General features: G+C 36.4%; 4 protein-coding genes across 8 annotated transcripts; 3 read left to right on the forward strand and 1 right to left on the reverse strand.

Annotated features, from left to right (window-relative positions):
* Positions 1–1,133: 1,133 nt before the first annotated feature.
* On the reverse strand, positions 1,134–4,739 carry LOC109004170 (protein SCARECROW-like). The gene is made up of 2 exons (XM_018982634.2): positions 2,242–4,739; positions 1,134–2,060 (listed from the first exon to the last, which is right to left on the reverse strand). Exons 1-2 carry the CDS (start codon positions 4,221–4,223, stop codon positions 1,610–1,612), a joined length of 2,433 nt encoding a protein of 810 aa, XP_018838179.2. The 5' UTR covers positions 4,224–4,739; the 3' UTR covers positions 1,134–1,609.
* Positions 4,740–14,089: 9,350 nt separating this feature from the next.
* On the forward strand, positions 14,090–23,154 carry LOC108982626 (serine/threonine-protein kinase 38-like). Of its 2 annotated transcripts, none has more exons than XM_035695327.1 (14): positions 14,090–14,206; positions 14,626–14,987; positions 17,081–17,255; positions 17,986–18,069; positions 18,155–18,396; positions 18,530–18,749; positions 19,184–19,263; positions 19,556–19,640; positions 20,349–20,480; positions 20,569–20,682; positions 20,777–20,824; positions 21,784–21,868; positions 22,397–22,453; positions 22,598–23,154. In XM_035695327.1, the coding sequence occupies exons 2-14, from the start codon at positions 14,764–14,766 to the stop codon at positions 22,729–22,731; spliced, it is 1,680 nt and encodes a 559-aa protein (XP_035551220.1). In that variant the 5' UTR covers positions 14,090–14,206; positions 14,626–14,763; the 3' UTR covers positions 22,732–23,154. The 2 variants fall into 2 exon arrangements, with proteins under 2 accessions (XP_035551220.1, XP_035551221.1); XM_035695328.1 differs by lacking the exon at positions 14,090–14,206 and adding an exon at positions 14,257–14,367.
* A 5,783-nt stretch (positions 23,155–28,937) lies between these two features.
* Positions 28,938–47,613, forward strand: LOC108983032 (casein kinase 1-like protein 6). Of its 2 annotated transcripts, XM_035694838.1 has the most exons (15): positions 28,938–28,967; positions 29,635–29,806; positions 29,900–29,940; positions 35,395–35,464; positions 35,712–35,860; positions 35,940–36,035; positions 43,684–43,754; positions 44,303–44,364; positions 44,479–44,542; positions 44,647–44,731; positions 45,306–45,432; positions 45,590–45,663; positions 45,743–45,806; positions 46,406–46,536; positions 47,125–47,613. In XM_035694838.1, the coding sequence occupies exons 2-15, from the start codon at positions 29,731–29,733 to the stop codon at positions 47,383–47,385; spliced, it is 1,371 nt and encodes a 456-aa protein (XP_035550731.1). In that variant the 5' UTR covers positions 28,938–28,967; positions 29,635–29,730; the 3' UTR covers positions 47,386–47,613. The 2 variants fall into 2 exon arrangements, with proteins under 2 accessions (XP_035550731.1, XP_035550730.1); XM_035694837.1 differs by lacking the exon at positions 28,938–28,967 and having other exon boundaries at positions 28,999–29,806.
* A 1,047-nt stretch (positions 47,614–48,660) lies between these two features.
* Positions 48,661–71,057, forward strand: LOC109010719 (serine/threonine protein phosphatase 2A regulatory subunit B''alpha-like). 3 transcript variants are annotated; one of them, XR_004802540.1, is made up of 14 exons: positions 48,661–49,485; positions 51,258–51,500; positions 51,659–51,764; positions 51,854–51,953; positions 60,102–60,207; positions 60,360–60,450; positions 66,651–66,792; positions 67,204–67,351; positions 67,484–67,593; positions 68,408–68,564; positions 68,656–68,781; positions 68,894–69,044; positions 70,201–70,477; positions 70,580–71,057. XR_004802540.1 is itself a non-coding variant. In XM_035694596.1 (13 exons), exons 1-12 carry the CDS (start codon positions 49,333–49,335, stop codon positions 69,032–69,034), a joined length of 1,623 nt encoding a protein of 540 aa, XP_035550489.1. In that variant the 5' UTR covers positions 48,661–49,332; the 3' UTR covers positions 69,035–69,044; positions 70,201–71,057. The 3 variants fall into 3 exon arrangements, 1 of the variants encoding a protein (XP_035550489.1); XR_004802541.1 differs by having other exon boundaries at positions 70,627–71,057; XM_035694596.1 differs by having other exon boundaries at positions 70,201–71,057.
* The last annotated feature ends 396 nt before the right edge of the window (positions 71,058–71,453 follow it).

The following is a 71,453-nucleotide window of genomic DNA, read 5'->3' on the forward strand; positions in this document are numbered from 1 at the left end:
ACTGGGGTTAAAGATTTCCGGATTGGATGTACTGCCAGTCTGCCAATGCTAGACTTCGAAATGAGCAGTGAGCATGCCAATGGTGGTGGCCTTACAGCTCTCATAATTTATGAATACCCAAGCCAGTATCTGAATTTAGCGATGCTAACACTGCGACAAATTCATTCTTCCAGATAGAAGTTGGAAAATTGAGATCATTAACCACGGAATTTATTTCCTGTCTCTGTTTCATTTTGTGCTGCTGAAAGAAACTTGCTTTCTTTTAGTGAAAGATTTGACTGTGATGGGGACATGTATATCTTTAGGTGGAAAAGTGCCCAAATTGTGATTTGTTGGATATCAATAGCACCTGCTATCTTCTTTGCACTCAGCTTTGCTGCACCGTGGCCGCATACATTGATGTGACCTTGAACTCCACCGCTCTTGGGTTTGTTGCAACTCTTGGCCCTTCTCCTTGCAGGATTGTCCATTCCCTCCCTCTTTCAAGTTTGCGCTCAAACACTGCAAGAGTGCGCCGTCGACTAATGCGTATTTGAAACTTGGTGGGATATGCAGTGTTTGTACCACTGACTCATGCATGGCGGAACAAGATCTCCTAATTTCTGGAAAAAAAAATAATTATAACTAGCTCTAAGTCATCATTTGTGTTTGGTCCATACTTTAGTAATATGGTCTGATTGAGATCTCCTCGAAATGAATGGTCAAATTTGGAGAGACAACGTGCGGGGTCTGGTGCTCCCAATCTTCACGACGACATTAGATTTTACACAACTTGATCGATACTTGGTGAAATTGTGACACTATAACTAGCTCTAAGCCATTGGCATTTGATCAGTAGTACTTGAGTAATACTCTCGTATCCAAGTACCATATCTCCGGCAATATCATCACCCACGATGAAATTATCTTTGATTTGATTAACAAAACCGTCTGACTTTCTTGGTCGGGACAACAATGGTGAGTTTGGTTGAGCTCTTAATGCTTCAGTTGAAATTTTAGACTAATATCTTCATGTCAAATTAAGGTTGTGGTGTACAAGAAATTATGAGTTGAAAAGCAGCAATTCCTATGGTAATTTTAAGATTTAAGGCTCAGTACAAAGACCACAACTGCAAGCACAACCTATAAAAAGGTTTGGGAGATAAATCGAAAGTAGCCCTTCCATTGCTTTTTTATTTCAGTCACATTCTGATGGTATATTTCTCCAACCCTTCAACACAACACTTCCGACTTGAACTATACCCTAAAAAGTTGTCCATTACATGCTGCTGGACTTGTGTCTCCATCAACGGTACCCTTTTGTCAAAAAAAAAAAAAAAAAAGAAGAGCAAATTACAAATATCCCAAAACCATCACCAAATTGGGAGCCCCAAATTGACAAAATCGCATTCTCATTTATCTTCAGATGACTTAATGGCGGTGTGCTTGTGTGAGGTAATTACCATGGACAGATAGAGCAGTAGTCCTGTAGTGAGATGAATTGATTTGAGCCCTTATAATTGACTTGAAAGGGGCAACAATTTTAGGGGCATAATTATTTATGATTGAGGGAACTTAGACATGAGCTAACTGCATGGATCTTCTTCTTGGAAGGAACAAATAGTGGAAATCAAAAATCAGTAGCAGCAAGGAAATTTGGTCTCCAGGCGGAAGCAGTGAGCAAGGAAAGGTCTTTCCAGCCAAGCTTGAGCGTGCCATTGTCCTCCACCAATGTATAACCTTCAGAAGGAAACATGGCCAGCAGCAAGGTGGCCTGAGTGGCGGCATTCCCAGACAAAGAGAGGCCCTTGAACCCACACTGCTGGAGCTTTTCCCTCCAGCTGTGGAACTTCACCTCTCCGCTTCTCGACGGCCCCCCGACCGCCAGCACGTTCCGAATCTCCCTGGATAGCAGCTGCTGCTCTACCACATGCCTCTCCTCGCTCTCCTCCCCGTAGCTACTTGCCCCTAACGAGTCGAAAAGCGCCGAGTAGTAGTGTATTGCCTCCACAAACCTTCCCAAGAACGAGCCTGCATGGCTCAGGTCTTGTTCTACCACTGTCACCACTTTTGGTGCCAACCTGATCAGCCAACAACGTTAATTACCCTTGGGTATATGCAATATTCAAACAAAATTCTCTTTGACATAAATGGAAAGAAGAGGGAAATACATGACAACAAGAACTACAAATAGCGATGTCGATTAATATAGTACTCTAATGTAAATGGGAATCGTGAGTCAGGTAATTATATGTGTGATACCTCTGCAAAAGCCACAACGTATTGGTGTCTGAACCAGTGACATCATAAAGGGAATGTTGCAACCAGTGGACGGCGAGTGCCTCCCTCTTGCTGACATTCAGCCTCTCCGGATCTATGTTCCCGACCTTTTCCGCCAGAGGAACGAACTCAAATGGAAGTCCCAATTTGTCTGCGAAATCTGACAAGCGCTTGCCGGTAGCCTCGAGAGCATCCATGGAGGTGCCAAGGCCGGTGAGGCGCACATAAGGAGGTCCTCCAGGTCTAGAAGCAAGGATGTGAAAGAGGCCAGGCCACTGGAGCCCTTGCATGATGTCCAAATCTATAATGTGAACCCTCTCTTCCCTTTCAAATGCTTCTTGTATAGCTTGATTGGCCGTGAAATGGGAGAACTTCACCAGGGGGCTGATGCCGTTGAACACCTGGAAGGCCGAAGCCATCTTTTGGCTGTAGCTCTGGCTATGGGGTAGCGCCGCATATATTCCAAGGCACGAGCTCACCAGTCTTGCGGACATTGCCTCTGAGAAGTATGCTGCTACCCGTTGAGCAGCCGTGCCAAAGGGCGTCGACAATTCGGAAATCTCCAGCAGCGTCATGTTCGCTTCCTCGAAATTATCTGCCGATACAGCTTCGGCGCATTGCAGGAGCAAGGTCAGAAGGTGTAAGCCCTCTTCGTCTCTCTTTTGCTGACGCATCTCTTCTTTCTTCTCCCTCGAAAGGATTGCGACGCCATTACTAACACTTGTAGTGTTAGTAGCTGTCGGCGTTGTTTGCGTTTCAGTCTCCGCGGATGAAGAATTTTCCTGTTCTTGTTGTCCCTGCTTCTGCACTTGATTCAACGAAAGACGTGATGAAGCGCATGGCTGTTGCTGCTGCTGTTGACGGTGACGATTGTCGACGGCAGGGTCAGGGGAAGCGCTAGGCAGCGGTGCAATTCCCTGGTGCAAGTACAATTGATTTATGTGCTTGGGAGAAGAAAAATTACCAGAATCTAACAGATTGAACTTAATCCTCTCTGAAGATCCTTGCACCAGGCCTTGCTGCTGCTGCTGAACCGCCGCACTTCTTCCCTCCCGGTAGATTGGCGAAGGGTCGGTTGGCGTCAGGGAGAGGAGCTTGTACTCAAGGAGGGCGGCAAGGTTGGGGTTACAAGGGTAGATGATCTCCCTCACGTTCTGGATGAGTTGTGGAATTGAAACGTTGTTGGAGCTATGGATTAGATCTTTTATGACGCCGTCGATCCACGCTTTGGCGGAGCTGTCTTCCATCGAAGGAGTGACAGCAACGGCACCACTCCGGTTAGGAACGCTTCTGCTGATATTGCTGTTACTATTATTATTATTGTTTTGATAGCTCTCGGAAGGAAACGAGGGTAGGCCCGAGAACCCACAAACAGCAGGATCCTGGCTCAGGCTCTGATAATGCTGATGCTGCAGCGAGAGCGTCTCGTCGCCATGATCATGACTTAAGCTCGCAGGTGTAACACAAGATAGAAACCCACAAGAGCCCCCGCCTGAAATCGAAGTGGTCAAATTCGTGGAAGAATCTAGCAAAGTGGAGTGGTACTTGGTCTGTTTTGGATTTGGTTTGAGGAAAGTATCTCCCGAAGCAATACAATTGTTGCTAGCTGCCAATGCTGGAAAAGAGCCACCACCCATGGAAGACACAGCGGTAGTACTTGTGGCATTAATACTTGAACAGGATAACCTCGTATAATCATTCTTGCAGGTGGCTGTGGCGAAGGCGGCCTGAACCTCCATCTCCATCTCGGAGGCCATCCTCTTTCTCAGTATCTTTCCGTTGGGCTGGCGATGCGAAAGACCACGATTGATCTGAGGCAGGTCCTCGCAGGTGCCGGGGTCTTCATTAATGGTGTTGGAGGCACTGGTCAAGGGTATTCTACCTTTGAAGATATTACTACGATCTCTATTTTCGTCGCTGCTACTGCCATTGACACCAACATCAAGCAAAGTACAACCAGCCATGGAGACAAATCGCGGAAGGATGGAGGAGACAAATCGCGGAAGGCACTGGTGTTTTCTCGCCGAGAGAGAGAGAGAGACTTGATTTTTATGTTGTAAGTTTGTAACAATGAGACGAAGGGGGCATTTCACATTGAGTTGCCTGAGATGAGAAGAGCATCCCCATGCAGATATCTATGCAAGGATATAGGGACAGCCGCTAGCTCTGGGATTCCTCTCTCTTTCTCTCTCTCTCTCAACTTTCAACCTAGCACGAGCTTCCATGTTCTTTCAATCTTTTTTATTTTCTTGCACTTTTCCATTAATGATAATATAAGTACGCTGAAGCCTTCTTGCTGTTGGATGCGTCTGTTTTCTCATAACCGAGGAAGAAAAAAAGGTATTGGGGGTGGGTGGGGAAGCAAGCCTGGTGTCGCCGAAGCCTTGCTTTTGGATGCTTCTGTGTTTTTCATAATCGACAAGAAAAAGGTAATGTGCATGTGGGGAATCGAGCCTTGAGTTTGGACTTTGTTTGTCTGAAGTTTTGGACTTTGAGCAGGGGCACTCCTTTTGCTAAGATATTGCCATATACAAGCTACAAAGATCGGATGGACTGAAAGTGGCAGCAAACAGCAAAAATAAATATCGATTGGCTCAAAAACAGCACAGTTACGAGGGAAAAGTGGGTAGAAATTTGTGGATGTCCAGAAAAAATATATATATCTATTAAATACTGTGCAGAAGTTTTGGCTTCGTAGAAAAGCTGGAAGTCTTTTCGTTCTCTCAGGATCTATGTTTCTGCAACTTCAAACAAATAAATTCCTCTCCCTCTCTCTCTCTTCTTTTCACTTTTACAGATTAATTCATACCATTTTTTTGCAATTTGAAAAGAAATAAAAATACTATCCCAGCAATGAAAAATTATTCTGTCATTATTCATCACTTAATTTCTTGTATTTTATAAAAAATATTCTTATATTCTATAAAAAATACTTTCACATTTTATAAAAAATTTAAAAGTATAAAATATAAAAAAAATAGTGACTAATATATAATAAATCCCAATAATAATATAACATAAATACTAGTAATAGCTTAATTTTTTACCAAGTGATGCTATTTTGTCGCTCATAATAACCCGTTTTATCTTACCACTAGACCAAAGTCACGTTATTATTTTTTTCGATTTATTTATTTATTTTTTAAAAATATTTTTAAAAAATATATTAATATATTAATAATCATTTTCAGTAAAAAAAAGAAATTAAAAAAATTAAAATATATAAAATGTACAGATAAATCATAAGAGCATTAGTATTGGTTTTATCAAAAGCCTAACTAAATGTAAAATTTGATGAATTTCATCAAAATAGGGCTGCATTGGATTAGTCAAATAGATAAATATGAAATTTTGAGATACAGTAAATCTATAGGTTTTTTTAAATTTGAAGGTCTACTATTCATTCATCAAATATATTTTTTATTCACTTTTAATCTCTAAATGTCTTTTTTATTCACGTTTAATCTCCAACCGTGTTGTAATAATAATGTAAGAATCAAAAATTAAATTATTAATCAATATATGATTAGTGTAATTGTAAAATATGAAAAAAAATAAAAATATTTTTATTAAAAAAATAATATTATATTATTATTTTGATAAATTCAATGATTAATTCAATGTGAACTTAAGTTAGGAAAGTTTTGAATTTATAAAAATTATATATTTTTCATCAAAATTTAAAAATAATTTTAGTGAAGCCAATGTAAATGATCAAGCAAGTTGAATAGGTGGTAACTGGCAATTTTTTTTTTCACCTACTGTGTCTTTTTGTATTATATTTAGCTTAAAAACTTGTCAGAAATTCTGATCCGCTGCCAAAGACTGGCAGAGGTTTGGGTACGTTGCAACACGTGAGAGAGAGACTCATCAAGTGCTCCTCCCAAGATACGTCCGACCGATGAACACGGGAAGATCTCATCGACCATACAAGTCCCTTTCAGTTTTCTGCTTTCTGATTGATTATTTTCACCTTTTCTCTCCATTTTTTCACACGCTCGATCGGGAAAAAGGGTGGGGAGATCTGCACGGGCTATACACGTTTCAGCTAGTTCCCCCTTTCATGTCCCCTTCTCACTCACTGCTTCATGATGACGAGCTCATCTCTTTTTCTGGGTGAAAACCTGCAAATCCCCCCTCCACTTTCATGCCCAGGCCATGCCTTCTTTGTTTCTTTTTCCTCTTTTTTCCCAATTTAAACGAAGACGAAAAGGAAAGAACAATAAAGTTTTGCAGTTCTTTTCAGTAGTACAGATAAAATAACAGTTGTTGGGAGGTTTTTACTGGTAATAGCTAGCTATAGTGGTGAATTAGATACTGTCACAGTCATACTGCAATATACATACAAAGTTCCAGACTACAAAATTGGATGGACAGAGGAAACGATAAAGAAAGAAACAAAGATCACAGTTTACGAGGAAAGGAAAGAGAGTGGTACGTTTGCTATTAAATTTATTTTAATTTATCATTATAATTCTTTTTAATTTTAATATAAAATATAATAAATCATTCAAATTTTTTAAATCATAAAATAATAATAATATCAAAAAATAATATTTTATTATCTCAACTCAATTCAATTTAATATTTAAACACAACTAAAATTTTTGTCAATAAGAGAAAATTATAAAAAGATTAATATTATATATAATTGTAGAATTGATAAATATAATGTAATCGTTTTGATAAAAAATAAAATTTATTATTAAAATATTAATTTTTTTCATGCAAATTTTATTTTTATTAATTTTTTTTTAAATAATTATACTATATTTATATACTCGTAACCGTAATTATCATTTTTTTTAATAAATAAATAAAAGATACACATGATGGATACGTGGAGAGGTTTTTGGCGTGTAGAAAGTTGGATTCGTCCTTTCAGTATCTTTGTTTCCTGATCAATCCCTAGCTAGCTAGCTCCCTCCATTTTCTCTAAAGTCACAAGTCTGTCAGCGCGCACATAAATTATGATAAAAGGAAAAGAAAAGAGAATATTCATGCAGAAGCGATCCTTTGTATTTTTGATAGGAAAAAGACGGAAGATGTCGTACCAAAAGCTCGAGCTTGTATGCAATAAAACAACTGTATCGGTACAAAGGAGTGGTTTTGGTGCACACACATATATATATATATATGCCTAGCTAGCTTTGAACAATATATATACATGATGTTCATCTTTACGTGTAAAATCATGTTTCCATCAGTGCATGCCTGCATGTCTTTTTGACTCAGATATTCATCAATAACTAAATGTGTATATATATATATATATATATAGATAGTTCTTGCCTTAGTCTCGATCGAAATGTACGTGATTGTTGTTTAGCTCTTGATATTGAATCTCTTAGTCGATCATGTGCTATTCTCAAGTGACAGCCTCGCTCTCGAGATGAACATGACTCTCTCTTTTATATATATATTATATATATAGAGAGAGAGTAATGTTAAAAAGAAGTCATTATAGTAGTGTACATTTTACACTCACTGCGTGGCTGCTTCTAGTTGATTGTTCCCAACACTCACTTAGAGAGATATGTGGTCTAGATGATGCTACATCATTTGTGCAAAATGAATACTCTCAATAATGACTTATATATATATTTATTCATATATATGTATATATATATATAGCATGCAGCTTTTGCTTTTATGGAGATGCATGGCACGAAGACTTGGGCTAAGGTGAGTACATTCATGATCATGATGGTTTAAAAATCTATCTGTGCTAAATTGTAATTCCGGGAGGTGGAGATCATTGATTCTGAACTTAATTATAATCAACTGGCGGAAGGAGACAGGATACATACAGGCCAGCCTCCCACAGTTATGCAATACATGATCACATACCGATCGAGAAGTTAATCAATTAGCAACGGATCATGTATTTGTCAAACAAGGAGCAAATTACAAATAATAGGCCAGGTTCCACGAGAGTACTCTATATATTTGGCATAACTGGAAGTGATGCAACTATATATTAAGAGAGTTTGTATAAAAGTAATTAAATTCACAAAATAATATGATTTTATATGCAGATATGTTAAATCTATTTTATAATAAAAATTTAATATACCACCTTAATTAATTACGTCAATTTATAAGTTTACTTTCGTAGAAATTTTTGTGACTAAAGCGTTTCACTAACTAAAATTTCTCAAAGAAGTGAGATAATTTTAAATGTATAGATAAAGTTTGGCTTCCATATTTACATTTTAAATAATTATTTTTTTTTTATTATAAATGTGTTGGATTGTAATCTGGTCAGCACGTTAGGTTTTTCTTTACTCTGGTTTATGATCTCACTACAAGAGAAATGACTGTGGTTTGCTGAAAGCGAAATTGCCACAAATTGCCTATATTTTTTATAATAATAAATGTTAATTAAATATATCAAAATTCAAAATCAGTTAATTAAATTTTATAGATAAAATCATAGTTAAGATGTCATAGAAATGACCTATTTTATTATTAAAAACTGCATATGATTGATTCAAATTAAAAAGTTTCTCCGTTTAACTTTACATGGATTGCGATTATCTCTATACTATATATATATATATATATATATATATATATATATATATATATATCTCTATATATATAAGGAGCTTACTAAACGAAATTTTCTTGTTTTAACAGAAATTTCTTGTTTTAACGGAATATGCTGGTTTTCATTAACTTTCTATCCGTTTGTAATAATTACAGAACACATAGATACAATTGTATTTTCATTTACATTCTATTTATGGCTACTTTTATGATTTCTGTTGGTTTCTATTCCACTATTAATATCTTTAAATATGCTAATAAAACAGATTTATTATAATAATAATCATGGATTCAATTTCCAATTTGAAAATACGTTATAATAGAAAAACAGATTTATTTAGATTTATCTTTTCGTATTCATTATAATAAGAAATTATTATAATAATTTATAAATAGCCTATCTTTCAATAGCTTTTAAGATATATATTAGTAATAAAATAATAAGATATATATACTTTATTTTTATTTTAATAAAATATATTAATGCTTTAAACTGCCCATACGTGCCTCAGGCACGTAACATCTTACTAGTATATATATATATATATATATATATATATATATATATATGACTTAGATTTTAAGCTGAGAGGGATGTACCGTGAGACATTTCTCTTAATATTACTTAAAAAACCTATTTAGATGATAATAAATGTTATAAGCACTCGTGGTATTTTTCTTCATCTACATTTAGGCTTAAAATTAGAACAAAATTTTCAAAATATTTTAGTCCATAAGTACTTAACTTATCTAATAAAATAAAATTGAGTAATTAACTATTAATATTATAAACTTATAATTAATTCAATAAATTTGTTTAATTTAAAAATAATATACTAATCAAATAAATCATAAATAGGTTGAAAGTTTTTCAATGTAAAAAACAAACTATTTACAAATAAAAAAATATTTTATTGATAAATTAGTAAAATTTAAACAAACAAAATTTTGAATATTCAATACATAACTTAGGGTGAGTTTGGATGTTGAAGTGAATTAAGTTGAGTTAAGTTGAGATGATAAAATATTATTAGAATATTATTTTTTAATATTATTATTATTTTAAAATTTAAAAAAATTAAATTATTTATTATATTTTGTATTAAGATTTGAAAAAATTGTAATAATGAATTGAGATGAATTGAGAGTAATTTATGTTCCAAACGCACCCTTACTCGAATTGATTATAGCCGTAACCTAGGTAACCCAAAAGTCAAAAATAAATAAATAAATAAAATCAGTAGTACGGTTCTGGTTGCCACCTCCCAATTATCAGAATATATTTCTGTAGAATCCCAATATAATAAAATTAAAACATATTTGATTGATTGATTTGACAAAAAAAATCCATTTTCCATCCGATTGGTTGGACGTTCTGTTTTTATTTATGCGTATGCTTCCAATCATTTTATATGCAATTATCACAGCCATATTAATTATTTCTGCATTATAGTATCCATTAATTATATATAGGTAATTCGTTCTCTTTGTTTGTCCTTATTTTTGTATAAGAGTTTTGCTATATATGGTTATTTTTGTATATTTTTTATATATTTTATTGATGTAATTTGTTAAAATAATTATTTTATATTAAAAAAATTTGAGACAATTAATCATAATAATAGAATGTATAAAAAATACGTAAAAATAACTTGTTATAGATCAGATCAGATCATAACAATAAAAATAAAAATAAAAATAGAAAAATAATATTGCTTCAAGTGGAAAGAAAGGCTCTCCTCCCTTTTGGTTGAAGACTCGAAGGTTGAAGTTTGTGTTTTTATTTGTATGCTTAATAGTGGACTCGGTAAAGTTAAATTTTAGTTAAAGAATAGTTAAAGTGTAAATTAAAGTGTAACAATGGACTCAACAAATGAACAGTAATTTTAACTTCAGAGTATATCTCTAGTCAAATTTGTTAAGCCAAATGGGCTGACCAAATATTATTTTTAGACTAAAATATTATATTGTCGTTGCTTGCTTCTCCACCAGGCCACCATGATGACTTTTTGAATATGAACTTTCAAGAAAATTTCTCTCTATATACATACATATTAAAATCTTAACTACGATTTCTAATTTTGTAACACTTGCTAGCTCAACAAATACAATAAAATATATGTCAGAGGCAAAATTTATATTAATTTTCTAAGTAACAAAAATTTATAAGTAAAATAAATAAAAAATATCCACTATAATTAAAATAACAAATTTACAAGAATAAGTTAAAATATAAATAAACAGTTCAAAATCAATATTTGAATAAAATAGTAAAATATTTGTTGAGCCTGTTTTTTGATGTTGTTGAAAAGTGACTAACTAAATTTGTAAAAATAAATTTCTTAGTCAAATTTTAGCCAAAGTTTGTTAATTAAGCCCACTACTAGTACTCTACTAAAACATCAAAATATACTCTTCCTTCTCATTTTTGGATCGTAAGCCTATTATGCCTGCATCATATTTATTGTTTATTGTTGAGTGAAAATAAAAGAAAATAGGATAATACTCCACATTAAAGTATAATTATTATTTTTTAGTTCGAAAACCCATCAATAGGAAATTTTATTTGCATACTGCCAAGTCCGAGTGACTAAGCAAGCCTGCATAAGTTCATAAAATTAGAAATTATATATTTTTTTTTTAATTTTCAATTAATTGATATTATGTATTTCAAGTACTTCTTATTCAAGTGATTGACATAAAAAATCCACTTAGACTATGTCACATAAATTATTGTGAATCAGGACGACAAATTCAAAATGAAGAGTAGTATTAGTTTTAAAAAATAAAGACATAGTGATATATTTGATATGCAAAATATTCTTTCATAATTAATCTTTTATTCTAAGTGAGTCTATGCACAATGTTAGAATATTATTATAGAATATTACTATACTTAGAATATGTTCATTATATTATAGTGTGCATGGTAATATGACTTATTATCTACCATATTTAGTTTATCGTGTAAATCAGTCAATATCAATTAGTATCATTGATTGATTGTATTTTTATTATTTCTCTTATCTCATACTCTTATAAATAGGACCACTCATTCTTTCCAACGTGTTCTTCTCGACTACATATTCATTACAGTGTTTTCCTTCTTGTTGTCGGCATTTTGGTGTCTTGGGTATTTTTTCGATGTCCTTTTTCCAGCAAACTTGTTATTGGTAAGTGATTTCTAACCATTCATTGCTACTTGTTCTAAAACCAAATTTCAAAATTAAGTTTGCACGGTACAGATCAACCGATTTGTGAGAGTCTAATTTTATACGTTGTCACATCTTATATAACGTTGACTTATATTGATTAAATTGAACAAACCTCTTTTTTTTTTTTTTTTGTTACCAAATGTGTGGTTTATTGATAATAAGTAGAATAACTCAATTAGTTTACAAAAAATAAAACAAAATAAAAATAAATAAAAATAAGTGTGGTATGTGAGGATATGAGTAGCAAAACTTTTTAAGTTTTACCTCGAGCTTGGATTCATATTGAGCGGTCTCTAAGTGTGCATTTTTTCAAGCTTGTGATATTTTTTATGAAAAATGATACAATTATATTTTTTTTATATAAATTTTATACAATTATGTGTTAAATAAGATATATTTTAATAAAAAAAACTAATAAAAATAATATCAATTTGCATAAATACCCTTAATTAAACACACTTGTATAAAAGTAGTTGTGAAAAAAATTGTATTATTACTCATTTTTTAGAATAGTTTAAAAAAGTGTTTTCATTTCGATTTTTGGCATATATAAACTGAATCACACTCTATTCTTATAAGTAATACCGACAATTGTTAGACCTCATATCATCCCCTAGGGTAGAGGGAGAACTTGGAAATGGAATGTCTCTCAAATATGCTCTTAGTGCAACTGTGTTTTTTTTCCCTTTCCTTTCAAATATTTTTTAAATATTTTTTATTGGTTATGAGTGTATGAACCCTAAAATAGCAATGCTATATACAATTTCTAAATGGAGACTACATTAAAAGAGAAGCAAAACAACATGAAAAAAATAGAAATTAGTCATGTAATAGAAAATTATAAATCGAATTAACCCTAAAAAAAATAAAAAATGAAAAATACAAATTATTTTTCACAACACATTACATAACCATGTTTTTCAATGAAAGGTAATTTAGTAAAATACTTTATAAAAGTAATATTATTTTACAAAAATGCCCTTATTTTAAAATATATATTGTGAAATATATTGTGTAGATATCATCACTCAAAAAACATATAATGGTATAATGTTCAAAGACTCAAAAAAACATAGCCAATAATAGTAACTTCTCGTAATTCTTTTTTATTTCCCTAGAAAAAAATGAACAAAAATACTCAAAATTCATTTGATTATCGTTGTTACAACATGTGATGGATCAATATCTTTCAAAATTATTATCTATTTTAATATTTAGTTTGGAAGAACGATAATCACCAACATATATAATGTAAGTATTATTTCAAAAATATTTATTGAGATAAATAATTACAAAAAAAAAAATCCATCCATCAATAAAAAAACTAAATGTACTAATGTTGGACATATTTAGGTAATTTAGTTTTTGAGTTATCGAACAGAATTAAGACAATTTAATATAGATTTTTATATTTAAAACAGTAAAAACCTAAGTTTTTTTTTAAAAAAATACATGTATATCGATACAATAAAAATTAATTATAAAAATGATTTGACTAATCATATCAAATATATATATATTTAGAAAAAGAACCCGGCTATACATCAGTCGGCACTCTCCAGTGTCTCCACACACCGTGATTATTATTTTTTTTTTTTAACACAACACACTAAGTGTGTTGAGGATGCAGTCAACAGTAAATTGATGTAAATAATTTTTTTTAGAAAAAAGCTACTTGGCTATTGTTGGTTTTTTTTTAAAAATTTTATACTTAATGATTAAATAATTAATTTTTAATAATATTATGATTTTATTTTTTTAAAAATATTTAAAAATTTTAAAAAATACATGTAAAAAAAAAAAAGGAAAATGAACTTGGGGGAGAGCCACCCATATTTTTAAGATTTTCCATAATTTTCTTTATATCTTAAAAGAATTGAATAAAGTGATAAGCGCAGTTCGCACAAGGCTCAACTTAGAATTTTTACAGCGAATCCTTGGGATCGATTTCTCGTGAGATCCAATGAATCGAGAATATAAAACTATAAAACAAGTTGTAAAAATAAAATTACAAAAAAAAAAAGATCTCAAAACGTATATAAAAAATATCGGCGCGGCTCGAGCCGAGCCAATCCGAGAATGCCGGAATGACTGTCAATTTTCTCTCTAGGGTTTCGCGGGATCACACTAATATTTCTTATTTGGGTATCTTTTGATTCGTTTCACAATTTAATTCCGCGGTAATCCGAATTCTCAGCACCTCTGTCTGTTCTTTTCTTTTATTGCCTTTTTTGTTTTGGATATTTTTGCTTTGGAGCTTTTAAAATTTACTTCTTGGTGGAAAATATGAAATCAAGGCATTCTAAGGAGTTACATGCGTTGTTATTGTGATGAACTCAAGGTATTCCATGGAAATGGAGGCTTAGTATATTTGCTAATTAATTGAAACTGAAGAAGTAATAGGAAGAAAATTACATTGAGTTTTGTTTTCTTTGTGATGAAATTAGGAGATTCTTTTTATATGGTTTTTTTTGGGGTTAAAATATTGATTCTTTTAATGCGTGTCATTCTATGCTTATGTAGAATTGCACTATGGAAATTTTATTTTGTATTAAATGTTAGTGCCTGGTTTTTGGTTAATTGTGTTTGAACAATGCAGCTCGCTTGCTATTGAGTATTGCAGCATCTGGGGACAAATAGTTGTGGGTCTGGGAGGAGATTCGATTATATGCATGCTGTTATGTAGAAGGATGGAATCTGGTAGTTTGAGGTAGCCATTGGACCTGCAACCAAGGAAATGGATTCGGCAAGGAGTTGGTTTCAGAAGTTTCAACCGCGGGACAAGTCACGGAGTTCAATCAGGAAGAAGGAGCCTAATAGTGAAGGGAAGGGGGATTCGGATGCACAGGGTGATGAACAAGCACTTTCCAATGTCACAAAGCAGAAGGTTGCGGCTGCAAAGCAGTATATTGAAAACCATTACAAGGAGCAAATGAAGAACCTGCAGGAGAGGAAGGAGCGGTATGGTTCATTTCCCCTTTTAAATACATAGTGCAGAAGTTTTTTTTGCTTTTCGATATTGTATCACTTTGATGCCTATTTAACTTCAAAAAAACAAAACCTCAAAATTGTCTACATAACTAGTCGGCGACCCGTGCAATCTGCGAGAATAATTAAGAGGCAAGGAAGCCCAAGTGAGTAAATAATGATAAGTCCATAACTACAATAAAATGAAACATTTTTTTTTTTTCATACTGGAAAAGTAATAATAGAACGTTATAAGAGTTGAGTGTTGGAAAGTCAAAGAGATAAATAATGGAAAATCAATAACCACTAAAAGTTGAAATGTCCTTTTTTCTTCTCAATCCTTTTTCTAATCTTAATTTCAAAAAACCGAGTGGAATTATTGCGGTAATAAAGACAATACAATGAAATGTCATTTTAATATGTGAAGGGTTGGAATAAGTTAGTAAAATAAAATAAAATAGTGCGATGGCGCAATAGAATACAAAGTGAATGCTTAAAAAATTATATAGGTAATAGATTACAGTGAATTGCATGTTTCCATGGCCATTTCTTTTTTTCTTTTATTAGTTTTTTCTGTTTTTCTTAGGAAAACAAAGTGTTTCTGTTTCTTTCATTAATTGGGACAAGGGTTAATCAGTTTTTAGTTTTCCTCGACTGCCTGTACTATGTCCTAGAAAACATTATTACTTGAGGATTAGTCTCACTATTATCAGATGGTAATTCTATTGATTCCCCAGCCACTATTGGGGTTATATACTATCTTTTGAAGCATAGTGATGCTACAAGAAGATGTATAATTTCCTTCCCAGAAGTAAAGGTAAGTCAAGGTTATAAATGGTAATAGAAAAGTAGAGCCTTTAGCAGTAAAGGCTATAAATGGCTCTGAGGGAGTCAGCTGAAACTGGTAGAGGTAAGTCAACTATCAGTAGTTCTTATATTCCTGGTAGCAGCACCCTTTTTCTTCTTCCTCCTTAAGTCATATTCTAGCATATGCAGGGGTGAAGAGACAATAGCGTTGGATGCAGTTTAGTGTTAAGTATAATGATTTGTAACACTTCAAAGACAGTGCTAGCCACTCTATGTTTATATTCTAAAAAGGCCTGTCAGGATTACAATTAGAGCTCCTAAGAATCATTGTAAAGTCTAGTTTCACCCATTATGGAATCAATATGGAATTTAGCATGGCATTACAACCTCCTCCGCTCAAGGCCAATGACTGAACGTCCCTGCACCACATAATCTTACTAAATTGGTGATACCATTTGTAAGAACCCAATGAATGTTCTAGCCACATTTATGTTTATACGCCAAAAGCTGTAGTCAAAGTTATAATTGGAGCTCATTGGAACCATTATATAAAAGAATGTCTCCCTTTCGGGTTACGTGGGCTTCATTCACTACCCTCCCATAGATGTGGGATGTTAAAATCTCCCCCTATTTGGGTCCTTGATCTTTTTTTTAGGCCATTTCATTTTGACATGACTCAAGTCTCACATTTTTGGTTGGGGATGGCTCTAATACCCACTGTGTTGACCCAAAGGACTGCACTAGCTATACCTATGCTTATACTCCAAAAGTCTAGTCAATATTACCATTAGAGTTTTTAGAATCATATGAAGTCCAATCCCACCTAGTAAAGAACCAACATGGTACTTGATACTCTTACACCTTTATGTTAAATCATCCATCCATGATCCTGCGTGAGATTTAGGGGGTGTTATACAAGTGGTTTCGTTCTCTATCCTTTGGTTGCTGTATTATTTTCATTTGCACAGTGTTTATTTTTAATAAAGTATTACAGAGTGAAATTTTCACTTTATCTCTGGTTAATAAACTTAATAAGGGACTTATCAAGAAGAATCTTTTCCTGAATAGAACTATTCTCTATCCTTTGGTTGCTGTATTATTTTCATTTGCACAGTGTTTATTTTTAATAAAGTATTACAGAGTGAAATTTTCACTTTATCTCTGGTTAATAAACTTAATAAGGGACTTATCAAGAAGAATATTTTCCTGAATAGAACTAGAGAGTTGAAACTCTGATGCTTGAGAGAAAAAAGATTTCTAATTTTACTTTCATTGAACAGGCGAATTATACTGGAAAAGAAGTTGGCTGATGCCGATGTCTCCGAGGAAGATCAAAACAATCTTCTTAAATTTTTGGAGAAGAAGGAAACTGAGTACATGCGCCTTCAAAGGCATAAAATGGGTGCTGACGATTTTGAGCTGCTAACAATGATAGGAAAGGGTGCATTTGGAGAGGTATTTTGTTTCTTAATTACTATGCATGATCTGGCTCACCAGCTTTTCATTGTTATTAAAGAAAAAAACTGTCTATTTTTTTTTATTGATATTTACATTAGTTAAATACTGCATCGTGTACAGAAGATATAGCATGCCTTGTTGTTTTCTTTCGTATTGGAGCTCTTTCCATCTTCATGGACTTTGTGATTGTGCATCTCTCTCTTTCTCCATGCGTATGTTGTGGTATTAGCAGGGCCTTTGCTTCTTCTTGTCCCCTTCTTCCTCTTGCTTGTGGGAGTGTTGCCACTGGGAAGTTATTGGCATAGGTCATCTTGTGGTAACTTTCACTGGTCAAGGAGTTCTAATTCTTATAACAAGGTTCACTTATATAGAAGCATAATCCCTAGATCTGAAATTGGAAAAGACAAAGATTTCTAATTACTAAACAAGACTAATGTCCAACTAATAAAAGGAAACCTAACAGGAATCAAAGTAAGCTAGACTTATAACCAAACCCCCAACAAACTTGACTCAAAACAACCTAGATCTGAAATTTACGAAAATGCATCTCTTGTGAAATTGCAGAACTTAGGTGTCATTGTCTGGACTGGAAGAGATGTAGATGATGTTGACTATCTCCTTTTTCTTTTGCTCCTCTTTCATTTCCCTCTAGAACTTTATATTGGTATTTGATAATAAGCTGCAAGTTTGTAAATCAGGTAGTGTAAAATTTGCTTTCCTGCTGCAGGTTAGAGTTTGCCGGGAGAAGGCAACTGGTCATGTATATGCTATGAAAAAACTTAAGAAATCAGAAATGCTTCGTAGAGGCCAGGTATACATTTATCTGTCCTGCCAGATGGTATCACTATGGTACATGTATGCTAAATTTACTACCAATTGGCTTCTTGTCCTTTTAGGTTGAGCATGTGAGGGCTGAAAGGAATCTGCTTGCAGAGGTTGATAGCAACTGCATTGTCAAACTCTACTGTTCTTTTCAAGATGATGAGTTTCTTTATCTGATTATGGAGTATCTACCTGGGGGAGATATGATGACTTTACTCATGAGAAAGGACACCTTGACTGAAGACGAAGCCAGATTTTATGTGGCGGAAACAGTTCTGGCAATTGAATCAATCCATAAACGCAATTACATCCATAGGTTTGTGCACTTAATGCCTTGTGTTTGCATGCAGTTTGAAATGGGTCAGCAGATTTTGTTTTGTTGGACAGCAAACATATATTAAGCTTTTTCATGTCACATAGATTAAGCCTGTTAGTGAAATACCTTTCAGGGATATCAAGCCCGACAACTTGCTTCTTGATAAATATGGGCACTTGAGACTGTCAGATTTTGGACTATGTAAACCATTAGACTGCAGTACACTCCAAGAGCAGGACTTCTCGATAGGGAACAACCATAACGGGGCTGCACAGAATGAAGAACGCTCTCTAGCTCCAAAACGCACACAACAAGAGCAAGTACAGCATTGGCAAAAGAACAGAAGAACACTTGTAAGTTTTCTCTCTCTCTCTCTCTCTCTCTCTCTCTCTAACCCCCTCCTTTTCTTTTTTTCTTTTCTTTTTCCTGTTTTGTTTCGAAATAATGGCATGTTACCAAAAAGGGGCATGATGTCACTACTTGCCAATTGTTTGGTGCCAATTAGCTATAGCTCATATGGGACTTCCCCTATAAGATTGGGATAATGAGCTGAACTGTGGTGGGGGTGGGGGTGCGGTTGTGAGTTCAAAATTTTGTGTGTTTGTGTTTTTGTGATATACCAATGAAAAAGTTTCCATTTGTTTGGCGATTGGAAGGACTTATCTTCATGCACTGGGGGGGGGGGGTCCATCTATTTTCACATGTTTTAGGGCACAATTTTGTGCCCACTGTCTCATTGTCAGAGGTTTTATTATTTCTTAGTAACTGTTGGAATTTGCCACTGCAGGCTTATTCTACTGTTGGTACACCCGACTATATTGCTCCAGAAGTTTTGTTGAAGAAAGGATATGGGTTGGAGTGTGATTGGTAAGTATCGTGCATGTTCTGTAATGGGTGTTTGGATTAATGAATTCAATATTACAGGTCAAAATGGGTCTTGTTTACCCGGGAAATTTAGAGTCTTGTGTACCCCAAAAATACCAGTTGAGTCTGTTTGCATTTTGCTGATAAAATTTTGTGACTTGGCTGGTATTCACAATTCTTTATATCTTTTAGGCTATGATCACCAAGTTAATGCAGATTGATCATGTATTATTCAAAGTCTAGGGATGCCAAAATTTTTGTATCAAGGCCAAAAATAAGTTTTATTGATGTGCAGGTGGTCTCTTGGGGCTATTATGTATGAAATGCTCGTGGGGTACCCGCCTTTTTATTCTGATGATCCCATGTCAACGTGTAGAAAGGTATTTCTCTTTCATAGATGTTTCAATCCTCCTGGTTTGAAAGATAAAAAGGATGGAGTTTGTATAGAAACTTTATGTGACATTTGGTCAATTTTATATAATTTTCTTTCTCCACTGAGATTCTTGCAACAATCTTGCCTTGCTGCATTTTAATACATTCAAGTTAGCACACAATCCGAAATTTCACACACTCTTTGAACCCTTAGTATTTCTATCAAGTAAACTGGTCTGTAGATTGCTTTCACTCTTTAATGTAGTGTGGTTGATTGCTTGATTAAAGAGGCTTAATTAATTGCTTGATTAATTCAAGCCTACTATGCAAAAGATTTAATAATCCTGAATTTTTTGCAGAGCCAATGAGCCATAGTTGAGTCAGCAAAATTTCTCCTTAAAACAACCCTTTATTCTGAAGAAGTGAATTTGTATTCAATGGGGGTGCATTTGTATATTTTGCAACAGATTTATAATTTGATTCCTTCTCCATGAGAATGACTCCTTCTTAGTGGTTCTTGGTTCTGCATGCAATTAGTAATGTTTCATCTCATAACCCACATACATGCAGAGAAGTATTGACATGTCATAAATTTTTGTTTAATGTCATGTGGAAACAACTCCTCTCTCTCCCACCAAAAAAAGTAAAAATAAATATTGTATTGGAAGTGGAAACTTTATTTCCTTGATGTCTCCATTCTTCCCTGTTTTATGCAGATAGTAAATTGGAGAACTCATTTGAAGTTTCCTGAGGAAGCAAAGCTATCTCCAGAGGCAAAAGATCTTATCAGTAAACTCCTGTGTAATGTAAGCCAGAGGTTAGGATCAAAAGGCGCCAGTGAAATAAAGGTATTGTATAGTGTGCCCTTTTTTGAATTCTTGGATTTGTTCCATAAGCTAGAATAGGAATTATCTCCCTGCTGTTTCCTCTCTTCAGGTTCATCCGTGGTTTGATGGTACTGATTGGGAGAAGATATATCACATGGAAGCTGCATTCATTCCTGAGGTCAATGATGAGTTGGACACTCAAAATTTTGAAAAGTTTGATGAGGTATTGGTGTTTTTTGATTTATTCTTAATTTCAGGGAGCTACTTATGTATGGGCTTCTTGTTGCTAATATTTTCTTTTGCTTATTCTTTTTCAGTCAGATAACCAGAATCAGACTTCAAACAAAGCTGGTCCGTGGAGAAAGGTAATTCTTTGAGTATTAAATGCTGCTTCCGGGGTTTGTCATTCATTGATTCATAGCTTGGTGCAAGCAGAAGCACTGCCTATTTGTTTGGTCTTGTTGCCTTGGTGATTTGGCAAAAATGCATATAATCATGTTGCAGGATCAATCAAGTAAATAGTTTTGTGTTCTTGGTACTATAACATGCTGTCCACTAGTACCTTTGCAGTTGCTCTATCAAGGAACAGTTTGAGTTCTCATGCTATTCTGGCTAGGTTTACTAGGGATGTTTGTCGTTTGTTTTTATAAATGTTGTGTATGAATTTAAGTTAAGTTTGGCAGGATCGGGAAATTAGGAAATGATAAGAGGCACATGATTAGAAAATTTTTGTCAAAACTTTTATTGTTGTTTTTAATAATAACTCTGAGCTTTCTTTGTCCTCTGCTACTTAAACAAAAAAGAAAAAATCATTCTAGTCCTAATTTTATTCTGCTTTCTCCTATGAGAAGCTTAAGCTTTGATGTATATGGAAGTGTATTTTTGGCAAATTTTGCCCTGTAAATGACCAGTCTATTGTAAAGCCAAGGAAGTTCTTTCCTTGCAGGGATGGAACTACATTAGAGCCTGAAGCCCCTCCAAAATTTTTAAAAATCACAAAAAAAAATTCAATGGTGTTTATATGAGAAAAAAATTATAAAAAAATTAATTCCCCCCCCGGCGGGGGCAAAAAAAAAAAAAATTATTTTCTTAATTTTGCCTCCACAACTTCACTTTTTCGGGTCCGCCCTGTATCCCTTTCCTGATTGCAGCCTGTATGGCTTTGGGCAATTGCTTCATAGGCTGATGATCTAGGAAGTGGGCCATCTTGATTATTTTTATTTGGGATATGATTGTAATAAGATTTTAGGTTAGCATAATCATATTTGTTATGATTTTTATTTCTAGTTCCCTTTTTATTCTCATTGTTATCCTTTCTTTGCAGATGCTCTCATCCAAGGACCTCAACTTTGTGGGTTACACGTATAAGAACTTTGAAATTGTCAATGACTATCAAGTTCCTGGGATGGGTATGTCCTTTTCTCTATTTTATCCATGTTAAGTATGCTTGGTACAGGTGTCAGTTCTGAGTAGCTGTGTAATGTTTTGTTTGTCTGAGCAATAACATAGGGTAGGGGGTGTCAATGTGAAGTTGTAAATGTCTCTTTCTCTATTGTAGATGCTATCTTGGATGGGTATGTTTTGGTTGTTATTGTTATTACGCTACGCTGTGTGGTTTTTTGTGTGAACAGGCTGTTTTTTTCTTCAAATTGACAAACTGGGATTAATTAACCATGGTCTCGTTCCTTTAATTTCAAATCCCCTTGAACTTGGGGCTATTGCCTACTCTTTTGATCAATAAAAACTTGTTTACCAATAAAAAAAAATTTCAAATCCCCTTGAACTTGTAGCTTGTATTTTCTGAGCTGTACTCATCTTGCCCATAAAAAAATAAAACAAGAAATATGGTCATTTGGTAGTGTTGCTTCTCTTTACTTGGTATTTTGTTAGGCAATTACCTTTTTCTGTAGCTGATATTTTCTTTTTCCTTCCTTTAGCTGAGTTGAAGAAGAAAACCAGCAAAGCAGGGAGACCATCTATTAAGTCACTTTTTGGTAGGCTAAAACCCCTTTATACTCCATGACTCTTTTTTTGTAATCATCTTTATAGGTGTCCATTTTGTATGTATAACTGACTTGCAGTTCTCTTTTGGCAAGAGTTTTATTTTGGGTTTTCTCACATCTTCTTATAAAAAACAGAGGGTGAGTCTGAAACGTCAGAAACATCTGAAACGTCTGATACATCTGCAAATAGTCAACCTGTATCGGGGAGCTTTCTGAACCTCTTGCCTCCCCAACTGGTGGTATCTCAAAGCCAGAAAGAATCCCCCTAACCCAATTTTTTCTCTTCATGGTGAGATGGACAAGGAACTCCAAATCATATGTCATTGCATTTTGACTTCCAAAATAATCAGGTGTAACTTCCGGATTGTGCATTTGAAGTCAAGGGTGGATATATCAAAATGAAATTGTTTGAGGTTGGTTTGAAAATTCAAGCTTTAAAGGGTGAAGGAAGGTTCTGGTTTTAAAGCAACAGATCAGCTTTGAACCTGCCGGGATAAGATTCCTGTAAGCTTTTCTGTTACCAAAGATTTAGCAAAATTGGGAAGTAAATACTAACTCATCAGCTACTGACATGTATTTTGCATTTTTCTTTTGTCAATCTACAAAGTGTTGTACAAAGACACTGGAAATCCTTACGATGTATATTATGTTTTTTTATTCAATTAAATGATAAAAGAGTAGTGTTACATATAGTTACACTTTTACTTACAAGACTCATTTTGTTAGTTTTCTTTCAAATTTCATGATTTTCAGCATATCAATAACCGACATGTCGAGAAGTAAGTTTTTTGTAAATTTTTCTTGAGTACATTTAGTATTTTCCTTCCTGCAAACACTGCACTTCACTCAATGGGAGTAGGAAGAAAGAATACCAAAGAGTGTGTTAACTTGCTTGACTCTCTCTTGTCATGAAGTTTCTTCATCTCCAATTTCTTCCTGCATTTTCTGAAATACTTGAATCTCTATTATATGTCGGAAAGTGCAGAGGATACATGCTTTAGTCATTGTCAAGGTGATTTTATTTATGTTGTTGATAATATTTGAAATCTAAAAACCTATATCTAATCCAACTCACCCTGCATGAAATAGGTAAACAAAATACTACATTAAAACCTGTGTATACAAACAGCCAAATAAAACATAGAATGATTCCAAAGAAGTTCTCCTAGGCCAAACCTGTGTAAACAAGTCACCATGGTGGGGCTGTAATACATGTATGTGTGCCATTTCTCAATACATCATGCCCATTGAGCATCTGCATCATTAACATGCAAAATGATTACCTTGTTAGTAGTAACTCTTTTCTTCTTCTTCTTCTTCTTTTTTGTTTTTTTTGCAACTTTTTTTTTATTTGCATAATTTTTCATAAAAAGAAAATAAACCTCAAGACTTCCCCATATCCTAAGACTCTTGCTTAAAATAAAAGTCCGCTGAATTTGAAACCTTAGAGCATTCTTAATGGATTAGCTAAAAGCTAAATCCATCATATATTTAGCTATTAGACAACAAAAACCGACTAAAATAGATTAGCTAAAGCCTAAAAAATTGGACTTTAACTACAATAACTTCCAAAATAAACTCCAAACTTGATGATTATTGTACATAGATCAAATTTATATTTTATTATTATTTCTCTTTCTTCTTCTCATCACAACTATCTTCAAGTAAGTGCTTTTTATGAAAGACTTTGTGCATGAATGTTTTCCTTTCCTTTTTGTGATGTCCTTTTTATATACTGTCATGGTGGCATTGGCCTGCATCGATAACCATAAGTCATGAATATAAGATGCTATATTTCTAAGTTTTTAATAATGTACGGCTTCATGTGTCTGGATAAAATTAAATAAATTAAATATTATAAAATTAAATAAATTAATAATTAAAAAAATTAAATATTTTTTTAAATTAATATTACTTTATTACTATATAACAAATAAATATATAATTCAATGTGGAGATTTGATGTGAATAAAATAGTCAAAGCTAAATTCATCTCATTATTTTATTGTTATATAATAAAAAAATAACTATTCCAATGTGGAGACTTAATGTGAATGGAATAGCCAAAGTCAAATTCACCTTACATTAGCTAAAAGTGTCTTTTAGTTTTGACTAATCTATTGAGAGTGCTTACTTTAATTAAATTTAAAACTCCATATTAGGAAACACAGTCAGCAGAAGATAACTGACTTGTATTAAACCAGGAAATTATTCACTTTTTCCTTTCACTATTCATGTTACTTGAGAGTTACTTAGAATATCTTAGTATATTTATGAATAATAGTGAAATAATTTGAGTTAAGATATTTTATTGAGTTTTGAGAAATGAAAGAAAAAAAATTAAATAAAAATATTATATAGTTAACAAATTGTTTTAATATTATTTTTGTTTTGAACATCCTACAATAAAATGCCCCTTACTATAGAACAAAGCAACAAATTGGGCTTTATAAGCCGTTGCAGCAAGAAAATGGATGTGCAGTGCTAACACGCAACGCCTTTCGCGCCGTTGCTTGTTCGTTGGTGCTTTAGAAAGATTGCAAGGTCCTTAGGCTTTTCTAATAAGATAGAAATGGCTTTTTTAGCTTACTTTGCTACAACGGACCGTTAGCGAGTTTTTTTGTATTTTATTTAGAAGTTTGAGAAAGTTATAAGGATTAGGTAATATATAAGAAAAAACTGAAGATTTGAAATTAAAATCATTTTGTATTTGAATGATGTTTGGAAAGGAAATATCCGAAAATATTTGAGAATACTTGAGAACAGTTATATTTCCTAACATACCCTTATCTATGAGAATTTTAGTACATGATAAGGCTAGTGCTTAATTAACTAGATATATACATTTGCAGAGGACATGAAAAGAAATGCATGTCATGAATGCAACTCATCAAATAGAGTGGCATTTAACCTGATTTTAACTTAAAGTGAGCAAACATATGATTCAATCACTCCTTTGGATTTTAACTTGCACGTTTCCTTGCAACAATGTTATTTTAAGGGCCCGTTTGGATATTTAGAATATCTTAATATGTCTGTGAATGGTAATAAAATAGTTGAGTTAAAATGTTTTATTAAGTTTTAGGAAATGAGAGATAAAAAGTTGAATAAAAATATTATAAAATTAAAATTTTGTTTGAATATAATTTTTGTTTTAAAATTTGAAAAAGTAGTATTACTTTTTTTGTTTGTTTGTGAGTTTGAAAAATTTATAATGATTAGGTAATTATGAGATAAAAAGTTTGAAGAACTCCTGGGTGTTGCTATTGTATATGACTCGTGTACTTGAGTTTCTGACTATTCTTATGATCAAAAAATTTTATTTATTGACAAAAAAAATTAAAAATTTGAAATTGAAAAATGTTTTGTATTTGAGTGATATTTGAAAATGAAATATATGATAATACTTAAGAATAATTGTGTTGCTAAATGGATCCTAATATTCTATGGTCTTAAACTTGTCTCTTTCTTTTTTTGAACTATTAGGAGGTCACGTGCCCAGCTCCTCGTCTAAAGATGATTTGAAATTTGAAGAAAACTAAAAAATAGGTGATGTTTTCAAAACATTATGGGTAATGGCAAGTACTCGCACCTCGGAGTAAGCACAGAATGCTCTCACTACGGTGCGAGCAAAATTGATTGAACCTAGGGCGAGCATGGAGTGCTTGCACGGGTGTGTTCGCACCTAAGGCGAGTGAAGAGTTCTCAGACCAGAAGCAAACAAGGAGTGCTTGAACCCAGGGATGAGCAACAATAGCTCCCATACAGAGCAAGCAAAAGTGCTCGAACTCAGGGGTGAGCACTCCTAAGCGAACAAGAAGTACTCACCCCTGAGCTAGCAAAGAGTGTCTGCACCTCGAGCGAGCAAAATGGTCGAGGTGAAATGGTCGAGGTAAGCATAGTGAAAGTATAATGGAAAAATGAAAGTGGAATGGAAGAATGAAGGTAGGATGTAAGAACGAAGGTAGGATGGAAAAATAAATGTAGTGTGAAAAATGAAGCTTGGCAGGAAAATGAAGATAAAACGGGAAAATGAAGATAAAGTTAGTGTGGAAAAATGAAGATGAAGTTGGTTCTGGAGTTTTCTAGCTATCGTTGGCTAGTTTGATTTGTGTCATGATTGTTTTTGTCTAACTTGATTTATTATAGGGGTATTTTAAAGCTTCATTTGTTTTCGCAAATGAGATGAGATGAATTGAGATAAAAATTAAAAATTAAAAATTGAATAAAATATTATTAGAATATATATTTTTCAATATTATTTTTGTTTTGAGATTTAAAAAAGTTGAATTGTTTATTTTATTTTGTGTGAGAATTTGAAAAAATTGTAATGATTAGATGATATAAGATGAGATGAGATGAAAATTTTTGTGAAAGTGAACGAGAATTTCAAATATGTGACATAGGCATTTTAGACTAATCCGAGTCTCTTGCAAGGGCACATTCTTCCCATTAGCGTCAATAATAAGGGCATTTCAATCCAACATGGAATCTGTAAAAGGACATCTTAATCCAAGTCATTACATAAATTTGTAGGTAGTAAACTCATCTTTTATTGCATATACATAAAAACAATATTAATTACTCAAAATAAAAAATTTATCTTTTATTTGATTTCCTTTTTTCACTTCTAAATCTCTAACCTTTCTAAGTCTTATACCTAAGAGTCCGTCTGCTTACAGTCCCCAATTGATGACTGCCCACGTAAGCCTGGGCATTCTTGTCCCTAAAAATTGTTTGAAAATTACAATAATGTCCCTAAAGTTCTCCTACAGTCCCACTACCACAACTGAGTCCACAGTTTATTGTTCTCCACATAGCAAATTCTATCACTCTGCAACTGATATCAAATCTCTTGTGTGTGTAAATTTGGTTTCAGCTTTCCACTTCCTGTACATCACCAGTTAGCTCCATCGATGGATGCTCGTTGGAATCATCTTCAACTTCCACGGACCAGGGATCAAATAAGTCTACAATATGGTCTGATACTACAATGGAGACCCATCAGCATGATGAATCCTATGGTGGCTGTGAATGCCGGTAACAAAGTTTTCCGTTTCAAGTTCCAAAGAAAATTTTAGCAGAAAGTAGCCTTGGTCCTTCAGATGTTTTAAGAAATAAAAAACCTTCATGTCTTAAATTCAACAACGCTGATATGGGTCTCACTAGCGCTGAGGAAGGGGGAAGGGTTGGCAATGGTGTTTTGCTTTCTTTAAAATGGTATTTATTAGTGCTTATATGATATAATTTAACTTGAAAAAATAAGTTTTAAATTTTGAATTTTACCAATCAAATTTTATAATTTAAATGATGTGGATGATGTATTCTACACACCGACTTGAAAATAGAATAATTCAAATATATATATTAGTCTTTTCTATATCCTATACGAAATGAAACGATTAGTAGATGAATAAAAAATATTTACTACTTTTATTTCAAAAGATAATTTGTTTTATAAATTAATTATATATCAAAAGATAATGATTAGATTTACTTAACCAATAAGAGTAATACTATAGAGTAGCCATTGTTTATTAAGCACACCCTACACCTGACATGGATGTCATTTCTTTTTTTTTTTCTTAAAATAAAAAAACCCATCTCGTGCCCCTCTCCCTCTCGTTGCAGCCCCTCTCCTTCTTCTTCCCATTTCTCTCTTCTCACGTGGGTCCTCGCTGTCGCAGCCCAGATCCGCCTCTGCTGTCGACTGGGCCTCCCACCGTAGCCACCGAACACCACCACCGAGCCCTTCCTTCTTCCTCTTTCATTGCAAGCACGCCCTCTCTCTCTACACAATTTTCCCACGTCACGGGTCAGATCTCCACATCGCCGCCCACGAACATGTTAGACCTCCACCCCTCGGCCATACCCTCTTTCCCCAGCTCACGCTGACCTTCCTCTCTCCCTCACATGCCCTCTCCCTCATGGGTCCTCTCTCCCTCACGGCCATATCTGCACCATCGAACCACCGTACCGCCACCTCGATAGTCAACGACACCATCAGCTCCACCGTAATCTCCCCATGACCAACCCTTTTACATCCCGTAGAGGATGGGCAACGCCGGAAGGGGGCGGATGGGGGAGAGAATGGGTGATGCGGGAGGTGGGGGAGAGGATGTGCGACGCAGGTGGTGGGGGTGGGGGTAGGGGATGGGCGACGGTGGGGCGGGGGAGGATGGGCTTGGGCGACACGAGTGGTGGGGGTGGAGGGAGAGGATGGGCAACTTGGATGGGGAGATGATGGGCTTGGGCGACTCAGGGGGAAAGAAGAAGTAAAAAGAATTTGAAAGGAGAGAGGAGGGAAAAAAATTCTCTGCCCAACACGTATGGTGTGCTGTGGCTGCTGCCAAAAAGTGACTGATCCAAAGGTTAATTCTATAATAATACATAATAATTTGACTTAATATTAAATTTTAATTAATAACTTAAAATATTTCTGATACTATTTTCCGTAACAAGAACACCAGTCTGGGACTCTGGACAGCTCAAACGGAGCGAGAAGGTGACGCTATGCCCCTCGTATTTGTTAACGAGAAACATAAAACAGAAACAAAAAACAAACAAGTGTTTTGAAAAGCACCGAAAACGAAGATAAAAACAACAAAATACTATAAAGTCTCTCTGCCTGCTTTTTCTCCATTACTCTCTCTTTACCGCATCACTTTCCTCGATCTCCACCAAAAATACGGAGACGAGGAGAGGACTTTTTGTCTTTCCTCTCCGATTCGCCTATTGAATTACTATTTTCAGTAACCAAAAATTTCCTGTTTTCGTTGAATTCCCGAATTCATTCCCCTTTTTCATTGGTTTTCTGGTCAACGTAGTTAGTAGATTTTTCTTGATGTTAGGGTTTTTTTTATTAATATTACGGGGTTTGGTATGAAATTATGTAGTTGGAGAAGGTGGACTTATGGTTTCGAAATAAAAATCCCATCCTCATTGTTTGGGATTATCAATTATTTAGCATTTTTTTTTGTTTAATTTTCAAATTCTGTCTTCTGGGGGTTTTATTATGTTTCACTTTGGGGCTGATTTAATGCTTAGATTGTGATAGTTTTTCGGTATTTCTTTTTGCGAACGAAGGATTATTTTATAATTATTTTTATTCTGGGAGATTGGGAATTGGGTAAATCTGTTGAGATTTAGGGGTCATTGTTTTGTGGGTATAGGGTTATTTCGCAAATAAATGCTCAGTTGGGCACAAATCTGATTGGAGTTAGCAATCTTAAGCTTCTGGGCGGGCGTGTATTGGAAGGAATTTGATAATGGATCACGTGATTGCTGGGAAGTTTAAGCTGGGGAGAAAGATTGGGAGTGGATCATTTGGGGAGCTATATTTAGGTATTGCCCATTCGATGCTTTGCTATCATTCCTTCTTTTTCTTTTTTCATTCTCCTTTTAACATTGTGACTTCCTGGTTTCTTGTGGTGATAGGTGTTAACGTACAAACTGGGGAGGAGGTGGCTGTTAAGCTGGTATGTGATACGTGTTCTTATATAGGAGTATTTGTTCATGATACTTTTTTTTTTTGATAGCAAATTTGTTCATGATACTTAGTTGTGGTTATTTGTTTATTTAGTTTTAGCAATAACAGATATAAGGTATTTATTCCTCTCTCTCATTGGGCATGATTTTTAGTGAGTAACTAGTTCAAAATTTATCAAACATCCCTAGGACGCAACCTAGACAAAGTAGAGCACCTAATTAAGGAAAAAGGAGGAGAACAAGAGTTCCAAAATCCTACAAAAGAAGAAATGAGATTATTGTTGTGGGCAGTTGTTTAATCATATAAAGATTTAAGCATTCAATTTTTTAGCTCTATCTGCGTTCTCTCTCAATCTTCAATTTGCGAGCATTAAGTTCATTCCAAATACTCCACATTAAGCACAAAGGAGCCATCCTCCGTCCCTCTACATTTTATTTACTTCTCAGTTTACCTCCCCAATTTGTCAAACATCGTCTTATGTAATTAGGGCTGTAATCGAGCCGAGCCGAGCCGAGCCGAGCCAGTCTTTGGCTTGCCGAGCTCGGCTCGACTCAAAATACTCGAGCTTGAGCTCCAAGATTTTTTTTTTATTTTTTGTTCAAGCTCGACTCGATAAGCTAAATTCTCAACTCGAACTCAAGCTCGAGCTCGAGTTCGTCCCACAAATGAGTTTGAGTCGAGCCACGAGCTCGAACTGTTTTTTTTTTAATAAGATTTAATAATTAATAAAAAAAAAAAAAATAATATTAAATTTATATAACTAACAAATAGAACCTCTATTGAATTAGCTGGAGTCAAGTTTTGTCGGGTATGTGTCATTTACAATTTGAGTGGGTATCTGCTTTCACGAACGAGTTTTTTTTTTCACGAGTCGAGTTTGATTCGAGTTTAACTGAGCGTGTACTGAGCGGGCTATCGAACAGACTGGTTCATTTACAGCCCTATATGTAATGGACCCACTCCATTATATCCTTGCAACTTCCTCTCAACTTGATAGAAGAAAGGAGGTTAAGTAGCAAAGAGACCGATTTCCTTGCCAAATCCTGCACTAGTCTGGTACTCCACTATAGAATGTCATTGTATCTTTGAATAAGATTTGCAACAAACACCTCCCTTCAGCAAAAGATTCTGAACAGCTCTGGGAAGACTTCTTTCTGGGGCTGATCTCCGCACCACTTGTCATTTTAGGACCTGAGGTCGCAGAAATTGAAGTATTAGCTAAAGACACCCAGGCTTTATGCCTGTTGGCAGCCTTGAGCTGTGCTCAGAAAATGTGAACAAAACTGTTGAAGCTGGAATTTCAACATCTCCATTGCATGCAGGGGGGCTATTTTAGGAATGGATTTCTCAAGGTTTTCAACTGGGGACTTAGACTCAATGGGTAGTACTAAGGGGTTGTAAGGGGCCTTTCTTGGGGAGGAGGAGTTGGGGCATGACTGCAGTGATGGAAGGAGAGCCCATATAACAACCCGGAGTCTGTTTTGGGAGGAAGTGGGGCAAATGAATTATGGTGATAATTTTAGTCTTTTTTTTCAGAGTTGATTCCTTTTGTTGGGAATGAGACATGTATTTTTCAGTCACTAGAAATCAGACCTGCTGCTTCTCTCAATCCAGTTTCTTCTAATTGGGTGTTGTAGAAGGTTAAGAATTTCCATAAATTTGTGGGGTTGTTTGTGATGGGTTTGAGGATGAGCTTATGGATCTTCTTACTGCCATTGAAGCATTCTGAAAACAGCAGGCTCTGGATAGGATTCTCATCTATTCCTCTAAATCATTGGATAAAAGTAATCGAGAACTAAAGCAGTTAACCTGTTCTATAAATTATGACCTCAAGGGAGGTAACTCAGATTAGGAGTAAGGAAAAAGAAATGGCCTCAGTTGCTCTAAATGAACTCAAGATATTTTTTTCTTGGCATGTAAGAGGGTTAAATGAGATGGATGAAAGAACAAGGACTAGGAGTCTACTTAAGGAGCAGAAGGCTTATATTGTGCTTCCGAGAATCTAAATTGAAGTTTTTTGAAGGGCTGTAGTGTGCAGTTTATGACGGAATTCTCTTGGTTCATTCTTCTTCAAGGTCTTATGGATATCCGCCTAGTAGGTGGCATGGCAATTACATGTGCTCCGACAATCGAGAATCGCCAACATTGTCCAAATTGATAGATTTCTAATTTCACTTGATTGGGAGGCCCGATTTCCTAATGCTTTTCAGTGGAAGCTCCTTAGATTCTTATTGTATCTTTTACCTTTGTGCTGGTGTGGCTTAGGGGAGACTGAGAGTATTTGAAGCGGACAAACCCTTATAGAAGAGGCAAGCCAGCAATAAAAAAATAAAGGGTACTCTAGTTGAGGGAGAGAGACGTGAATTCCACTAGTTAGCTAATTCGAACCAGAGGGATGACTCCATTGAATCCCTAGCAATCTATGATTTTGTGTCCTCAGAATTTTTTGATATGTAATCAAGGAGTTTTATTCATAAGAAAAGAAGGCATAGCCTAAGTATACATGATGCATACATGAGAGGTACCTAACTATAGTTCTGTGTCCTCAGAATTTACCAAAAGTCTGATAGCATATTGTTCAATTTTACAACCGTACAACCGTTTGTAGTTTGAATGGTTTAGATGGCACCCTAAATTGGTTGGACGTACATTTGATGCTATTGGAGTGGGAGAGGCCAGGTGATGGGAAGAGAGTCTGCAGAAAGCAAGGCTCTAAAAGTTCCAAATGGTGAGGCACCTAGTTCGGATTGCTTCTTTTTTTAAGAATCTTGTTGTGGGATAATCATAGTAGACTTAATGAGTGTTTTCCGTGAGTTCTATTTTTGGGGAAAGTTTGAAAGAAGCCTTAATCTCAAATTTATTGCAGTCGTTCCTTAAAAAGGGGGCTATGGAGATTAAGGATTTTGTCCCTTTACTTTTTTTTTTTTAATTGGCAAGGAGTATTTTGTCCCATTACTTGTAGGGGTGTCAAATTGTGTTAACAGGTCGTGTTCGTGTCGTGTCAAGGCATGTACATTACACTTAACGGGTCAACACGAACACGACCCGTTAAGGATTTCGTGTCAAAATTTCAAACCCGAACACGACACGGTAAGATAACGGGTTGACACGACATGACCCGTTATGACCCGTTAATGAATAATAAATAAATTGACACAATATGACACGACACGACACGACCCGTTCCGTTTCAACCCGTTTACGTTAATGGGTTGAACAGATACGACACGACCCGTTTGACTTAATTGATTTTATATAAATATATAAATATAAATAATATCTATACAAAATAAAAAACTAACTACAAGTCTAAAATTACAATTCAAATAAATATGATCCACACAATTTATAATAATATTCATTATCAAATATAATAAACAAAACATATAATGTTAATATATTAATATTACAATCCCAAATATAATAAAAAATTTAAAATACAGATCTAAACAAATTTAGAATTTGAAGAAGAAAGTGGAGCATCCTCCTTGCCTTTTAGGTCTAAGGGTATAAAGGTAAATTTAATTTTCTTAACGGGTCATAACGGGTTGACCCGTTAGTGACCCGTTAAGCAATCGTGTCATAACGGGTCAACCCGTTTTGACCCGAACCCGTTAAGGCTAAACCCTAACCCGCTTTTATCGTGTCGTGTTCGTATTGGATTAACGGGTCGTGTCACATATTGCCACCCCTAATTACTTGTATGGGTGTCACATTGTATGCTAACAGTGTGCTTCTTTGATAAACGGCACCCCCTTAGGCTTTTATAACAGTTTCAATGATTGAGATGGGGATATCCTTTAACCTCTCCACTCTTTGTAGTGGTCATGGAAAAACCCTGAGTAAAATGTTGCCAGTTGCTATAGTGCTATTAACACGACTTTTACTGGGTTTATTGGTGGGACCCAGGAATATGAAAATTTCGTACTGTCTTATCTCCTTTTTGCACCCTTATCTTTAGCGAGGCCCATTCAGATCATCTCCTCTACCGACTGAAGTCACTCGCCAATGCTATTTGTTCCCACTAAAGCTTTCCAGGCCAAAAGGCCTACCCAGTGGGCTGTGGCGATGTCTCACCACGCTCCCCCACTCCTATAAAGACTAGCGGAAGGAATGCTCTGTGCTGTTTATACTTTGCAAAGAGTTCCCGAGCACTCTTAGGTGGGCGTACTCAGATCACTCTGTTTTTGTTCACCACTTTGTGCTACTTGTTCTTATGCTTTGAAGTCATTTTAGGGCTGGAACTTAATTTTTCCAAATCAGAGTGAGTCTCATTGGAGTAGTGGATAATATTGGAGGATTGATATGTATCCTTTGAGGCAGAATGTCTTCTTTGCCTATGAAGTACCTGGGTCTCCTTTCAAGGCAAAAATCCATTTGGTTGACCTTATTGAGAAGATGGAACATCGATTAGTTGGGTATAAGTGGCTTTATTATCCATGGGTGGGCATAAATTAAGGGTGCTGTTCCACTGCAGGGTGGTTTGGGATCTATGCGCGTCAATATTTTGTACATTTGGGATTTTGAGTGGGTCATGTTCCAGCTGGTGGTGGACTTGATGGCTTGTTAGTGAAGTACCCATTATAGCCATAGCAATTTACGGGTTTGGATGATGGTCTCTTTGTATTTGATGTGATGTATTGGAGGGAACAAAATGTTTGGACCCTTAAAGGTTGTAAGAGGATGGTTCAAAAATTAAGAGCCATTATATTCAATTCTCTATATGTTTGGATGATTGCGTACAATAGTTTTTGTTCCTCTAGCTTTTCAGTTTGGGTGTTTCTGTTATATTCTACTTTTGTACTTGTGCTGCGCCCCTTTGTGTTTTGAATAAAACTTCATTAGTTATCAAAAGGAAACTAAATATGCTTAATGACCACTAGAGAAGTCATTCTTTCGTTGATACGGCAAATACATTTTTTTGACAAGTAAAAATATAATATATATCAATAAGAGTAATCAAGTACACTGGACGTATACAAGAAAACACCTAGCCCATACTAGAGAGCTCCTAAATACCCAAAAAACCCGTGAAAAACTACACAAAATACACCAAACCCAAATTGGAATAAAAACACACCTCCCCAACTCCAACCCCTTATTTCCCCCGCAAGACTAATAGTCCACCCGAAACAGCAAATACATAACAGAGCAGAAGGAAAAAATCATTTTTGAGTTACGGTGAGGTAAGGGCATTATAGACCATGAACCCTTGAGTGAGCTTGTGCGAGTTAGCATTCAAAAGATTAAGCGGAATGCTATGTCTGTATAAAATGCAGGACTTAAAGCTGTGGCCCTTTTTTTCCTTTTATTTCATATATTTACAAAAGAACCCCCGCCTTAAGGGTGCATTTTATTTTGGTTTGTTTGGCATAAATTTACAGGATAGCCTTCTCTATGATTAGTTGTCCTCTCTGTTCTGATTGACTACTCCAAATTTCAGGAGCCTGTGAAGACCAGACATCCTCAGCTTCACTATGAATCAAAATTGTATATGCTTCTGCAAGGAGGAAGTAAGTCCCCCGGTTGTCGCCGAGTGTTCCCCACATAGAATTATTTTACTTGCTGATATCGTATAGCTACGGTAGTTATAGGAAAAAAGGTCCTATGGCTATGGTAGTCTGTAACCCCAATTAAGGATCAGGCAATGCTTTTGCCTTGAATATCCTGTCATAAATTATTTGCAGGAAAATTTTTGAAATGGATGATGTTTTCTTCTTGACAAGTCATGCTTTTTTTATTATTATTATTGTGATGCAGCTGGAATCCCCCACCTCAAGTGGTTTGGAGTCAAGGATGACTATAATATTATGGTTATCGACCTTCTTGGACCAAGTTTGGAAGATTTGTTTAACTATTGCAATAGGAAATTTACGTTGAAAACAGTTTTGATGCTCGCAGATCAATTAGTAAGTGCATTTGACTATTCTTTATCAAGGAATGTGTCCTAAATGGTGAAGATAATACTTATAAAAAAGCAATTTTCAGATTAACAGAGTTGAATACATGCATTCAAGAGGTTTTCTTCACCGTGATATAAAACCGGACAACTTCTTGATGGGCCTAGGGCGTAAAGCAAATCAGGTATGCTCTCATTTGTGCAAGTTATGGTACATGTTAATGTTCATCAGATCAGAATGTTAGCATTTTAGTCATTCTATGTATGGTTGGAATCTTTTTGTTCAGAAAGTTTGTGCTGCAAGAGTTAATGGATGGTTTAAGGGCTGGGTCTTATTCCATTACTTTTAGATGCTCTTGATAGTTTTTTTTTTCCCTTTTGCTTCTGTATTTACCTTGCATGTACGTTGCCTGATCATTTATCCTCTTTAATGTAATTCATCATTTATATATTCATAAACAAAGCTTGATTGCTCTTTATCCTATGGCCATGATCGGCTAAAGGTCTCTGCCATCTCACAAATTGGATTCGAACCAATCAAGGTGCTTGCCCTGATCTAATAGTTGATGCTTGGAGATACATATTGCCAGGAAATCCACTTGGAATGGCCTCTAATTGTTGTTTAATTATTTGATACATCTCACTTTCAAGGAAATCTAATGATAAATCTCTAGCATTGTTTATCAAGCAATAGATTTAAGGCTACTTATTAAAAATTGTTAGATGACATGGTTGTAATAAGTTAACTTGTGAGGGTATAATCGTGAAGTGTATGTAGTAGTATATATGTTGTTGTACATCAATGAATGAAGGCAAGAAGAATTGTTCCCCTCCATAAACTTGTACATGGTATTAGAGCTCATGGTTGTCGGATGGTGGTAAGTGGTGGACAGTGGTTCACGCCGAAATTGAGCTCACTGTGGTCTGAACTTGTTGGAGTGTTTTCCGGTGTCGTATCTAACTTTTGTCGCCGGATCTAAGCCCACCAGTGTTTGTAGCGGCCGGATTCGAGTTTGCTGACGTCCCCATAGGTGTTTGAAGTGGCTTCACCTCCGTCGTCGGCGGCCTCATAGGTGTTTGAAGTGTTTCCGGTGTCTTCTTTGGTATTGGACACTAGGGGTGAGTTCCCCATCGTCGTTTGTGCATATCGGTGTGTTCCCCGTCATCAGCGGCCGACAAAAGTGCCACCTGTAGTCGGCTAGCATTGAAGAAAAGTAGTGTTTGGTTGCGGGGATAACCCCATCCTCAAGTGCAGATAACCCCAACCTGGAGTAAGATCCTGTCCCTAATCTGGAATAACACCTGTTTGGTAACAAGGATAAGGTAATTCCCATACCAGTTATTCTCCTTTAGGATAACCTAATCCAGTTTTGGGTTTAAGTTGAAATCAGTGTTGGCCGATACCCGATACAAACCAATACCGGACGATACAGACCTGGTTCTATCCGATACATGCCGAAACATACCCAATACTGACCGGTTCCTAGCCGATACGGTCTGATTCCGGCCGAAACAGTCCAATTCTGAACCGATATAGGCCGATACAGTGTAATTCTGACCGAAGCAGGACGAAATATTGTTATTCAGGTTGTTTTTCGGGTACTTGGGCTAAGTTTCTACATTTTTAGAGTGTGTTTCTTGGATTCTCAAGTTGAATTGTGGTTTTTCTCATATGTTGTATGGAGTTTCAATCTCCAAGCTTAGTTGTGATATTTTTTCTGCATCAATGACAACTAAATTTGAGTTATAGTTGCATGATGCAATTGCCTCCCATGTTGCTTCTGGTGGGCATGGAGGCCGAGGTGGTAGAGGCTCACGTGGGGGATGTGATGCCAAAGGTTATTACACTCGAGGTCAAGAATCTTGTAATTGCACCCATTGTGATCGTATTAACTGCTCGGTGAACTATTGTTGGGATCTAAATGGTAGACCATCTGGATCCGCTAATCAAGTCATTTGCCAAGATATGATTAGTATATCAAGGATGAGTATCATAAGCTTTTGGGTCGCACACGGGTTTCATCTTTCACAACTACTCTTGCCCAATCAGGTACAACGTCCGCATGTCTTGCCTCATCCACTCAAGTTCCATGGATCATTGATTTAGGAGCTAATGAACATTTGACTGGTTTGTCCTCTGTCTTATCTAAGTTGGATACTGTGACATCTTCAAAAAGTGTTACTCTTGCTAATAGTTCTCTTGCTAAAGTTACAGACATTGGATCCACTAAACTTACTGACTCTATACCCTTGTCATCTGTTCTATATGCTCTTAGTTGTCCCTTTAGTTTGCTGTCCATTAGTAAGATTACTCAAAGTCTTGAATGTTCAGTGACCTTTTATCCCTCTTCATGTGTCTTTCAGGATCTCAAGACGGGAAACAAGATTGGTACATGGCATGAAGCTGGTGGTCTATATTATCTCGATGTTAAATAGTCACCCACTCAAACTCTTACATCCTCCTCATCATCTGCTTATGAATGACACTGTCGTCTTGGTCACCCCTCTTTCTCTTTTAAAGTGTCAGGTTAGGAATCTAGGAAATGTGTTTCCCTTTCCTTGTGAAGCATGTCAAATTAGTAGACATCATCGTGTGTCTTTTGCACCTCGGGTTGATAAACAAGCATCGAGTCATTTTGAATTGGTTCACTCTGATATATGGGAACCAATCAACATTGAATTAAACAGGTTTTAGTATTTTGTCACATTTATTGATGACTACTCTCGTGTGACATGGGTGTTTTTGATGAAGGCAAGATCTGAACTTCTTTTCATATTCAAAGTGTTTTGGAAAGAAATTAAAACCCAATTTAACAAAAGGGTTCAAGTTTTACGTTCTGATAGCTAGAGAATATCAATCTAGTGACTTTGCTACCTACTTAAGTAACAAAAGAATTGTTCATCAAACTTCGCGTTCTTATACACCCCAACAAAATGGGGTGGTTGAACACAAAAATCATCATTTGTTAGATGTAACCCAAGCACTTTTTTTTTTTTTTTTGAAAGTAAAAATATTATATATCAAAAGGAGAAACCAGTTACACTGAGTGTAAACAAGAAAACACCTTACCCAAAATGACCCAACAAGCCCCTAATGACCCAACAAGCCCATAAAAAACTAACCCAAAGTACATCAGACCCGACCCCAAACCTTGTTTCCCGTAGAACTAAAACTCTACCCGAACACCAACCCCAACACCTTGATACCTGTCTTCACAATACCCTCCCTTTAGACTTCCCTCTAGTTGAACTACCACCCTTAGCATCGTAATTGATTGTCGAAAAGAGACGCTGTAACTCCCTGCTTTTCTTGAAGCTTGATTTGGTTTCAAGTGTGCGGCTTGCCTCAATCGTAGTAATTAGTTCGTTAAATTTGTCTTCACATCCTCCATGTGAAATTCCCACGAATTGCTGAATCTCGTTAACTTTAGGCAGGATCCAATCTGCTATTGTAGGAAGAGAGACCAGGGGAGCCACAATGTCCCCATCAACCTGCACTCCCGACTTTAGACAATCCTCTACACAAGGCACCAATTCCAAACCCATTGGTTCTCCAATAACTCCATTGGTTCTCTCCAATGGTACCGGGGTTCCATTGAAGATTCTGGGGTGACAATAAGTCCCTTCACCTCTGGGATAATGGCGGATCCTACTTCTCCTTCAGACCTCGGCAGTACACCTTTTTCCTTCAACTCCGAGGGAGTCATAGATTCTTCCGGGACCAAGGGTATAATACCGACTATCGATCTATCCTGTGTAACACGAGGTGAATGACATTCCATTATTGATGTCTCTATGCCAATACCCGATGTAGACCCCACCTCAAATAACCCAGATTTCCTTTTGACCCGCCATACTCTCCTGGCTCTGGTTATAGGGACAGGGCCGAATCCGATCTTCCGTTTTCTTTTTTCTAAGCTTAAAGGATTTGGGCCTATCATGTTTCTTACCACCCTGTTGCCTCCAGCTGAAAGCCGATCTATTTTCGTAGACATGAAAGTTATTGCTATCTTCAACTCGACAAGTTGGGTTTCCATCTCCTTTAGAGACTTGTGCATTTCGAGAAGCTGGTCTTGAGGTGTGATTGGCAAACCCTCCACTCTCTGATCCCCCGAAGCATGTCCAGTCTTTAATCCAAGCACTTTTACTGCACATGCATGTTCCTAAACGACATTCCATTGTTTCCTTCATCACCACCATTTACCCCTCCTCCAAAAATCTTTGGGTGTGTTTGCTATCTTCATAACCTTGACCTAGGTTTTGATAAGCTTGATCCACGTTCTATAAAGTGTTTTTTTGTTGGTTATTCTTGGACTAAAAATGATATCGTTGTTATAGTCCTGTTCTTAGACGCTACTTTACGAGTGTTGATGTTACCTTCTTTGAGTCCATATTCTATTTCTCGGATGCAACTTCGAGTATTGAGTGTGATCTTCTACTGTTACCTACTCTTACACTTTCTCCTTCATATTCATCCAACCTTTCCCAACCCTCCTCCATGCCTCCCCCAGTTCCTTTACAGGTTTACTCGCTCCGCTTGTGGCTGCCGGCTTCCATGCCTTCACCAACCGTGTCTCCCTCTTCAGATCCTGAGTTACGCAGTACTTCATACTCTCCACCTATTGCTCTTTGCAAAGGTACTCAATCTTGTGTTACTCAACATTTGATTGGTCAATTTGTCTCATATCATGCCTTATCTCCTTCATTCTCATGTTTTACTTCTCAGCTTTCAAAACTTTATGTTCCTAAAACAGTTCAGGATGGAGGACATATATGAAAAATGAAATGGATGCCCTTCACCATAATGGGACATGAGATCTTGTTCCACTACCACCTGATAAGCAACCTGTTGGCTGTAAATTGGTATCTACAATCAAATTTTATCCTGATGGTTCGGTGAAACGTTTGAAAGCCCGCTTGGTTTCTAAGGGTTACACTCAAACATATGACATTGATTATGTGGAGACTTTCTCCCTTGTTGCCAAAATCTCTTCTGTTCAAGTGTTGATCTCTCTTGTTGCTAATCTAGATTGACCCTTATTTCAGCTAGATGTTAAGAATGCATTTTTGCATGGCGACTTGCATGGAGAAGTTTATATGGAGCAACCATCTAAGTTTGTTGCTTAGGGGGAGTATCAAGGTATTGTATGCAAGTTAAAAAATGCATTATATGGTTTGAAACAATCTCTTCGAGCATGGTTTGAGAAGTTTTCTGATGTTGTATTGGCATTTGGTCTTCATAAATGCCAAACAGACCATTCGGTATTTCACCTACATAGTGATGTAAGTCACATTTTGTTGGTTGTATATGTGAACGACATTGTAATTACTGGGAGTGATTCTGCTGGAATTGCTAAGCTGAAACAATGTTTACATGTTCAGTTTCAGACAGAAGACTCGGGTAAGCTTAAATATTTCCTTGGAATTGAAGTCAGTAGATCTAAAGAGGGTATCAACCTATCTCAGAGGAAATATGTACTTGACCTTTTGGAAGAAATTGGCATGTTGGGTGCACGACCTATTGACACCCCTATAGACCCAAATTGTAAATTCTTGAAAGAGGAAGGAGAGTTGTTTGGAGACCCAGGTAGGTATCAAAGACTTGTTGGGAAATTAAATTATGTCACTATCACTAGACTAGACATCTCTTATGCAGTGAGTGTACTGAGTCAATTTTTACAAACGCCTAAGGTCTCACATTGGAATGCTGTAATTCATATTCTTCGTTATCTTAAGTGAGCCATTGGCCTCGGATTACTGTATCGATCAAATGGACATTAGGGTTGAAGCCTTTTCAGATGCTGATTGAGCAGGATCTCCTTCAGATATAAGATCTACTACTGGATATTGTACCTTTGTAGTAGGTAACTTGGTTACATGGAAGAGTAAAAAACAAGCAGTAGTATCTCGGTCTAGTGCAGAAGTTGAATACAGGGCAATGACTCACACTACTAGTGAGTTGACATGGTTGCAACACTTCCTTAAAGAGATTAGGTTTCTAGTTCCTATCCTTGTCTAGTTATTTTGTGATAATCAAGCCGCGATGCATATTGCCTCTAATCCCGTGTTCCATGAGAAGACTAAACATATAGAGATTGTTGTCACTTCATTCGAGATAATGTACTAAGTGGTGACATTTCTACACCTTTTGTGAAGTCTGCCAATCAACTCGCAGATATGTTTACTAAGTCTTTGTGTTGGAGTCGGTTGAAACTTATTTGTTTCAAGATGATATATATGCTCCAGCTTGAGGGGGAGTGTTAGATGACAAGGTTGTAATAAGTGTAACTTGTGAGGGTATAATCGTCAAGTGTATGTAGTATATATGTTGTTGTACATCAATGAATGAAAGTAAGAAGAATTGTTCCCCTCCATAAATTTGTACAAAAGTAAATAAAGAATCAGAATTAAGGATAAGTTGAGCTGAAGTGTGATGAATATCAGACTATATTTACCAAGATGTAGGTCTTGATGTTGCTCAAGTACGAACGACTAGCCACTGTTTCCCATATGGCAACAAGCCATGGCTTGTACTTATACTTCTTCCATGGAGTGACAGCCCCATCTGTGTTCCCCCCTTTTTTTTTTTTTTTCAATGCAGGAAGATGGGTAGGATTGGACCAACTGTTTTCTGGACCCAAAAGTTTCCTGTCCTTAAAAATGGAGTTTGAAGAAAAAAGAAAGATTGATGTATTTTAGGGCTTTCTGATTCTTTCAGTCTATAGAGTCATTACCACATGATTTAGAGAAAAAGGTAGTGCATAACACATTGAGAGACCAAAAATAAGTTTGTACAAATAAGTAAAGTCTTGAACTTTTGTAAATTGTAACCTTCGAGTTCATTTAAATATAACTTTTTTTTATCGATATATAAGATTTTATTAACCGTAGGAATAGGCAAAAGCCCGATTATACGGGTCATATACAAGAGCAACGCCTATGATTCATTTAAATAGAGTTAAACATGTAAATATTCACATGTGCAAATGGTAAACATGTAAGATGAATGTAACGCTGCAATGGAATGCCCAAATCACATGATCTATATTCCAAAAGACTAGTTAGTGATACAATTGAAGCCCCATTGGAATATTATAAAGAGCAAAAAGGCTCAAGTCCCACATTTCTGGTTGGGATAGGCTCTGATTCCATTTATAACGCCCTAATATAAGATCCAAACCACATTCCCTATACTTCAAAATGACTAGTCAATGTTACAATTGGCGCCCTATTGGAATGTTATAAAGAGCAATAACTTCTCCTTCCAAGCAATGTGAGATCCCGTACACCACCTACCCTTATCTTTATCATATGGGGTATCACAATGAAACTTTGATGATGTATGCATTAGTATTCTTGTAAGATTCTGTTTGCTAATGATGCTTTTACATAGTGTCAACTATTCGCGACATGGTAACCATGACCATTAGCTGGGTTATGTAGTATAAGACAGATAGTGGCTGATTTCTGGTGAAGATTTGAATTGTAAGTGTTTATTCAAAAGAAATAATTGTTCATTTGAAGCAAAATAGATCTTTTAAAGGAATATAGAGGATTTGATGGTTACTTTGTCTGGTTCCTCCTCACTTGTTTGGGGCTGTTGTAACATCCAATTCTTTATTAGTTGTCCAGCATTTACTCATCACGCTTGCCAATCTCCATACTTAGAACAGACCTTTCATATTAGATTGTTGGAGCGCTTAAACTTATAAGAATCTTGTCTGGTGTTAGATGCCATTTGCAATTGGGGTGTCAGTACTACATTCAGAAACATCCTGGTCGTGGTTCTACTTTGTAATTGTTGTTATCTCTTGCTGGATATTCTCATCACAGGTTTATGCTATTGATTACGGCCTTGCAAAGAAGTATAGAGATCTTCAGACTCATAAGCACATACCATACAGGTAAATATTGCTGCATTTACATCAAATGCATGATTAAAGATATGTAAGTACTTATCGCGATCAGACTAGATAAGGAAGTACTCACATGTCATCAAACTAGTTAAAAGTTACACTTCTTGCCTCAACAAGGGAGGCCAGGCCTAATGATTCGTCTGCTTCGATGAAAAAAGTGGTGGAAATTCTACGTATAAAAAAAAAAGGTGGTGGAAATTCTGTTTGGCATTTAAGAACTTAAATACTCTTACCGATAATGAGAGCTTTCTTTTAAAATTTAAAGCATAAATTAGTATTGGAAGAGAAGTGACATAAGTGCAAGGCATGGTGCATGGGATGTGTGCAAGTAAACGCCTTGATGGCACATTTTATATTTGGTTGATTTGACTCTTATCTTTGAATCATCATTGTGTATGCTGGATGGTCTGCTTCGGATTCTCATTTCTACCATTCATTCTTTCTTTCTTTGTTGGACTTCCTATTTGTTACCTATTTTTTGACCACAACCTTTTAAGTTTCCAAGCACGTGCCTTTTCTTTCTTTATTTGTTTTAGGGAAAACAAGAACCTTACAGGCACAGCTCGCTATGCAAGCGTTAATACTCACCTTGGAATTGGTGAGTGATGATATTTGCCATTTTTTGTGTCGGATTAATCACAGGAGAATTAGCATCTAGGTTTGGACTAATCACCATTACTTTCATTCTAATTGCTCTCTGTCTTACTTGTAGAACAAAGCAGAAGGGATGATCTGGAGTCTCTTGGTTATGTGCTTATGTATTTTCTAAGAGGAAGGTTGAATATACGCTAGCTGCGCTTCTTCATTTTGAGTGTTCCCTTTCCTACCTGTCATTAAATTATTTCTTTAAAAACTCATTAATACAACTGTTTTGCATCAGCCTTCCCTGGCAGGGATTAAAAGCTGGCACAAAAAAGCAAAAATACGATAAGATCAGTGAAAAGAAGATGTCAACCCCTATAGAGGTACCAGAACTTGCCATCTTTAGCCTTAGAACGAAGCGCTTCATCTTTATTTATATCTAGCCTGAGGCCCTTTAAAGAATAAATTTCATTTAGCATGCCAGGTAGGTACGAAGTGTGATGCTTGACCTGGTGGTGGCTATTGGCTGGCCCCATCATCATTGGGCCAGATGTGGTGTTCCATAGAGACCAATGGGGGTGGAACCAGGCTTGACAGATGAGCCCTCCGTACACTTGTATATTCAGATGGGTTCACATACATAAATACATAGGTATCATATGTGAATGGTTGTGTGAATAGTGTTTTGTGTGTACATTTACATGTAGCTTTTGCCTTTTGGCAAACTGTCTGCATATGGTCCTGTAGAGGGTCTAGGAAAGTCTTTTGTAAGATCCCAGTCTACCATTCTTTTGGCCTAACATTGTGTTTGGCCAAAATTCTGACTGTCCAAAATTTAGTGGTTCGCATTGCTTTTTTTCATTTGTTGTTTTGGGGGGGTGGGGGGGTTTTTTTTTGGTGGTTCACGTCTACGATCCTATTGCTATGCTGATAACTTGGTTGCACATTGTTTTACAGGTGCTTTGCAGATCATATCCATCTGAGTTTGTATCCTACTTTCACTACTGCCGGTCTTTGCGGTTTGAGGACAAGCCGGATTATTCATATTTAAAGAGGCTCTTCCGAGACTTATTTATTCGAGAAGGTATGTGTTTATGACTGACAGTCCACAAATATGTTCATATATATCATGATCAAGTTTCAGACTACTTTATATTGTCTGTAGTTCAGTTAGATGTCTTCGCATTTTATTGAGTAGATGTTATAATTGTTTATGAATCTTGACATTGTTGCTGGTGCAGGTTGTCAATTTGACTATGTATTTGACTGGACTATATTGAAGTACCCTCAGATTGGTGCCAGCTCTAAAGGACGGGTCTGTAGTTGTAAATTCTAGATTTGTGTCTCTCTCCCCACAATAGCATTACTTACTCCTGTGCTTGTCTCTGTTTTAGCAACATAGTGGGAAAGCAGGTTTGAATGCAGGAACATCTGCAGAAAGACCGGAGAGGATCTCAGGTCTGCGCTCTCTTAACATAACTAGATTTGAAAATTAGGTGCCCAGTCTGAACTATGGACGTTCTAACTACTGATTTTAACCTACCCGTGGGTAGCCCAAGTGGTAAGGGGGAATCGAACCCGTGGTCACAGGTTTGATTCCCCCTGGGATCAAACTACGATTTAAGTGGGAGGCCATGGCGGTGAGTTGCTGTCTCCCTGGGTTTTAGGTTCCATGGATGAGTCCTAAGCGCTCTGCCATGGGGTGGTCCCCCGCCATAAAAAAAATAAAAACTACCGATTTTATAAATACTAGTCTCTTCATACTTATATAAAAAAAAATACAATTCTCTACATGGCTTTGCCATTTTAAGGACTGGGTCTAAAGTTATGGTTTTAGGGATGGCCGGTTACTTCTAATTATTAAACTTGATTTAGTAATTTTTTCTATTGCAAACTTAATTTGAAAATCTATACTCTCTCTCTCTCTCTCTCTCTCTCTCTCTCTATGTGCCAAGTTTGTAACCATAATTAATGGTTATGGTGGTTGATAATGCACTTTTTGCTTCATTTCTCACATATCCATTAATGTGTAATCCATATGTGTGTATTTTGTCCAGTTGGGAAAGAGATCCGAGAGAGATTCTCCGGCGCAGTTGAAGCATTTTCCAGAAGAAATGTCTCAGGCACTAGTCCACGTGATCGTTCCAGACACAGGACTTATGATGATTATGCTTCACCCAAGGATGTGGTAAATTCTTTGTTTTAACCTCAATTTTTAGATGTATTTTCTTTTTCTTTTTTTATCTTTTTAGTTTAATTTGCTTTCTTTTGGACATTCTTTTTTTGGTCGAAAATCCACTTTCAATGTGATCTCAACGCATGTACCTTGGCACATAATCTTAATGTCATTGCCCTTTCAAAACTAATCTTTGGTTCATTCATTCAGTTGTCAATGCCATGGATATTTTGTTCTTTGTATTAACTTTCATTTTATCTGATCCTAAGTAGAGTCAAGTTTATTAACCCCTAGGAGTTGGCTCAAGTGGTAAGGGCTTTGGTATTGGTGGTACACTTCCTCCAGGTCTAAGGTTTGAGCCTTTGGGGTGCAAATAATTTCTACGCGTCATGTCTATTGGTGAAAAGCCAATAATTTATCTGATCCGTGTGATGGAGACGCGTTACACAGGTCTGGGGTTTAATAGGGAAAATACATTCTGCATTTGCATGGTCTCTGAGATTCATCATCCTCAAAAAGAAGTTTCAAGTTTAATATTATCATTATTTTGTTCTTCATTTTTTCTTAATTTGATAAAAGTTGATGTTAATATTTTTTCAGCACCTTCATTCGGACAAAGGACGGTCTCGATATGGTAGTACTTCAAGAAAAGCTGTCCCCTCAAGCGACAAACCAAGTTCTTCTGGTGAACACAGTGAAGGTCGTGCAGGGCGTGCTGTCCTTAGCGGTGGCCGGCCATCTACCACACACAGAATTCAACTTGGTTACGAGTCAAAACCATCTTATACTCGCACTGTTGCTACTAGAGGCACCCGCAACGATCCTCTTCGGAGCTTTGAGCTCCTCTCAATCAGGAAATAATCTGAGTATTTTGTTAGTATGGATATTTGTTTTGCTTCAAATGAATGTATACATCTCAGATTTGTGGGAAAATTATGAAAATACATGGGAAATAACCTGATGATCACACGTCCATATCACTTCTCTCATGTCAAAATTTCTAGAAAAAATCGAGACATGGGTAGCTAAGCTCTGTTTGTTTATACAAGTACTTGTACTTCACTTCCAGATCAAACATTATTTGCTTGATATGGACACTAACGATGGAGAATTGATGCTTTCGCTTGGTTGGACTCGTAAATATAAAATAGAAGAGCTTTGCTACACAACCTCCACCACACTCCACACTCTATACTTTTTTAAATTTTTTAAATTTTTAATATTTTTTTTAAATTTTTTTTTGAATTTATTCTTTTTAAATTATTTCAAAATTTTTATTCATTATTCATATAATAAATATTTAATAAAAGAAAAAAATAATAAAAATTAAAAATAATGTGGAGTGTGGAGGTTGTGTGAATAGTAGGAGGTTGAGTAGAGTTTTTAAAAATTAGAATGAGGTATACCTTTTACCTCTTGTCATTAATCAAACAGTTGAAAATTCCAAATCTTTTCAAAGTTTAAGCTTAGGTATTCATGATTATGCCCATCTTCCAACACATTTCTTTCTTTCATTTAAACCAATAGAACATACTATATTCAGGCAATTATTTATTAATACATTTGAGTCATAAAAACAGATAAATACATCATATGAATCATAATTTCTCTCTTTTCTTGATCAAGTGTTATAAAAATTGTTTGAACTTTTTTCTTCGATTATATATTATTGGAGTAAAGTTACTTATAATTTTATTTTTTATTTTTTTATTCATGGGAAAAAGAGATTCGATCTTTGATTTTCTTAATAAGAAATCAAGATATTGTCAATTGATCCAAATTAAGAATCTTGGCAAAGTTACGTACAAATTTTAAATAGATAAATTTTATATAAATTTTTTATAAAAAAGTAAGTTGTATTAATTTTTTTTAATATTTTTAAAAATGAAATCTATTTTTTAATAGAATAATCGTTTTGAAAAAAAGTGAAGTTTATTATTAAAAAATTAATTTTTTATGTAGATTCTATATTTTATTTATTTATTTTTAAAATAATTACACAATAATTATATAATTTACGATTTCTAAATATTTTTTCTCTTTTTAATAAAGAGATTGATTTTTAAAAGTGGGGTCAACCTGGCTTCAGTCAAATATGCGGTCCATCCACTGTCCACTGCTACAATAATACCGTTTTCTAGGTCGTTGTAATTCCTGCCTGCAATTCCTACAGTCCGTCCCTCCCCCTCTACGGTTCACAGACCCATATTCTCCAGCATTTCAAATTCCTGCAGTTTCGAAGCTGCATAATTTTACCTGCTCCATCATAAACCATTTCGCATACCAGGAAATTTCGTTTTCTCAACTATTTTTTTGCTGGGAAGGTACAATTTTTTTTCCTAGCTAACTGGAAGGGCTAGGGTTTTGAAAGGTTTTCGGCTCGAAGTCGAGCTTGAGCGGTGGTGGTGAGATTTCGAAAAGTGTTTTGTTGTGAACCATCCGTAGCAAACATTAGATAGTAAGGAGCTTTCGAGAGGAAGCATCCGACTTACCGGTCTCGAATTCGAGGCTTGAGCGGTGGCGTCTTGCTGCTTTTAAGAGAAAATTCCAAGTGCTTTACGGTTCATTCTGGTTTAATTCACTTACTGAACTCGAAGTCCCTTGTGTTTTTACACAACTCCAAACCCAGGGTTTTTATTTTTTGAAGCGTGGTTTTCATCCATTTCGGTTTGAAATTGAGCTTTGAATTGCTCGAGCGGGCCAAAACAGTAGTGGTTTGGTTGTTGTGCTATGATGATTGATCATTCGAGGAATATATCGGTGCAATTGTAGATATTAGGGTTTTCGAGGCTTTTCTTGATAATTACGATGGATATTGATGTGGTAGTGGAGGATGTTGCTTCTCTGGACCCTGAACTGTTGCAGCTTCCCGAGCTGTCCCCCGTCGCGTTCAAAGCCAGCCCACAGATTGCCGAGGACTTGTTTACCCAATGGCTCTCACTTCCGGAAACCGCCAGACTGGTATTCCTTGATTTGCGTACTTATCTTTGATTATTGACTTTGTTCTTTTACGGCTTTGTTTGAGCCTGAAATGGCTTGTGGCTGGCCAGTTCGTGCTTTTTAGTGTCCGTGTTTGGATTTGGAGTTGCGAATTGACGATATGTCATTTTAGATTGACTGGTCTTCATAAGATTATTTTATTAGGTGAATTCGTAATGTGAACATAAGGATGTCTATAAGAGAAACGAATGATCACCAAAAGGATTGGTAAAAATAGATAGATTAGAATTTGATAGTTAGTTATCAAAAAGATTAGAATTTGACATTATAAAGAGAGAATATTAGGGAAAGAAATTTGATTAACAGAATAGAAAGCTGTTGTTATCATGGGGGATTTTCAGTTAGTTTTGGAGTAATATACTTTGGTTCTTGTCACCGATAAAAAAAAAAAATATACTTTGGTTCTTGTTAATGTGTGAAAGATATAAAAATATGAATCTGAACAAGTCTTGGAAAAAAAAGCACTTATATATAGTATTACTTCGTTTTATGTTGTTTAGTGTCACTTCACTTGCAGCTGATCATAACCTGGATATGTTTAAAACCAGAAAGTGAACAGGGGTGTATGAAATGATCAATGGGTAATACCTGTTCAGCACTATAAAGGGCATGCGCACACTCTGATTAATGAACGGCGTCAAAGCTTTGTGGTTATATTAAGAGATTTAATGGAAATAGATTTAAGTAAATATTTCTCAACTCTAGGGAATTGACCATTTCCCTATCGGGACCTTAAAGGTCCCCTTTTTCCTGAAAGTGTTATGCACTATGCATCATTGGTGTGTCTCAAATAGGGTATATTGGTGCAAGACACCTTAGTTGGATATTTGTTGTATTCATTATGTCATTGTGGTAAGTTGGTGTAAGTTCTCCATATTATTGGGGCCAAAGATGGAAGTTTCTTATATGCACGTTTTTTTTTTTTTTGGTATGTAGGCACATTTTGATTGTTTTGGCCCGTCGTATGTTAATTTCATTGTCCATACCTTTTCTGTTTTGAGTTGTCTTGCACCCTTTTACCAAAAGTACTTACAGCATGAAACATCCTAATTTTAATTATATTTTCCATATTTATATAGTCATTGCCCCAAAAAGATGGGCAACAGCCAGATGAAAATGCACAAAAGTTTGAGGGAACAATTTTTTTTTTTTTTAATTGGCATTGAGTGTCTGGGAACTACGTCCCGACTAATCCCAGGGGTGCATAGGTCATCGGCAAGGAGTTACCCGCAAGTGCATATCTGGTAATTCAAGAGGAAAATCCCTCACTCCGATAGCCCCTAGAGATTGTTTGCACACAAAGGGATTTGAACTTTCGATCTGGGGGGAGCATACCTCCAAGCCCAAGGCCTTTACCTCTTGAGCCAACCCCTAGGGGTTGGGGACAATTTTAAATTCAACTGTTTTTTCTTTTGGTAGCTTAGAGCAGTTACGTTTACGCTATTTTAATGTTCTTCACCCTGGAATTTACGTATAAAGAAACAAATAAAAAACATGTACTGTTTTTTACATTGAAAATATTCTTTGAGTTGAGAAGCTTCCATGAAGTTCAATATTTTCTTGTGACTGATATTGTCCCAATTAGTTTCATTGTTTTCCTCCTCATTCTATTTCACCTTTCATCTGTTAATAAAAGTACTTAACAAAAAATAATAATAATAATAATAAAAGTTAAAAAAAAATAAAAGTTATCTCAGCTAATTTTGTTTTTTGCTGCTTTAATGTGCGTGCAGGTGAGATCTCTTATGGATGATGCAAAGGCAGGTGCTTCCTGTAATGTCCTTGGGAACTCTTTTAATGTGAACACTGCCGGGAGTGCTTCATTGCCTTCCATGTTTCCAGCTGGCAGTGCGCCTCCACTTTCTCCTAGAAGTTCATCTGGCTCTCCACGCATATCAAAACAGAGAACCAGTCCTTCTTCTCTAGGTTCTCCTCTTAAATTGATTAGTGAACCAGTGCGAGAAATCATACCTCAGGTTCATCTCACTTCTGACTTAGTTAAGATTTGGTCATAGATAAGATTTACTTATAAATAGGACATTCTGGTTGTGTAATGTACTCAAATGGCATATTCAAGATGTTTCATAGATGAGGTTCAATTGTAAAAATGATGTTTGTATTGCTGTGCTTGCAGTTCTACTTCAAAAATGGCCCTCCACCGCCAAAGGAACTAAAAGAACAATGCCTGTCTAGAATTGAGGATCTTTTTAACAATCATATAGATGGGTTGCAAATACACGGTAAGTTATTAATTTGTTAATTATTTGTTCATCTGCTAAGATTCTTTTCTCATTAACCTCATGTTATTCACCCTTGGCTGGTTATTCAGAGTTTAAATTGGTTACAAAGGAAATATGCAAGCTACCGTCATTTTTCTCCTCTTCGCTTTTCAGAAAGATAGACACAGACTGCACTGGGATAGTGACCAGGTTTGCACTTACGTGTTTTCAGAGAAATAATTATATCTAAAAGACATGAGAACTTGACTTGTAGATCGAGAAGATGCTCCTCCAGAACTTTTTCTCATGTCTTCTTGTTTGCCAATTATGTTCATTACTCTCTCTCAATCTCTCTTAGATTTTTTTTATAGGTAAATCTCTCTTAGATGCAATGAGATTTATTTATTTTTACTCATTTCCACTGATATACTAGTAGTAATTGTAGGTTTCTTTGTTTTTTTTTTTTCCTTTGTTTATCTGCTTCTGGTGAGTCTCAGTTAATTCTATGGTAAAATGTAACTTACAAATGACATCCACTCCCATAAATATATGATAGCTGTAAAATATACCGTCTGATATTTTTTAAACATACCTTAAAGCATTTTTATCGAGCCATTTGTTTTTTGACACTCTGTTGTCAGAATTACAGCTGTGATGATAATAATAACAATAATAATAGTCTTCAGACTAGCCACCAAAAAGAGAAGCATGGACCATCTATAAATAAAGCGATAACTAAGTGTGCAAGTTATTTGAATTTATGGATGGTGATGCTAGTGGCACGAAGCATTCGTAATGTCTTTTGGATATCATGTGGAACAATTCTTGTCAAAAAAATAAAATAAAATAATGTGGAACAAATCTTTTTTTTTTTTTTTTTATCAGTGTCATGTGGAACAATTCTATGCATTAAGGAATAATTTTTAGATTTTATTATCCTTGGATGAAATGTAAAGAATATGCATTTTACATAACCTGTTTTCAGTAACAACAATACAACCCACGGGATTCCAATAATAAGAATTACGAATATAGATAAACTTTATTTGCTTATTAGACCAGTTCTCTGCAATGTGAATGGTTTGTTAATGATCACCAGTGAGGCTTAATTGGTTGGAAGAGAAATATCAGTTCACTAACCTGCTGTTGGAATTTTTTCCAGCTAGCAAGAGTTCAGGGAAGTCCTATATATATTAAAAAAAAAAGAATAATGCTACATACAGTCGTGGAATGCGCAAACATCGTGAAGTCGCTTTGAAAAAGAGTGAGGTCCACTGTTAAAAAATTAATTTCTTTTCACGTGGGTCCCATATTTATTCACTTGTTTCAAAGCGACTGCACGGCGCTTGCACACTCACGACTGCAAGTATCATTTCTCAAAAAAAAAAGTAAGAGTCAAGCAAATTTTGGTAATCCCTGTAACTGTTGGAGGTTGGCCGAGGTTACTTGCGGTCTTCTTTTGTTAATAGGCGAATCTAATTGAGTTGTTGGGCCTTTTGGCTTGGTTTCTAAAATAGTTTCCAAATTATAAATACTATCCATATTAAACTTTTCCCCAAGCGACTTTCTTGTACACAGCTCGTAAGTGGAATGTGCATCTTAAAATTTTTAAGGAAATGATTATTACTTGTATAATATACAAATAAAAAAATCCCTAGTCTAAATATGATAGATCTAACTCAATTTGCATTAACTGTCTTTTGTTTAATAGAATACTTAAGAGTAATTTAGCTTATTGAAAGCATGATTTTTTTATTTTTTTATTTTTTTATGGGTAAACATAACTTTAGTAATGAGAATGAAATAGGTGTTACCCAAGTACACAAGGATTATACAAACGAAAACACCTAATTACGTTCTAGTCACCAGAACAAGAAACCTGAAAATCATGTGCACACTAGTTCCATCGAGTACAAACTGTACAATAGCAGAAAACCAAAGCAATTAAGTGTGCATAAAAAGATTTCGAAGTTCCTCCAAAGTGCGTTCCTTTCTTGGGAGACATTATCCGGACCTAAGCCAGAAGAGATTGCCACGGGTATGCTCTGATCATTTTTCATTTTGTTAGATTGTGAGGGCATTCATGGGGGTAGGCGTTACTTCAAATTTGAGAATATGTGGCTACAAACGATGGGTTTTGAGGAGAGAGTGAGGGATTGGTGGGTTTCCTATTCCTTTTTATGGTACCCCTAGTTTTATTGTGGTTGGTAAACTTAAAGCCCTTAAGCTAGATTGAAAGAAGTGGAATAGTTTTAGACATATGAATGAGCAAAAAAGTCTTCTTTGGAATGAGTTGCATTCTCTAGAAGTTGGGGAGGTCAATGAGGAGTCCTCGTTGAGAAAGATTGAGGTGGTGTCTGAGTTAGAAAAAAGTTTTGTTGATGGAAGAAATTTCTTGGAGACAAAAATCAAGGATGACGTGGTTGAAGGAGGGCGACAAATGTACCATCTTCTTTCACAAAATGGCAAATTCCCACAGGCGTAATAATGTGATTGAGGTGATCCAATCTGGTAACACGGTGCACCAATCCCCGGAGGATATTCAAGGCCATATTGTGAACTATTATGAAGATCTTCTCAAAGAGACTGGTGTGACGTCCTAAACTGGATGGTTTGTTTTTTGACTAGCTGGATGTTAGTACAGCAAGTTGGTTGGAGAGACCATTTGAGGAAGCTGAAGTGTAGCAGGTGGTGAGTGGTATGTGTAAAGATAAAGCCCCAGGCCCGGATGGATTTTCTTTGGCTTTCTTTCAATAGTGTTGGGACATAGTGAAGGACGATGTGATGCGGGTTTATCTATCCAACCTTGACCCCCCCTCTACTATTAGACCATGTGAAAAACCCCCCAACTAGAGGAAGATCAATCAAGTTAAGATAAAAAAAAAATCAGCTCCGAGAAGTCTTCCATTGCCCTTGTCAAAGAAGTAGCCCCCTCCCTCTCACAAGGAAAGTGTACAATATTAAAGTCTCCACACACGACCCAAGGTAATTCCCATAAATAATACAAACCCGCCAGTTCCTCCCACAGAGCTACTTTCTCAATCTGCATTAGGCCCATTAACTCACACAAGAGCCCACCTCCACCTGTCCTCAATATTCTTTGGATGAACCAGCCACTGAATAGTTCCCATTGCAATCCTCTACTAACTCCACTATTCTCCTATCCCACATCAACAACACCCCTTCTGAAGCGCCCAAAGAAGCTAAATAACTCCATCCCACAAGAGAGCAACCCCATAAACTTCGAATGATATTTCTATCAACATGGCTTAGCTTAGTCTCTTAAAAACAAACAATATCAACTTTCCAACTACGAAGAAAAGATCGAATGCGAAGTCGCTTGTTAACATCATTGATCTCCCTAACATTCCACGATAAGATTCTAGGCTTCATAAGATAAACAACTCCCCGCCCCTTCAACCTCACACTCCCAACACTACTCTCCTCGTTATCATTATTAATAGAACATATCAATCTTTTCAGTTCTCTATCTTTTTTGGCTGCTGACTTCAAAGCTGTTGATCTACTTGCTTCTATAGCAACTAAAAAGGCCTTAAATTGCTCAGCGAAGCCTTCACAAGAAATCCCCACACACCTCTGTAACGCCGCCACCTTTTCCAGCATCCAATCTGAGGATTTAGGGACTGGTGGAATAGCACATAGGTCCTACCCAACTCGTTCTTATCAACACCATTTACAAGCCATTTAAAGAGCCGTCTGACCCCGCATTCCTTGTAGCTCCACCACCTTTTTCAGCGCCTTTTTGTAAGCCATTTGACACCACTTCCCTTGATGAGCGAGCCAACTGCGACTCACCAAGCAGCACCTCTGATGTATTCCCGATGCCACCATCGACCATTCCACCCAATAAAAACTGGTCTCCCATCCATGGGACAAGCTCCCTCGAAGGTACTTCTACCAGTGGAAGGTTGGACTACATTGAAAGCTCCCTGATCTCCCCGTCAAAAGCAACCCGACCATCGAGCTCTTCTATCAACTCCCCATCCTCGGCTTCATCCCGCCGATGTGACGGTACCGACCCACCAAGATGATCGTCGGCGATTGGCGAAACATTCTGTGCCGGTACTGGGTCTGGCAGGTCACATGTCGGCGCCGTGGGGAAGCAGCTAAGGCCCCGGGCCGATATATCGGGCGAAACCCAAGACTTTTCCAACCAGACCCATTTTGGGCCTAATCCCTAGCTTGGCCCAACTCCCTTAGACAGCCCAGCCTGGTCTGTAAGACTGATACCCCCTCCCTAATCCCCGGCCAAAGCCGAAGCCCATCTGCAAAGCCCCCTTCCCCTTAATACACTGTTTTAGCCAGTGTATATTATCCAAAAGAAAACCCACTTGTTGCTTCATTTTAGCTAATGCCTGAAGCACCCTTACCTCATTCAGACCCACCACGTCCTTGCCACCCCCCTCGCAGCTTTGCGCATCAGCCGAAATAGAAGAACTGCCTAAACCTGGCAGACCTGCCCTCTATGCATTCTTTGCGGCTTGAGGCATCTCCATTTGACCTTGGAGTACCTCTCTGTAGGACCGAGAAGTCGACTTATGCACCGTCATCGATGGTGGAGGCACCCGTGGAGAACCACCTACTCTTCCAACCTCCTTCAATGCCCCTGCATGTTTCATCTTGGCCATGCCACCTTTATCTCTGTTTTTCTCGCACGACATAGAGGATAGAGATAAAAGCTCCTTCAAGGTTTCGCTGAAATTCCTCCATCCCTCCCTTTTCCTCCCTTCCGGCACCATGATCAGACCTCGCTTCTTCTCGTGACCGAACTCCGTTAAAGAGAAGAACTTGCCAAAGTAGTTGTGACACCTCTGCACCATGAGCACCTGGTTCCCTTTTCTACGAGTTCTAAGAAACTCAGAGGATCCTGCTGAGGCAACACATTCCCTCACCATTGAAGCCAACCACACCAAAGCTTTGTGATCAATAGAGGTGTATTTCACCACGCGGCGACTACTCCATGATTCTCCACATCTCATTTTCTCTCTTAAACACAAAAGTCTTGTGATCAATAAGAACATTCTACACGACCCCATTTTTGGAGAGCTCCTGTGCCATCCAAAGTTGCATTTTTTACCAAGACTGCAGCTTTAGGAAAGATTTTGACGGCTGTCAATTTAAGGAAACGTGGGATGATCGTAATGGAGTGGTGTTACATGTGTAAGAACAATGGTGAATCGATTGACCATCTTTTTCTGCATTGCGAGGGTTGGTATATTTAGTAGAGCTAGGTTGACCTATGTTATGCCCAAGAGTGTGGTGGAACTCCTAGCATGTTGGAATAGGCATCATCAAATCTTTCTACTGGCAGCGACATGGAGGATGGTTCCTTTGTGCTTATTGTGGTGTATATGGATAGAAAGAAATGAGAGGTGCTTCAACAACAAGGAGAGAGCTGTGGGGGAAATATGGAAGTTTTCTGTATTTTCTTTGGTTCAATGGTTTTCTGTTATAGTTTTAAAGGGAGGGAATATTCATGAGTTTTTGCTTTCTTTTCAGCTTTCTAGAATGTAATTAGGTGTCTCTTTTGTATACTTTCTGTGTACATGGGCTTTGCCTAGTTTTATTTGATCAATAAAGTTTCTTACTTGTCAAAAAAAAAAAAAATTCCTTTCAAGCCAAATATAGCACATAAGACACAAAGGAATCATTCTCCAAACCGCAGCCACCAGGGAACAACCTTGAAGACTTCCTTTCTCACCTCTCTTATTTTCTTTCTTTGTTTCTTCTTTTGTGCAAACCTACCATTTATGGGTCCTATTCATAGAATCTGAACGGTACTGGTTGGTTGCTCTCTTCATTTGTTTTAAACACAAAGCTCTATCCCCCCCTTCCTCACGGTTTTAGAAACCATAAAGCCTTTGTACATCCTAACTTAGTCACCCATAATGCATTAACCGCAGCCTTAAACCCCTACTTTTTGCTACTTTCCAGCAAGATTCAGCGACTATTTCATTTGCGATTTCTTTCCTCCAAGCCATGTGTTCTATTTGTATCCAGCATACAAAACTCAAATCTTTCCTCCTACAATCCTGAGTTCTATCATAGCAGGTTTCTCAAAAGCCTCCTCACCAAAATATATTGAGGTAGGTTTTCAAATGTCCCATGTTAGTTGGGATGATATTACCCTAGGGTTCATTTGCAAAATTTATATCACCCTAGGTCAAGTTCTGGGGTTCACCCATTGTGCATGTGTTTCTGGGGTAGGGAATCTTTTATTTTTTGATTAAAAGCACCCTAGCTGGTTGGAAAAAGCTATATTTGTCCAAAGGGGGAAGAGTTACTTTAATTAAAAGCACCTTGTCCAACTTACCCTCTTATTTCCTTTCTCTTTTCCCTATTCCAGGGGGGGTGGCAAAAAAAAATTGAAAAGATTTTTAGAAATTTCTTATGGGATGATATACGAAAATTTCATTTGGTGAGTTGGAATAAGGTTTGTACCCCGGTGCCTTGTGGAGGTTTACATGTGTGGAACCTAAAGCTTTTTAATAAAGCTCTTCTTGGGAAGTGGCTTTGGAGATACATCAATGAGAGAAGTGCATTGTGGATACAGATAGTAGATGTTAAATATGGAAGGATGTGGGGAATTGGTGTCCTAATGATATAAAAGGGGTATTTGGGGTGGGTTTATGGAAGTCCATAAGGTTGGGATGGGGGGATTTTGTTAAAAATATTAATTTCAAAGTGGGAAGCTGGACCAATATTATCTTTTGGCACGACGTTTGGTGTGGTGATTTACCTCTTAAATTAGCATGTCATAGTCTTTTCAGGATTGCTAAAAACAAAGGGGCTGCTGTGTCTGATTCATACTTATTCTCTAATAACATGCTGAATTGGAATGTGGAATTCACTAGAGATTTACAGGACTGGGAAGTGAGTGAAGCTGCTGATTTCTTTGTTAAACTTTATGAGTCGAGGATTGATCTGATCAGGGAGGACAAAATGCAGTGGGTTCATGATAGTAAGTTTACATTCTCGGTGAATTCCTATTACAAGGCATTAAATAGATATGATAATAATACATACCCCTGGAAATGCATTTGGAAAGCCAGAGTGCCCAGTAAAGTTGCCTTTTTCTGCTGGTTGGTGTCGCTGGAGAAAATCTTAACAACTGATAATTTGAGGAAAAGGGGTTTCTATGTGATGGATTGGTGTTTTTTGTGCAAAAAAGATGGTGAATCAGTAAATCACTTGTTTCTTCATTGCGAGATGGTGACTGCTTTATGGAATGAACTATTTGCAAGGGTAGGCATTGCTTGGGTGATGCCTTTTCGAGTGGTGGATTTCTTGGCTAGTTGGCAAGGCGCTGCGGGATGTGGAGGCAATAAAGCTGAATGGACGATGATTTCTTTGTGTTTGTTCTGGTGCCTTTGGCTGGAGAGAAATTGAAGGTGCTTCGAAGATTGTGAACGCACTATGGGGGACTTTAGAGATTTTTTCTTTAGCACTTTAAATTTTTGGGTGAATAATCTAGTGAAGGACATGAATATCTTGTAATGCTTTTCATTTTCACTTTGCTTTAGTTTGTATCTAGGTGTATTCTCATGTATACTCCCTGTGTACTTGTGCTATGCCTATTTACTTGGAATAAAATCTCTTATTACCTAATAAATAAAAAAAATAAAAAAAAACAATCTACACTAACTATGCTGCAATATCCATCAAAGAAGAGAAATGCTTGGTTCACAAAAATATCTCACAAAAGTAAAGCCACATACTAATGTGCCTCGTGGTCAATGCTTTGAAGATAAGGAACACTTGGTGGATGAACTCATAAGTTTTTTCTTAATACCTTATGTCATTGGGCTTCGGCTATTGTTTTTAATGGAACTAGTTTCCATGATTTTCTTGTTTCTTTTTCTAATTCTTGACTTGTAGCTAGGTTCGGTTTTTGTATACTTCCTATGTACTTGGCTTTGCCTTGCTACTTGTCTCACTAAATTTTCTTTTTCATCAAAAAGTAAAAAAGTATATATGAAGTATCACATCTAGCCACATCAGTTTGTGAGCTTTACTTTTGTGAGATCTCTGTTAACCTAGCACTTCTCCAAAAGAAAAAGGAAACTAAACCATAATTTCCTGTTATGATTGTGTTTTTCATTCTATATTCTGCTGCAATTTCCGGCCCAAAAGCCAAAAAAAACCTACTGCTCAGTTGTGGAGTCAGGTGGTTGCGTTATATTGACTGAACATGTTTGTGCTTATTTTGGGAAGAAGTTACATCTGATTGCATAAATAATAACCTATTGAAGCATCTTGGTCGATTTTGTTGAGTGTCCCTGCATCTTTGAATACTTGCTTGCATCATGTATGGCTAACTAGTTTTCTTCTTTGTAGGGATGGATTTCTTAAATATTGGGTTTATGGCAATATGCTAACAATGGATACAGCAGCTAAAATATTCAAAATTCTTAGGCAGCCGGAATGTAAATACCTTACTCAGGTTTGTTTTTCCTACCATTCCTCTGTGTAAATGGTTGACACCAAATTTCCTTTTGATTTATTTTAAGGGCCATTTTTTTGTGTCTATGCCCAAATTTTATCTTCTTATTCTTTTCCTCAAATTATGTTTTTATTTATGGGACTTGGACACAGGTAGACTTCAAACCTGTTCTTCTAGAGCTTTTGGCAACCCATCCTGGGTTGGAATTCTTACGAAGCACTCCTGAATTTCAAGAAAGATATGGTATGCTTGGATTTTTTTTTTAATTTTCCCATATGATTGATTTGTTTTATATTTCCATTTACCGAGATCTAGCTTTTGGTTTTGCATTTAAGACTGTACTAGTGGTTGATTCAACACTGGTTCAACTTCAAGAGGTAATTGATCATGTCAATTGGAAATTTCAGAAGTGGGTCCACATTGGGTAGCTTGCGTAGCTCTAGATAGACATTTAGACTGAGGGGTTTGATATCGTATTTGTCCAAGCAAAAGATAAAAGTGTAACACCCCTTCCCACAGGTCTAGAATGTTACGTACATTCATAACATAATGTCTGGTAAAGAGATTCAGCCTCATAAAATATCTCATCTATTGGATCATAAAACTTGCCTAACAAAACAGTCTTTGATAACATAAAGCCGAAAACATAATAGAAATGACATAAGCTAGTTCTTTGTGAAACCAACACTCCTTAAATACCCAAATCATACACTAAGTCTCTGGAAGTTTATTCTACTCCTAGCAGTCCTGCTTTGTATCCACGAAATCATCATCTGGGACATTAAAACATAAAAATAGAGAAACAAACAAATGAGTCGAAGACTCAATAATAACACTTCGTACTATAAACTTAACTTAGTTTAATGTTAGGCTTAATTTTGCAAACTTATATATATCATCACGCATTCACATAACATATATATCATTCATTAGTAACATAAGCAGCATCATACATAATCATGGCAATACATGTAACGTGGATGCATGAATGACCGACTCCATGCATTTCCTAACAATCATACATGACTTGTTCATCTTGTCCTTCCCTTATTTAGTGGCAATCATTACATGTGTGTATCGGTCCAATTGTCGTTGACTGTATATAACATATCATAACATATGGTGAATCACGCTTCAGTCCGTGACACCGCTTAACATATCATAACCTTTGGTGAAACATGTTTGAGTCCGTGTCACCCCATATCATATGGTGAACCACACTTGAGTCCGTGACACCGTTTAACATATCATAACCTGTGGTGAAACACGCTTGAGTCCGTGTCACCTCATATTATATAGTGAACCACACTTGAGTCCGTGGCTTGCACATCCACCCATAACTTAAGGCCAATCTTAAAGCTTGCTTGTCATTCATGTGTTTTGTTATTAACTTTCATAATACATGTGAACATGTTTGACTTCATGAAATTACATGGCATGACATACTCTTGTGCATGGCATAACATTGAACATGGCATATTAACGCGAGTCTTGCTTGACATCACATGAACATTACATGGCATAACATCATCTAAATATTAGATGAACATTTCATGGCATACATGTGATTTTCATAACATCTTATCCATCTAACAACAATCCATATCAGCATAACATACATAGGCTGCTTTACAAGCATATCATCATAATTCATAGACGTTCGTGAAAAGGGGCCTAACCTTGACCTGGCTTGTAGCATAGGTAAACATCACATTTTTCATGCACAATCAGAATAATTACAGCACACATATAATTATGATCATGCTACTTACCTCTTAGCGTTGCTTCCACAATCTCACGTTGTAGCTCGTGACCTATATGAGGCACTGATCGTCACTAATGTTTCTAGAACAACTTGTTGTAACATGCTAATTACTTAAAATCATACTACCGAGATAATTTAATACATATTCAGTTATACTAAGGTTAATAGATAGTAATGTTATTTAAAACTCATAAAATATGCCTTGATTTTCTATTTAAATTAGAGTCGTGCTGCACAGAAGTCTCACACTTTGTGAGGATAAAATGGTAAAATCACATGTTTTTAAGTGGTGTGTAGGAGTGTGGGGTTTATGTTTAGAATTTTTCTTTAAATTATAACATATAATTTTATTAAAATTTGATAAATAGACAAAGGGGAATATTAACTAAAATAATAGACTCAATAGTATGCTTTAAAATATACTTTAAATTCACTTATAAAAAAAATATACTTTAAATTCCTTTAACATTTTCTTATAAAAATAAGCCTGATATATTTATTTAAGTAAAACTTTAGCCTACTTAAATTTCAGCCCAGCCCCAATTAAAGAAAACCCACTTAAAATCACTAAAATAGAGTCTGTAAACACACCCAGCCCAATTTAAACATCAAGCCCACATGAAATCAACCCACTTAACCTATTACGATAGTTTCTGAAATTTAATAAATCAAGCCCACCCGATTTTAACACAAGTCTAGTTAAAAACTAAGCCCAGCCCCAACAAAACTCAGCCTAGTAAAAAGGGCATTTTGGGAACGTTGAAGATAAAGGAAATAAGGAAACTAGTTGTGAATTCGTAGTACGCGGAAGGGGTAGCATCATGCAACGGAAAGGGATTCAACTCACCGAGAGCGAAGGGAGATGCGACGGTGGCTCTGGGTGGCTGGGAGTGCCTGGTCATCGAGTTCTGGCTAGTCTGGGTGGTGCTTCGACGTCCTCTGCAGTGATCGACGGTGGTAGAACAATATGTACAGGCCAATGAGTCACTACCGAGAGAGAGAGAGAGGACTTACCAACGGTGTCCTCTAGAGATTCAGGCGAGGTGGCTGACTTGGTATGAAGCAGGAGTGCTATAGTGGCTTCCATGAAAGTGGTTTCTCGATTCTTTTGCTGTGTAGTTCTGGTTTGAAGTGTAGGAGAAACTTGATGTCACTGGGAGTTTTGGCCACTGGATATAGTGGGTTTGATGAAGAGGAAAAGAGGGGATTTTATGCGAGGGCTTTTGACGTGAGTATTGGTTACTGTTAGGAAACTATTCAAACTAGGAAATCAAACAGAGGGATATACGGGGTGAAGATAGTGGAAGAAACTCAATCAAATAAAATCACTATTTTAAAACAGATCTTAAAATTAGTAGTAGTAGTAATAATAATAATAATAATAATAATAACAATAAAAATAAAAATTTTAAGCCCTAATTTAGGACCCGTATGTTACAAAAAGAGAAGGCTTTACAACTAGAGTTGATATTTTACATATTAAATAAGATTTTTTTTATTGGCACCAGGTGTTCGAGAACAGCGTCCTGGCTAGTCTCGAGGGTGCACAGGACCTTAGCAAAGAGTTTCCTACAAGTGCACCTTGGGTAATTCAAGGGGAAAATCCTCGAGTCCGATGGCCCCTAGAGATTGTTTGCACCTAAGAGGATTCAAACCTTAGACCTTGGAGAGAGCATACCACCAAGACCAAGGTCTTTACCACTTAAGCCAACCCCTAGGAGTTTTAAATAAGAAAATAGAGTTCAAGATTGATGGTTCCGTCCGCTTAATGTTATTCAAACACCATTGCCTCACCCATCTTTCCAATAGGTTTCAAGTACAAATTAATTTTTCCTTCTTGATCTGTGTGCGTGATTGTACAGGTGTGCTCAGTTCCATGTAGCCGGAATACATGATCTGATGGCAAACTTCAATCACCATCTTATGCAATTCATTGCAAACCTTTTCTCATTTGATTTTATTAAGGCTCATAATCCGCTTAGCATTTGACGTTCTCATTTCATATATAAGAAAAAGTTGGGTTAGTTTGTGCAAGTTCCATGTGAATGGGTTGGGTGTTCTATTACTCTGTAGATTTTCCCATTCAATGATCTGCTGAAGTACTTATTTTGGAAGTACTTAAAGCAATTGTTTTGTACAACCCTTTCTTTCATAAGACTGGTGGAACAAAAGTCATTGAAGTACACTATCCTCGGCTGTTTTAGGAATGAGGGTTATGAAGGTGGCATTAAGGCTTTCCATAAACTTACAATTAGTGTGAAATACTGAAATACCCTTAATTGTTTTTATAAGTAAGAGTAAAACTTTATTGATAGAAAAATGCAGAGCCCAAGTACACAGGAAGAATACATAGAATATACCTAGCAACCACTAAGCATTAAATATGGATACAAGCAAATTATGAAGATCCCCATTACAAACAATGATAGAAGCCCAAGAAATTAGAGTGTTAAAAAAAGAATCTCTCCAGCTCATCCCAGGAATGCCCAGTCTTCGAAGCATCTACTATTTATCTCCATCCCTAGACGCCACATAATGCAATGAGCAATCATTTTCCAGACAACAACAATGTGAACGTTGCCTACCCCTAAGGCCTTTTTCAACACTGAAAAATATTTACATCCCTTCCAGGCATAACTCATGCCACATTGGTCCGTTGAAAATATCATCCCACATAAACCTGCCCACCTCCCAATCTGACAAAAGATGATCCACAATCTCCCCATTTTTCTTACACAAGTAACACCAATCCATAATGATAAGACCTCGTTTTCTCAAATTTTCAATGGTGAGAATTTTCCTAAGGGAAGCAGTCCAACCAAAAAAAGCAATCTTGGGAGGTACCTTGTATCTCCAAATACTCTTCTTGGGAAAGTGGTTACTATGATGACACGAATGAACCTTGTAAACGGATTGCACTGTGAATCTTCTACTTCCAACTGGGGTCCAAATCATCTTGTCCTCACCGACATTACCAATATTCATAGCATTAGGGCTGAAAAACTGATTGATCGGTGCAGTTCTGACCCAAAACCAACACCGACCGACCGCCCATTTTGAATAGCCCAAAGCAACCAATATCGACCGAAGGGAGGGTAGAGAAATTGACCAGTCCTTTATAGGTCGGGCGGCTGCAGTCAATTCATCAGTTTGGCCCATTGGCGATAGCGACAGGGGATGACTTGAGAACCAAAAAATATTAAACTTTAATATTCAAACTTACCGGGATGGCAGGCTGTGAGGAGCAGCTTGTGGGACTGCCGGTCTGCGGTTCTAGGCCACCGGTGGAATGGCGGTCTGAGGGAGGGAGGGCTTAAGCCCTAACCAAAATGATGCCGTTTGGTTTATTAAACCAAATGGCATCATTTCACTTATGTTTTTTTTTTTAATCATATCAATAAAACGATGCCGTAAGTTTAATGGTGTCGTTTTATATAAAAATAAAATAAACATATATATATAATTGGTCGTTTCGTACAGGGTTCAAACCGGGACCTAACAGACCGAGCTGGTTTTATCGGTTACCGTTCACTCCTATATAGCATACAGCAAACCGAAAAAATCAGCAAAGGTTTCAAGTTCCCAATCCCGAGCCGCTCTCATGAAGCAAACATTCCACTAGGTAGAGCCATTGGAGCATTCCAACAAATCAGCCACCATAGCCTCTTTATCACTTGCAATCCAAACGAGAGTGGGGAAAGCACACTTAAGGCCCTCTCACCACACCAAACATCATGCCAGAAATAAACACTAGAGCCCCTACCAATATTTTTTATGAAGCTTTTTCCACAACCCCACTTCATATGCCCCCTAACTTTGTTAGAACACCATCCCCCCTAACACTCCCATACTTGGAATCAATAACAATTCTCCACAAAGCCTCCCCCTCCCAATGATACCTCCACAACCACTTCCCCAAGAGGGCCTTATTAAATATCCTCAAATTCTGCACCCCCATACTACCACAAGCTACTTGAGAACAAACTTTGTCCCAACTAACAAGATGGAACTTAGTTTCCTCCCTAATACCATCGGAAAGGAAAGCTCGGAAGACCTTCTCAATGGAAGAAGCCGCACCCGCAGGTAAAGGAAATAGAGAGAGAGAGAGAGAAAGTATGTTGGGAGGTTAGAAAGAGTGTGTTTGACGATTCTAGCCCCCTTAGAGGAGTAAATTCTTTTCCATCCTGCCAATCTTCTTTTATATAATGTCTTCTTGAATAACATTCCAGCAAGCTTGAAACAAAGCCACAGTAAAACCATCCAGGCCCCTTGCTTTGTCACTAATCATGTCTGTTATCACTTCAATATTTACACGATTTGCTAGAAATTCGGTCTTGTCATAAATTGCAATCTGTTTATAGACACAAGTCTCTCTCTCTCTCTCTCTCTCTCTCTCTCTCTCAGACAAGTATTAGATGAAAGTTTACTGATCTGTGGATGTTCTTTTTTTTTTTTCCATTTTGTTTTACTTTGTCATTATTTGGGGCTAAATAAACATTAATTAAGCTATTAACAGTATGGATCTTTTTAAGGGCTATTGCAGATTATGTTTTTTTTTTATTATTGCTTTTATTTCTTTTAGATGAAATTGATAGTAGTTATTTTTGTTAACAAAGAAATTAAGCATGCAATAGTCCACTGATATACTGCTATATAAACTTCTGTCTTAATGTCCCAGCTGAAACTGTCATATACCGAATGTTCTACTACATCAACAGATCAGGAAATGGCCATCTTACTCTTAGAGAGCTGAAGCGAGGAAATCTAATTGCAGCAATGCAGCACGCAGATGAGGAAGAGGACATTAATAAAGTCATGAGGTTTTTGTATCGGGGGATTTATTTACATTAATTATTATTACCAGCCAAATAATTCTTGCCTCGACCCTTCACCGTTTATATCCTGTGAAAGTTGATTCACTGTGTTTTCTGTCATTTCAGAGCCTAAACCTTTATTTTCATGTAACAAAAATTATACGAGATTGACCTACAAGAATGTGTTAATAGTTTGACTGGCTTACTTGATAGTTGATATGAAACCTCAGTTCACAATAGAATATGTTGATAACATTGGGTGGCTAAAAATATTTCTAGCAAATTAAGAAGAGTTAAATTTGGCTTTTTTCTTAGATGTCATGGTCGGAAATTGGAAAAATGCTTGCATCTTTCATCTCTAATTAATAACTGTAAGAATGTGACTTATGTTTTCTGTGTTTTTTAACCTGCTTTCAGGTTCTTCTCGTATGAACACTTTTACGTCATATACTGCAAGTTTTGGGAGCTTGATACAGACCATGACTTCTTGATAGATAAAGAGAACCTCATTAAATATGGTAATCATGGCCTTACCTACAGGATCGTTGATAGAATATTTTCACAGGTATTGTATTATAATGCTTTCCTTGGCCTTTGCAGAGTTTTAAATCAAATTAAGTTATACCCTGTAGTATGACGGTCATTTTCCCCAAAGAGGTTTCCTTGTGGTTGTGTTTATGCTTCAAATTCATCGTAGGTTGCAAGGAAGTTTACCAGTAAGGTTGAAGGGAAGATGGGTTATGAAGATTTTGTTTACTTCATGCTGTCAGAGGAAGATAAGTCATCTGAGCCTAGTCTAGAATATTGGTATGTTTTGCCTCATGTATATGCTTTTCTTCCCCTCTTTTTAATAACTGGTATTCCATACTATATAGAACAGAGCGGTTGAGCTGGCCCCTCTGAGTTGGTTCTCTAGTTGATGTCCTTCTTAGGAAAGAAAACACTTTTAGGACAAGGAAAACAAGGACAGTCATAATAAGATATCTTACCTATCAAAAAAAAAATATTTAAATTGCGGGTAGGGAGATGCAGACCCCATATTCGTGTGGGAGGACAACAAAGGGGAAATGATTGAGATGTGAGAAGAAAGGAGAGAGAAAGAAGCAAAGAGGTAAACATAATTAAAAAATAAAGAGGCAGCCTGTTTGTTAGCATAAGGATTTTGTAGGAAGTGTACATGGGCTATGCCTAATGCTTTCATCAATACTACTCTTGCTTACCAATCAAAAAAAGGATTTTGTATCAACCTCACATTTACTTTTGAACTGCCTGTAAATAAGTATCTTAAACTAAGGATTTTTAACCCTTGACGTGTTGATTGATAATATGTAGAGCCCTGGTTCGTTCGAAGTGTGAAAAAATGATTATCATCATTTTCATTTATTCATAATAAAAATCAGAATATATTTTAAATATATTTGTCAATGCTTTATCAGTAGAGCAGTATGCAACTTACTTTTGATTCTTTCTGCAATACGAGTTCTACTTGGGTGTTCCATTTTGCCTTGGAAGCCCCAGTGCATGTTTCATGGTTTCTGATGCACTACTCTTGAAAGAAAAAATGAAAAGACTTGATTTACTGTAAATTTGACGTAGATTTGGATGGCAATGGAATTCACAGGTTCAAATGCATAGATTTGGATGGCAATGGAATTCTTACTCCCAATGAAATGCAATTCTTTTATGAGGAGCAGCTCCACCGTATGGAATGCATGGGCCTAGAACCAGTGCTATTTGAGGATATTCTGTGCCAAATTGTTGACATGATTGCACCAGAGGTCAAACCTTGCATCTTACCACATCTAGGACTTCTTCTCATTTTTACTTTTGAGAGATGGCTTCACGGTTACTGATACATTTTGCTTGCAGAGGGAAAATTATATTACACTACATGACTTGAAAGGTTGCAAACTTTCAGGAAATGTTTTCAATATCCTTTTCAATTTTAATAAGTTCATGGCTTTTGAAAGCCGTGATCCATTTCTCATCCGTCAGGTAATCTTTACTGGCTTCTTAGCCATTACCCAATTACATGTTGGGAATTGGATGGTGCTAGTTTATCTCTCTGCAATGAATACAGCCTCACAGGCATTTGTGGTGTGAGCAGGAACGTGAAGATCCGACTTTGACTGAGTGGGACCGCTTTGCACATAGAGAGTACATTAGGCTTTCAACGGAAGAAGATGGTGAAGATGTCTCTAATGGAAGTGCAGAAGTTTGGGACGAGTCACTTGAAGCTCCCTTTTGAGTTCGATGAGGTAAGTTTCGGCTACCTCTCTCAATATAAAATTTGCAACTTTAGTGCCATGCTTCCAGTTAACTATATGGTTGATTTCAATTTGGTGTATTTGAATACATTTCTGAAATGCCAAGAAATTTTGAAATTGACCAGCTTCTATGCAATGCTGATTGCGTAACAACATAGCTGTTTTTTTATCGGCATACAAATTTTTATTAATCAAAAGAGTAGGCAATAGCCCAAGTATACAGGACGATTGTGCATCAACATAACTGGAAATGTTTTACATCTGAGGGGTTGGCTCAAGTGGCAAAGGCCTTGGTTTTGGTGGTATGCTTCCTCCATGTCTAAGGTTCAAATCCTCTTGGTTGCAAACAATTCCTAGGGGCCATTGGACTGGGGGATTTTTTCTTTGAATTATCCAAGGTGCACTTATGGGAAACTTCTTATTGAGGGCTTGGGCACCTCAGGATTAGTCGGGACGCTGTTCCCATACACCCGGTACCAATAAAAAAAAAAACATCTGAGCTTTACACCTGACTAAAGGTTCCACCATAATTGCTGATAAAAAAAAAAAAAGATTCCACCCTAATTGAACTCATGGCACTGGTAGACTAGTGGAGGTTTTGTTTGTATGGATACAAATGAAAATGCTTGGTTAAAAATCAATTAAAATAACGGTTGGATGATCTAGGACTGTTTATTTTTAGGATTTTCCCTGGCAATTTCCTTACCCCACAAAGCAGAAAAAAGTGCCAAACCAAAAAATTTTGAAGGAAGATAGAAGAAAAACGCAACTTAGCAGCGTATATATTGTCTTAGGTTTAGTCATTAACCAACTGTTTGAAGCTTAAAAGGGATATCATAAAGCGTTAGGTGATAACTAAGAAATTAGGCAAGGAACTTGATTTCTGAAGCAGTCTGATTTCCCCAATGTTCTGGAGCTACAGATAGAAACCTAAATGTTAGTAGCTGAGCTTCCTACTGCAAGATATAATGGTGCTCATAGAGGTTGCTTATCTTGTTTTGGGTTACAGCAAATGTGCTTGAAGAAATTGCTAGTACTTGTATGCGAGAGTTCCAGAAACAGAATTATTCTTCTCTTGTTTTATACTTCATCACTTCTCTTGTCATATACTTCATCATGCTTGAGTAAGCCTTTTGTGTTTCTACAGCTGCCTATATAAATGCCGTTGATGCTTCCTTGAGTCTGGCCATTGAATGAAGAAACATTGGCAACTTGGAGATACTCCTTGAATGAAATTTGCTAGGGACTGCAAACCTTATCAAGCAATAAACTGAAGCGCAGTCATGGAGTTTTGACATGCATCTTGTCAAGTCGGCAAATAATACTTGCCTTCATGAAATTTAAGCTGCACTGAGGAGTATTAAATCGATTTACTTCTTTAGAATGGGAGGGTCGGTTGCTGCCTGCTTATTAGTCATCCCCAGGTAACAATAGTTTATGCTATTGTTATAGAAGAAACTTATTTTGTTTTCAAGAAAATAGGTCCAGTGCATGTTTTGCTTTATATCTTGCCTTTCTTCTTCAAGGCAAAGATGGCTGCTTGAAGCTTCTAGTGGTTCATATAATTTCTCAGATGCTCTAGTGTCGGCCCCTCTGGTCTCTTCCCCTCGCCGACGCCTAGTTTTCACAGCTTGTTTATATATTCTCTATTGGATTGATGTTGAAAAAGGGAAATTATAGCAGAAGGAACTTTAGAAAGTGCAGCATCATACAACAGTTTTTTGGTTGGAACTGTTGAAAGATTGTAAATGTTTCCCAACAAATAAGTTTACCACATTCAAAAGTAGTGTTTTTTTTTTTCTTTTTCCCTGTAGTGTTATTGATTGAAACATGTGAAGAATCAATCATTTATGTTATTCCTCACCCTCACTACCCTCAAAGACAAGTTTTTCTTTTCGCCCTTGCTCTCCTCGGAAACCCCAAGAAATGAAACTGGAGAAATGTGGCTCTTTTATTGATGGGATTGATTATTTACCAGAATTTATGTGCAGCCATTTCTGATTATATATGCGTCATTAATTATTTATTTCGATTAATTATATATTTATCCTCAAGGAAGGATCCGACATGAACTGTATGTGATTGGAATGTTTATTCTTTTTCTCAAAATAATACGATTTTAACCCTTGATCTAATAAGTTTCTATACTGAACAACAATAAATGCTGCATATCATATGTTTGTTTCTCTTCATGATTGGACCTAAATTTGTTCTGAAAGCACATCTTTCTATTTTTATGACTCAAATGTTATTAAAGTGATTGAATCTAAGTCTGTTCTATTAGTTAAAATTTGTATTAATAAACAGTAATTAGTAAAAAAAATTGTAACAAAAAGGGAGAAAAAGAAGGGGGAAAAAAAAAAAAAAGTTGATGATTGTCATTACCTTTCCCTCATTCAA

The sequence above is a fragment of the Juglans regia genome, chromosome 10 (genome assembly GCF_001411555.2).
Source record: "Juglans regia cultivar Chandler chromosome 10, Walnut 2.0, whole genome shotgun sequence".
In the NCBI taxonomy this organism is placed as follows: domain Eukaryota; kingdom Viridiplantae; phylum Streptophyta; class Magnoliopsida; order Fagales; family Juglandaceae; genus Juglans; species Juglans regia.

Coding starts and splice junctions, on each gene's coding strand:
- LOC109004170 (XM_018982634.2), bottom strand. CDS start 4,223: ATGGCTGGTTGTACTTTGCTTGATGTTGGTGTCAATGGCAGTAGCAGC. Junction 2,061..2,241: donor ACGTTGTGGCTTTTGCAGAG/GTATCACACATA, acceptor TTGGCTGATCAG/GTTGGCACCAAAAGTGGTGA.
- LOC108982626 (XM_035695327.1), top strand. CDS start 14,764: ATGGATTCGGCAAGGAGTTGGTTTCAGAAGTTTCAACCGCGGGACAAG. Junction 17,256..17,985: donor GAAAGGGTGCATTTGGAGAG/GTATTTTGTTTC, acceptor TTCCTGCTGCAG/GTTAGAGTTTGCCGGGAGAA. Junction 19,264..19,555: donor TATGGGTTGGAGTGTGATTG/GTAAGTATCGTG, acceptor ATTGATGTGCAG/GTGGTCTCTTGGGGCTATTA.
- LOC108983032 (XM_035694838.1), top strand. CDS start 29,731: ATGGATCACGTGATTGCTGGGAAGTTTAAGCTGGGGAGAAAGATTGGG. Junction 29,807..29,899: donor ATTTGGGGAGCTATATTTAG/GTATTGCCCATT, acceptor TTGTGGTGATAG/GTGTTAACGTACAAACTGGG. Junction 45,433..45,589: donor AGACTTATTTATTCGAGAAG/GTATGTGTTTAT, acceptor TTGCTGGTGCAG/GTTGTCAATTTGACTATGTA.
- LOC109010719 (XM_035694596.1), top strand. CDS start 49,333: ATGGATATTGATGTGGTAGTGGAGGATGTTGCTTCTCTGGACCCTGAA. Junction 67,594..68,407: donor GAGCCTAGTCTAGAATATTG/GTATGTTTTGCC, acceptor TGGAATTCACAG/GTTCAAATGCATAGATTTGG. Junction 68,782..68,893: donor ATCCATTTCTCATCCGTCAG/GTAATCTTTACT, acceptor TGGTGTGAGCAG/GAACGTGAAGATCCGACTTT.